Source organism: Salvelinus namaycush, chromosome 35, assembly GCF_016432855.1.
Source record: "Salvelinus namaycush isolate Seneca chromosome 35, SaNama_1.0, whole genome shotgun sequence".
Lineage (NCBI taxonomy): Eukaryota > Metazoa > Chordata > Actinopteri > Salmoniformes > Salmonidae > Salvelinus > Salvelinus namaycush.
This window is the reverse complement of record NC_052341.1, coordinates 18,553,000-18,615,736: the sequence shown is the minus strand read 5'-3', so window position 1 is coordinate 18,615,736 and position 62,737 is coordinate 18,553,000. Positions and strand designations below refer to the sequence as shown.

General features: G+C 42.8%; 4 protein-coding genes across 6 annotated transcripts; 1 reads left to right on the top strand and 3 right to left on the bottom strand.

Annotated features, from left to right (window-relative positions):
- Positions 1-8,747: 8,747 nt before the first annotated feature.
- Positions 8,748-21,721, bottom strand: dcxr (dicarbonyl/L-xylulose reductase). Its single transcript, XM_038975043.1, has 9 exons — positions 21,666-21,721; positions 21,371-21,439; positions 21,002-21,099; positions 16,102-16,259; positions 15,181-15,223; positions 14,973-15,072; positions 14,770-14,834; positions 11,879-11,996; positions 8,748-9,024 (listed from the first exon to the last, which is right to left on the bottom strand). Exons 2-9 carry the CDS (start codon positions 21,420-21,422, stop codon positions 8,921-8,923), a joined length of 738 nt encoding a protein of 245 aa, XP_038830971.1. The 5' UTR covers positions 21,423-21,439; positions 21,666-21,721; the 3' UTR covers positions 8,748-8,920.
- Positions 21,722-29,886: 8,165 nt separating this feature from the next.
- On the bottom strand, positions 29,887-41,279 carry LOC120029725 (beta-1,3-N-acetylglucosaminyltransferase radical fringe-like). The gene is made up of 9 exons (XM_038974996.1): positions 40,848-41,279; positions 39,217-39,863; positions 33,968-34,016; positions 33,649-33,751; positions 32,603-32,756; positions 32,344-32,429; positions 32,012-32,177; positions 31,771-31,856; positions 29,887-31,520 (listed from the first exon to the last, which is right to left on the bottom strand). The coding sequence occupies exons 2-9, from the start codon at positions 39,769-39,771 to the stop codon at positions 31,454-31,456; spliced, it is 1,266 nt and encodes a 421-aa protein (XP_038830924.1). The 5' UTR covers positions 39,772-39,863; positions 40,848-41,279; the 3' UTR covers positions 29,887-31,453.
- A 680-nt stretch (positions 41,280-41,959) lies between these two features.
- Positions 41,960-50,162, top strand: LOC120029923 (COP9 signalosome complex subunit 1). Of its 3 annotated transcripts, none has more exons than XM_038975233.1 (14): positions 41,960-42,608; positions 43,905-43,997; positions 44,559-44,740; positions 44,915-45,082; positions 45,394-45,529; positions 45,783-45,860; positions 45,965-46,025; positions 46,307-46,392; positions 46,599-46,693; positions 46,813-46,918; positions 47,159-47,239; positions 48,302-48,439; positions 48,720-48,854; positions 49,503-50,162. In XM_038975233.1, exons 1-14 carry the CDS (start codon positions 42,576-42,578, stop codon positions 49,575-49,577), a joined length of 1,467 nt encoding a protein of 488 aa, XP_038831161.1. In that variant the 5' UTR covers positions 41,960-42,575; the 3' UTR covers positions 49,578-50,162. The 3 variants fall into 3 exon arrangements, with proteins under 3 accessions (XP_038831161.1, XP_038831162.1, XP_038831163.1); XM_038975234.1 differs by having other exon boundaries at positions 43,879-43,997; XM_038975235.1 differs by lacking the exon at positions 41,960-42,608 and adding an exon at positions 42,676-42,793.
- A 7,040-nt stretch (positions 50,163-57,202) lies between these two features.
- On the bottom strand, positions 57,203-58,300 carry LOC120029426 (gastrin/cholecystokinin type B receptor-like). The gene has a single exon (XM_038974640.1). It carries the CDS (start codon positions 58,298-58,300, stop codon positions 57,203-57,205), a length of 1,098 nt encoding a protein of 365 aa, XP_038830568.1.
- Positions 58,301-62,737: the final 4,437 nt, after the last annotated feature.

The following is a 62,737-nucleotide window of genomic DNA, read 5'->3' as shown; positions in this document are numbered from 1 at the left end:
TTGGTCCAACACCACACCTTGTACAGGTACAGAGTAAGCATACTCAACCAGTACATTTTCCCTCTTAGAAACATCAATACTTCTAGAGAAACAATACTGATTTCTTATACTCTGCAGCTCAGTTTGTTAGTGTCAGCTCCAACATGGCAACGTCTGTGGATCCCATTAGTTGTCAGATCTGCTGAAGGATCATGTGGCTTTTCCTTGTGGATACAGCTACTGTATAGGCTGAAATTAACGACTGCTTTAATCAGGACGATCATAACCCTAAACCTCAACTACATCTCGTAATGAAAAATGTGGAAATTGAGAAAGTTGAGGGGATTAAACTGCTTGGAGTTACCCTGGATTGTGAACTGTCATGGTCAAAACATATTGATACAACAGTAGCTAAGATGGGAAGAAGTCTGTCTATAATAAAGCGTTTCTCTGCCTTAACAACACTATCAGCAAGGCAGGTCCTACAGGCCCTAGTTTTGTTGCACCTGGATGACTGTTTAGTAGTGTGGTCAGGTGCCACAGAGGGACTTGGGAAAATTGCAGTTGGCTCAGAACAGAGCAGCACAACTGGCCTTTAAAAGTACACAGACTGTTAACATTAATGACATGCATGTCAATCTCATGGCTTAAAGTGGAAGAGAGATTGACTTCATCACTACTTGTTTTCGTAAGAGGTGTTGACAAGCTGAAGGTACCGAGCTGTCTGTTTTAAAATACTAGCACACAGCTCAGACACACATGCATACCCCACAAGACATGCCACCAGAGGTCTCTTCACAATCCCCAAGTCCAGAACAGAATATGGTAGGTGCACAGTACTACATAGAGCCATGACTACATAGAACTCTATTCCACATCAGGTAACTGATGCAAGCAGTAGAATCAGATTTAAAAAGCAGGTAAAAATACACCTTATGGAACAGCGGGGACTGTGAAGTAACACAAACGTAGGCACAGACACATGCATACACACACATGATAACATACGCACTATACACACACGTACACATGGATTTTTAGTTGTAGATATGTGGTAGTGGAGTATGGGCCTGAGGGCACACACTTAGTGTGTTGGGAATTCTGTAATGACTGTATTGTAATATTTTTTAAATTGTATAACTGCCTTAATTCTGCCGGACTCCAGGAAGAGTAGGAGCTGCCTTGGCAGCAGCTAATGGGGATCCATAATACAAATACAGCTGCAGCCAGTGCAGACAGACCTTCATCCCTAGGCCTGTTCTAAACAGAAACACAAATGGCTGAATTGGTGGAGAATCTGAAGAAGACAGGACTCCAGGCTGCTCCTCCTGCTCACTATTACGCTGGACCTGGAGATGTGGCATGTGACTCCTGTAGTGGGATAAAACTCAATGCTTTCAAGTTCTGTCTGGTGTGTCTGGCCTCTTTCTGTGAGACTCACCTCCAGCATCACTATGAAACTCTTGCCTTTAAGAAGCACAAGCTGGTCCAAGACTCCACACAATAAAAATCACTGAAGCTGGAAACTCATATCTCCCTCACTAAATTTAAGCATCAGCTGTCAGTGCAACTCATAGATCATTGCACCTGTACATAGCCCATCTGTAAATAGCCCATCCAACTACCTCATCCCCATATTGTTATTTATTTTTTTGTTCCTTTGCACCCCAGTATCTCTACTTGCACATTAATCTTCTGCAGATCTATCACTCCAGTGTTTAATTGCTATATTGTAATTACTTCGCCACTACGGCCTATTTATTGCCTTACCTCCCTAATCTTACTTCATTTGCACACACTGTATTTTGATTTTTTTTTATTGTGTTATTGACTGTACGTTTGTTAATTCCACGTGTAACTCTGTGTTGTTGTTTGTGTCGCACTGCTTTGCTTTAACGGCGGTGTGACTCGCTGCTTAACCTAACGATTGCGTCTGAAGCTGGGCCTGTAGCACAGCTATCATCGCCGTAAGGCGATCGTTCTCCTGTATATTATGAGTACAGCGACTGCAATTAGAAGGCATCATGTTAATGTTACGATCAGCAGTTTATCTGTTATCTGTGTACAATGGATGAACATAAAGGCCATGATACAGTCCCAGCTGAATCAGAAAGGACTGAGAGACAGGTAAGGACAAAACTCATTATTACTGTTGCTGCTTATTCACATTATTACTGTGAACAATTTGAAACTAGTAGTCACTTTCTGTATGACAATAAAAAGAACAATGGATAAGATAATTAAGATAATGAAATCTATTCTGGAGGGAGAGCGATAAGAAAGAGGTGAATCATCACATTGTTACTGAAGTGGTTGCAGTTATGGTTTTTTTCAATAACTTTGCCACATTTTCCCGATGTAAGTGGTATATTTTCAAAACTCTAAACTGATAACACTTGTAATATCCACTATCTTATGTTCAGAACCTTTGATTGTGCATTCTTTGGGGTTTCACACATCTTTCACCCTTGAGTCCTTCATCCAAAATCTACTTTTCTCGTAAAATAACATGAGAACATTTAGTTGTATCACAAATACAACAGATAATGATAGGCTCACCATTTAGTCAGACACCAAAAAATACAAAACTGTAATTTTTTAAAAGTGCTGGTAAGAAAGACTAATAGAGGGTAGATATACTTTTCCATATAAACTCAGCAAAAAAAGAAACGTCCCTTTTTCAGGACCCTGTCTTTCAAAGATAATTCGTAAAAATCCAAATAACTTCACAGATCTTCATTGTAAAGGGTTTAAACACTGTTTCCCATGCTTGTTCAATGAACCATAAACAATTAATGAACATGCACCTGTGGAGCGGTCGTTAAGACACTAACAGCTTACAGACGGTAGGCAATTAAGGTCACAGTTATGAAAACTTAGGACACCAAAGAGGCCTTTCTACTGACTCTGAAAAACACCAAAAGAAAGATGCCCAGGATCCCTGCTCATCTTCGTCAACACACCTAAGACAGCGCTACAGGGAGACAGGACAGACAGCTGATCGTCCTCGCAGTGGCAGACCATGTGTAACAACACCTGTACAGGATCGGTACATCCGAACATCACACCTGCGGGACAGGTACAGGATGGCAACAACTGCCGAATCCCTCCATCAGTGCTCAGACTGTCCGCAATAGGCTGAGAGAGACTGGACTGAGGACTTATAGGCCTGTTGTAAGGCAGGTCCTCACCAGACATCACCGGCAACAACGTCGCCTATGGGCACAAACCCACCGTCGCTGGACCAGACAGGACTGGCAAAAAAAGTTATCTTCTCTGACAAGTCGCGGTTTTGTCTCACCAGGGGTGATGGTTGGATTCACTTTTTTCGTTGAAGGAATGAGCATTACACTGAGGCCTGTACTCCGGAGCGGGATTGATTTGGAGATGGAGGGTTCGTCATGGTCTGGGGCGGTGTGTCACAGCATCATCGGACTGAGCTTGTTGTCATTGCAGGCAATCAATGCTGTGTGTTACAGGGAAGACATCCTCCTCCCTCATGTGGTACCCTTCCTGCAGGTCATCCTGACCCTTCAGCATGACAATGCCACCAGCCATACTATTCGTTCTGTGCGTGATTTCCTGCAAGACAGGAATGTCAGTGTTCTGCCATGGCCAGCGAAGAGCCCGGATCTCAATCCCATTGAGCACGTCTGGGACCTGTTGGATCGGAGGGTGAGGGCTAGGGCCATTCCCCCCAGAAATGTCCGGGAACTTGCAGGTGCCTTAGTGGAAGTGTGTGGAGAGATGGTAACATCTCCTAGCAATAACTGGCAAAGGAGGAGATGCACTGCAGTACTTAATGCAGCTGGTGGCCACACCAGATACGGACTGTTACTTTTGATTTTGACCCCCCCTTTGTTCAGGGACACATTATTCCATTTCTGTTAGTCACATGTCTGTGGAACTTGTTCAGTTTATGTCTCATTTGTTGAATCTTGTTATGTTCATACAAATATTTACACATTTACACATGCTTGCTGAAAATAAATGCAGTTGACAGTGAGAGGACATTTCTTTTTATTGCTGAGTTTAGTATATGATTTAAACTTGACATGCACAATTGTTTTAATCATTTGTATCCATTGCCAGGTTGTGAGCATGTTGAGAAATATGTCAGTCTTACAATTTCATTATCCGTATACAGAACATACATAGGACAAGCCATCAGAAATCAGGTACTGTAAAGCAGTTGGCTACCGTAAAAACGTTGCATTGTGTTATATGACATTTCTGCCCCATGCAACATTGTAAAAGATCACCTTTGTCATTTAACTCTGAAAGTGTAATATATACACTATTTTCAGCGAACATATGAGTCCCACTATGCTGGTGATAAATAACACTTTTGAATGTGTTCAATATTTAACTCTGTTGCAGAGTTCCCCAATTTACTCTTAAAGTGTTCAAATTAACTCAATTGTGGTGTTTCCATAGCTCTACTATAGAGTAATACGCAACACCTACAGTGTCAAACATAACACTTGATTTAGAGTAAACTGGACTCTCTTTGCTTAGTGCTAACGTTGTTACGCTTTCTCAGTGTAAGAAATGAACACACGTAGTGTTACAGTAAATCATTTTGGGGTTTTGTTTTAACAATGTATGGTCTAAAGCAAGGTGTCACACCCTGACCTTAGAGAGCTTTTTATGTCTCTATTTTGGTTTGGTCAGGGTGTGATTTGGGGTGGGCATTCTATGTTAATTTTTCTATGTGTTGTATTTCTTTGTTTTGGCCGGGTATGGTTCTCAATCAGGGATAGCTGTCTATCGTTGTCTCTGATTGGGAACCATACTTAGGTAGCCTTTTCCCACCTGTGTTTTGTGGGTAGTTATTTTCTGTTTAGTGTTTTCTGCACCTGACAGGACTGTTTCGGTTTAGTTTTGCACTTTGTTATTTTGTTCTAGTGTTCAGTTTAAATAAAAGTCATGAACACTTATCACGCTGCGCTTTGGTCCGATTATTCCTCTTCAGACGACGACACCCGTTACACAAGGTGTCAAACTCAATCAGTACAAGGGCCATATTGAAAAAATTTGAATTTGTGGGCCAGACATAGCCTATTATGTTTGTTTTTACCAAAAAACGTGCATACAACTGGCCCAAACTGGCCATTGTTTTATTAAATAAATATGGCCCTATCAATACAGAGGATGCTGTATATAGCATTTTAACATATTAAAACAAAATAGATACTTAATATTTGTCCAGTCTTAGCTGCTATGCTTGCTGATGTGCATAATAAGCTGTGACCATTTAATAACTCTAAATAAAAAAATGTAGCTAGGTTGTTATAACATTTAAACTTAAAACATGCTTAAAAAATATTGCACTGCTGGATCACTGGTGCGGTTGAATGCAGTATTGCTGTATGGCACTCTAATGTACTTTCCCTCTTGCTCAGTTGTGCACTGGGGCTTCCCACTATTCTGGTTAGAGACAGTTTGCGCTGTTCTGTGAAGGGAGTAGTACACAGCGTTGTACGAGATCTTCAGTTTCTTGGCAATTTCTCGCATGGAGTAGTCTTCATTTCTCAGGATAAGAATAGACTGACGAGTTTCAGAAGAAAGGTCTTTGTTTCTGGACATTTTGAGCCTGTCATCGAACCAGCATACTCAGCATACTGCTCCAGATACTCAACTAGTCTAAAGGCCAGTTTTGTTGCTTCTTTAATCAGAACAACAGTTTTCAGCTGTGCTAACATAAATGCAAAAGGGTTTTCTAATGATCAATTATCCTTTTAAAATGATAAACTTGGATTAGCTAATACAACGTGCCATTGGAACACAGGAGTGATAGTTGCTGATAATGGGCCTCTGTACGCCTATGTAGATATTCCATTACAAATCTGCCATTTCCAGCTACAATAGTCATTTGAAACATTAACAATGTCTACACTGTATTTCTGATCAATTTGATGTTATTTTAAAAATGGACAAAAAATGTGCTTTTCTTTCAAAAACAAGGAAATGTCGAAGTGACCCCAAACTTTTGAACGGTAGTATGTTTATTAATAAATACAAAATGTTGTACTGTATTGTGGTTTGTAAACACATTTGTTTGTCTCATCATACTAGAGTTGAAGTCAGAAGTTTACATATACCTTAGCCAAATGCATTTAAACTCAGTTTTTCACAATTCCTGACATTTAATCCTAGTAAAAATTCCCTGTCTTAGGTCAGTTAGGATCACCACTTTATTTTAAGAATGTGAAAAGTCAGAATAATAGTTGAGAGAATGATTTTTGTCAGCTTTTATTTCTTTCATCACATTCCCAGTGGGTCAGAAGTTTACATACATTCAATTAGTATTTGGTAGCATTGCCTTTAAATTGTTTAACTTCGGTCAAACGTTTTGGGTAGCCTTCCACAAGCTTCCCACAATAAATTTGGTGAATTTTGGCCCATTCGTCCTGACAGAGCTGATGTAACTGAGTCAGGTTTTTAGGCCTCCTTGCTCGCACATGCTTTTTCAGTTCTGCCCACACATTTTCAATAGGATTGAGGTCAGGGCTTTCTGATGGCCCCTCCAATACCTTGACTTTGTTGTCCTTAAGCAATCAATCAATCAATCAAGTTTATTTTATATAGCCCTTCGTACATCAGCTAATATCTCGAAGTGCTGTACAGAAACCCAGCCTAAAACCCCAAACAGCAAGCAATGCAGGTGTAGAAGCACGGTGGCTAGGAAAAACTCCCTTAAGCCATTTTGCCACAACTTTTGAAGTATGCTTGGGGTCATTGTCCATTTGGAAGACCCATTTGCGACCAAGCTTTAACTTCCTGACTGATGTCTTGAGATGTTGCTTCAATATATGCACATCATTTTCCTGCCTCATGATGTCATCTATTTTGTAAAGTGCACCAGTCCCTCCTGCAGCAAAGCACCCCCACAACATGATGTTGCCACCCAAGTGCTTCACGGTTGGAATGGTGTTCTTCGGCTTGCAAGCATCCCCCTTTTTCCTCCAAACATAACGATGTTCATTATGGCCAAACAGTTTCATCAGACCAGAGGACATTTCTCCAAAAAGTACAATCTTTGTCCCCATGTGCAGTTGCAAACAGTAGTCTGGCTTTTTAATGGCGGTTTTGGAGCAGTGGCTTCTTTCTTGCGGAGCGGCCTTTCAGGTTATGTCAATATAGGACTCGTTTTACTGTGGATATAAATACTTTTGTACCTGTTTCCTCCAGCATCTTCACAAGGTCCTTTGCTGTTGTTCTGGGATTGATTTGCACTTTCCGCACGAAAGTACGTTCATCTCTAGGAGACAGAGCACGTCTCCTTCCTGAGCGGTATGACAGCTGCGTGGTCCCATGGTGTTTATACTTGCGTACTATTGTTTGTACAGATGAACGTGGTACCTTCAGGCATTTGGAAATTGCTCCCAAGGATGAGCCAGACTTGTGGAGGTCTACACTTTTTTTCTAAAGTCTTGGCTGATTTCTTTTGATTTTCCCATGACGTCAAGCAACTCAGTGCGAGTTTGAAGGTAGGCCTTGAAATACATCCACAGGTACATTTCCAATTGACTCAAATGATGTCAATTAGCCTATCAGAAGCTTCTAAAGCCATGACATAATTCTCTGGAATTTTCCAAGCTGTTTAAAGGCACAGTCAACTTAGTGTATGCAAACTTGAATTGTGATACAGTGAATTATAAGTGAAATAATCTGTCTGTAAACAATTGTTGGAAAAGTTACTTGTGTTACGCACAAAGTAGATGTCCTAACTGACTTGCCAAAACTATAGTTTGTTTACAAGAAATTTGTGGAGTGGTTGAAAAACGAGTTTTAATGACTCCAACCTAAGTGTATGTAAACTTCTGACTTCAACTGTACAGTCGTGGCCAAAAGTTTTGAGAATGACACAAATATTAATTTCCACAAAGTTTGCTGCTTTAGTGTCTTTAGATATTTTTGTCAGATCTTATTATGGAATACTGAAGTGTAATTACAAGCATTTCATAAGTGTCAAAGGCTTTTATTGACAATTGCATGAAGTTGATGCAAAGAGTCAATATTTGCAGTGTTGACCCTTCTTTTTCAAGACCTCTGCAATCCGCCCTGGCATGCTGTCAATTACCTTCTGGGCCACATCCTGACTGATGGCAGCCCATTCTTGCCTAATCAATGCTTGGAGTTTGTCAGAATTTGTGTTTTTGTTTGTCCACCCGCCTCCTGAGGATTGACCACAAGTTCTCAATGGGATTAAGGTCTGGGGAGTTTCCTGGCCATGGACCCAAAATATCGATGTTTTGTTCCCCGAGCCAGTTATCACTTTTGCCTTATGGCAAGGTGCTCCATCATGCTGGAAAAGGCATTGTTCGTCACCAAACTGTTCCTGGATGGTTGGGAGAAGTTGCTCTCGGAGGATGTGTTGGTACCATTCTTTATTCATAGCTGTGTTCTTAGGCAAAATTGTGAGTGAGCCCTCTCCCTTGGCTGAGAAGCAAGGGCTGAAATGCAGGGGAAATGTTTTTTGGGGATTCAGTTAATTTGCATGGCAAAGAAGGACTTTGCAATTAATTGCAATTCATCTGATCACTCTTCATAACATTCTGGAGTATATGCAAATTGCCATCATACAAACTGGAGGCAGCAGACTTTGTGAAAATTAATATTTGTGTCATTCTCAAAACTTTTGGCCACGACTGTATATTACACTAGTCTCACCCAGCAGTTTTGTCTATAAGCGAACACACACCCACAATCTGCAACCACAATATGCAAAAAATAAACAATTGGTTAAGGTTACAACAAACAGGGCAGCTCATAAAGACTCATTTTATTGTTCAGGGTGATACATGTAATCAGTAACATAAAACAAAATCAAGTCTGAATATAATCAGTGCTTAAAGAGGAATTAAATGGGTACTAGTGGACACCATGGAAAATGACTACGCCAGCCAATCAGGAGGCAGAATGAGAAGGTGAGAGGTTAGCAGGCCAGGAAGCCCCCGTCCACAGGCAGGGTGACACCGTTGGTCATAGAACTCTTATCGCTGAGCAGGAACAGGATAGAGTTCACAACATCCTCCACCTCTGCAGAGAGGAACACACACACACACACACACCATATAATAATAATACACACTCACACAACCATAAAGTAACACACCCCCACATCATCATGTGCCGCTTTCACATGATAAAAAGTGGGGTTGGGCAGTCTGTGTGTGATCAGATGTTCATGGTTAGCTGTGTTAATAAAAACAAGAACATATAATATATAGTATAGAGTGCATTCGGAAACTATTCAGACACCTTGACATTTTCAGAATTTTGTTAAGTTACAGCCTTAATCTAAAATGGATTCAATTGTTTTTCCCCCCTCATCAAACGAACACACAATACCCCATAGTGACAAAGCAAAACCAGTTTACTTATTTTTTGGAGGGCAAAAATGTCTAAACGGAAATATAAATAAGTATTCAGACCCTTTACTCAGTACTTTGTTGAAGCCCCTTCAGCAGCAATTACAGCCTCAAGTCTTCTTGGGTATGACACTACAAGCTTGTCACACGTGTATTTGGGGAGTTTCTCCCATTCTTCTCTGCAGATCCTCTCAAGCTTTGTCAGGTTGGATGGGGAGCATTGCTGCACAGCTATTTTCACGTCTCTTCAGAGATGTTTGATTGGGTTCAAGTCTGGGCTCTGGCTGGGCCACTCAAGGACATTAAGACTTGTTCCTGAAGCCACTCCTGCATTTTCTTGGCTGGTGCTTAGGGTTGTTGTCCTGTTGGAAGGTGAACCTTTACCCCAGTCTGTGGTCCTGAACCCTCTGGAGCATGTTTTCATCAAGGATCTCTCTATACTTTGCTCTGTTCATCTTTCCCTCGATCCTGACTAGTCTCCCAGTCCCTGCCACTGAAGAGTGGCTTCCGTCTGGCCACTCTACCAAGGCCTGATTGGTGGAGTGCTGCAGAGATGGGAGAATCTTCCAAAAGGACAACCATAGCCACAGAGGAACTCTGGAGCTCTGTCAGAGTGACCATCAGGTTCTTGGTCACCTCCCTGACCAAGGCTCTTCTCCCCAATTGTTCAGTTTGGCCGGGCGGCCAGCTCTAGGAAGAGTCTTGGTGGTTCCAAAATTCTTCCATTTAAGAATGATGGAGACCACTGTGTTCTTGGGGACCTTCAATGTTGCAGACATTTTTTGGTACCCTTCCCCAGATCTGTGCCTCAACACAATCCTGTCTCGGAGCTCTACGGACAATTCCTTCGACATCATGGCTTGGTTTTTGCTCTGATATGCACTGTCAGCAGTTGGACCTTATATAGACAGGTTTGTGCCTTTCCAAAACATGTCCAATCAATCAAATGTACCACAGGTGGACTCCAATCAAGTTGTAGAAACATCAAGGATGATCAATGGAAACAGGATGCATCAGAGCTCAATTTCGGGTCTCATAGCAAAGGGTCTGAATTTTTTTTAATTTTTTTTTATTTCACCTTTATTTAACCAGGTAGGCAAGTTGAGAACAAGTTCTCATTTACAATTGCGACCTGGCCAAGATAAAGCAAAGCAGTTCGACTGAAGTCGAGGATTGGTAGGATGGTCAGTTTTACGAGGGTATGTTTGGCAGCATGAGTGAAGGATGCTTTGTTGCGGAATAGGAAGCCAATTCTAGATTTAACTTTGGATTGGAGATGTTTGATGTGAGTCTGGAAGGAGAGTTTACAGTCTAACCAGACACCTAGGTATTTGTAGTTGTCCACATATTCTAAGTCAGAGCCGTCCAGAGTAGTGATGTTGGACAGGCGGGCAGGTGCAGGCAGCGATCGGTTGAAGAGCATGCATTTAGTTTTACTTGTATTTAAGAGCAATTGGAGGCCACGGAAGGAGAATTGTATGGCATTGAAGCTCGCCTGGAGGGTTGTTAACACAGTGTCCAAAAAAGGGCCAGAAGTATACAGAATGGTGTCGTCTGCGTAGAGGTGGATCAGAGACTCACCAGCAGCAAGAGCGACATCATTGATGTAAACAGAGAAAAGAGTCGGTCCAAGAATTTAACCCTGTGGCACCCCCATAGAGACTGCCAGAGGCCCGGACAACAGACCCTCCGATTTGACACACTGAACTCTATCAGAGAAGTAGTTGGTGAACCAGGCGAGGCAATCATTTGAGAAGCCAAGGCTATCGAGTCTGCCGATGAGGATGTGGTGATTAACTGAGTCGAAAGACTTGGCCAGGTCAATGAATACGGCTGCACAGTATTGTTTCTTATCGATGGCGGTTAAGATATCGTTTAGGACCTTGAGCGTGGCTGAGGTGCACCCATGACCAGCTCTGAAACCAGATTGCATAGCGGAGAAGGTATGGTGGGCTTGGCTTTCGAAGACCTTAGAAAGGCAGGGTAGGATAGATATAGGTCTGTAGCAGTTTGGGTCAAGAGTGTCCCCCCCTTTGAAGAGGGGGATGACCGCAGCTGCTTTCCAATCTTTGGGAATCTCAGATGACACGAAAGAGAGGTTGAAGAGGCTAGTAATAGGGGTGGCAACAATTTCAGCAGATCATTTTAGAAAGAAAGGGTCCAGATTATCTAGCCCGGCTGATTTGTAGGGGTCCAGATTTTGCAGCTCTTTCAGAACATCAGCTGACTGGATTTGGGAGAAGGAGAAATGGGGAAGGCTTGGGCGACTAGATGTGGGGGGTGCATACTTTGAATACTTATGTAAATAAGGTATTTCAGTTTTTTTCTTCTCATTTCTAAAAACCTGTTTTTGCTTTGTCATTATGGGGTATTGTATGTAGATTGATGAGGGGAAAAAACAATAAACAATTTCAGAATAAGGCTGTAATGTAACAAAATGTGTAAAAAGTCAAGGGGTCTGAATACTTTCCCGAATGCACTGTATAAATAACTTATTAGTAACAAAACAACATGTATGTGACCTGCGAATCGTCCCAGAGGGATGCGTGAGGTCATGGTCTTGGCCTTGCCAGGGTCGCTCCATGCCAGTCTCCCCATCTTAGTCATCACGACTGTGGGGTTCACACTGTTCACACGGATCTAGCAAGAAACAAGTACACCACAACAATCAATACTTATCAGTCAATAAGGCAGGTAGCCTAGCAATTAAGAGTGTTGGGCCAGTAACTAAAAGGTTGCGGGTTCAAATCCCCGAGCTGACTAGGTGAAAACTCTGTCCTTGTGCCCTTGAGCAAGGCACTAAATCCTAGTCGCTGAAGATAATCAATACATCAAATCAATACAATGCCAAGTGAAGGTCTACACACCCCTTGCAGTCTTCACATTTTTCTGCTTTAAAATTGAAAAAAATATTACATTTGATATTTTTTTCTACCGATGTACACAACAGATTTCCAAAGTGAAATAAAAAAATATAGAACATTTCTGAATTATTTTTTATGAATAGGTCTTGGTTGCGTGTCTTCACACCCCAGAGTTAATGGTAGAATCTTATTCAAAATGTTTCACAGCTGTAATGGCTGCCATAGGTGCTTCCACCAACTTCGCAAACTCTTAGGCAGTGGCGTGTCCAGAACATTTTGAATGGGGTGGCCAAGGTGGGGAACAGACCCAGTTTAGGGGGGCCATAACAATTTGAACGTTTATTGATGCAAGGTGGAATTTCTATATATAATTATGAAGGTTCAATGTATTAAATGCTTCAGCTTAGGTTTGGTACATGAATCCAAACACTAACATTGAATAAAGGTCAAGGTTTTAAATAAGGGTATTAGCATACAGCAGTAAATTTACTTGAAAGTACCATCCAGAGTGCGAATTATACCATGACATTGGGGGGGGGGTCTATTTGTTCTTTTCACGCGCTTGCACAACTTTTTGGTTGTGGGCTATATAGTAAAGACGTCATTTAACTGTAAAAATGTATTACCTTTTAATGTGTCGTGAACACAACTAGTCATGATGTTTTTATCTGATTGTCAAACAAATCACTTCAAAAAGTAGGTTATCTACGCATGTTCGTCTACTCCAAAATAAGTACAGCATCTGAGCAGTGCACTGTGCACCTGCCATTTGAATGGAAAGGGACATCTTTTACAAACACCATATGTCTAATGACAATCAGCTTACAAAGTGTTGTGTATTCATGGATGCAAAAGGAAGCCATACTTCCCCAAAAATTTTAACAATTAAAAAAATAAAAACTTTAAAAAATATATTTCTCATTCGTGTTTCATAATTTTCCTTCAATTAGCAAGAGGCTGAATCAATTTCACCAGAGAAAGCATCCGAGCGAGGCAAACAGCGCCCCTCTGTCTTAGTATCTGTAGCCCATGTATCTGATGCAGTCTGGCCAAAAATAATATGACATGTCATGCTCTTTTTAGCCAGACAGAATCATATACATGGGCTACACATATATTTTTACATTTACATTTTAGTCATTTAGCAGACGCTCTTATCCAGAGCGACTTACAGTTAGTGTATTCATCTTAAGATAGCTAGGTGAGACAACGACATACACTGAGTGCACAAAACATTAGGAACTCCTTCCATGACATAAACTGACCAGGTAAATCCAGGTGAAAGCTATGATCTCTTATTGATGTCACTTGTTAAATCCACTTCAATCAGTGTAGATGAAGGGGAGGAGACAGGTTAAAGAAGGATTTTAAAATCTTGGGACAATTGAGACATGGATTGTGTATGTGTGCCATTCAGGGGGTGAATGGGCAAGACAAAATATTTAAGAGCCTTTGAATGGGGTATGGTAATAGGTGCCAGGAGTACCGGTTTGAATGTGTCAAGAACTGCAACGCTGCTGGGTTTTTCACGCTCAACAGTTTCCCGTGTGTATCAAGAATGGTCCACCACCCAAAAGACATCCAGCCAACTTAATACAACTGTGATAAACATTGGAGTCAACATGGGCCAGCATCCCTGTGGAAGGCTTTCAACACATTTTTCTGAAGGCTAAAGGGGGTGCAACTCAATATTAGGAAGGTGTTCCTAATGTTTGGTACACTCAGTGTATCTCAGTAAGTACATTTTTCCTCAATAAAGTAGCTATCAGCAAGTAAGTGCTAGTAGTGGGGAAAAGTCAAGTGTTAGTTCACAAAAGGGGGATACTCGTTGAAGAGGTAGGGCTTCAGATGTTTTTGGAAGATGGGGAGGGACTTTGCTGTCCTAGCTTCAGGGGCGATGTTTCGCTCGCTCGGATGCTTTCTCAGGTGAGATTGTCTTACTGTTGGTGCGCGTCTTGGTCAAAATTATTAATATATTCAGAGACGACCGATCAGATCTCAGAATTTCTTGGGGAAGGCCAATCAGATTTCAGGGGAGGCCGTGGCCACACTGGGCCGCCACTGCTATTAGGGCAACATATATCCATCGTTTTTGTATAAATTGCTCAAGCTCAGTAAATTTGGTTGGAGTCATTGATGGGCAGCAATATTCAAACCTTGTCTCTGATTTTCAAACAGATTTAAGTCAGGATGGAGACTGGACAATTCAGGAACACTCAACACCTATTGAAAGCCATTCTGGTGTCTTTGGCATAAAAACATTCGTAATTGTCCTACTGAAAAATAAAACTATCCCAGGGTTAGGTATTAAGAAGACCGAGGCAGGATTTCCTCTAGCTTTTTATCTGGGCTTTGCTCCTTTCATGTTTCTTTTGATCTTGACAAACTCCACAGTCCCTGCCGGTGACAAGAATACCCATAACATGATGCCACCACAATACAATACAACTGTTGCAGACAGAAATTTAAATGTACTGGTCTGACATCAGAAGAACCATGTGTGTCTTGATGTGTGCTCTCTGCTATTGGGTCAGTCCTCCTGTAGTTACCTGATAGGGTCCAAGCTCCAGGGCCATAACCTTAGTCAGCATGTCCAGAGCACCTTTAGTGGCACCTGCACACACAGACAGTATGCATTTAAATATCAACTACATCAAGATGTAGTGAGTTAATTGATATAATCGAGCTATAGCTGAGATATGTTTTGATGGGATGTATGTGCTGCTCTGTCTGGTCCCTGTCAGTGACTTACAGTAGACAGAGTGGTCTTGGAGGGCACACTGAGACGCCTGGCTGGAGATGTTCACTATGGAGCCTCCTGTTCCTCTGGCCTTCATACCCCGAGCCACGATCTACCCACACAGAGAGACAGAGAACGCACAGTGAGTATGGAGAAACTGTTAAGTTACCTATAACTATGTTACAAGGAGCCAATTCAATTTCTGACAGCCTTTTCTTACCTGAGAGACATGGAGGGCAGCCTTCACGTTGATGTTAAAGGATCTGGGAATAGGAAAAATCAATACATCTTAATGGGATTTATGAGATATTCCTATTAATGTCCAGATAGAAGGCTATGTTTGGAATATTTCTGTTGTGTAACTAGCCACCTGGAGGTAACACAGTTTAAACCTGGTTTATTTAAACCATCTTATCTGGAAAGCTATTTTTAAACCATGTTTAAATAAACAGGTGTAATATGTAAACTACCGTTCAAAAGTCCATTTAAAAAATTGCCGTTCCCAGCTACAATAGTCATTTACAACATTAACAATGTCTACACTGTATTTCTGATCAATTTGATGTCATTTTAATGGACAAAAAAGTGCTTTCTTTCAAAAACAAGGACATTTCTAATACAAAGTCCTTCTACTGAGTCTTGAGTGACTTGTGTTTCACTTCTATGAATATGAATTACAATCACAACATGATTTAGAGCAGTGGTTCTCAACTGGTTTTGCCTCGGGACCCAAATTGGACCAGGTTGTCTCAGTTGCGACCCAATATTCGCATTGCGATACAAAATTGCCGAAATGCCACCTGGAAAGCCATTTTTAATGCTAAATTGACAGTAATGTAGCAATTTATATGACAAGGGATCAACATTCCGACCATTTCCATTGACAATAATCAATTTTGCCCATACTCTCGATGAAAAATGTTAGTAAGCTCACTGGTTTGAGACCACAAAAATCAACCAAATACACTAAATAGCGCTGCTAAAAGCTCTACTGAAAATACTAATTGAATTTACAAAATATCTGACATTAAATTGTTAAAAAAAAGAAAGTAGATTCATTATCATTTCTACACACTTTCTACCTGGCTTGAGTAGTTTAGAGAATTTCTGATTTAAAGGACAGCGATGAGAGCGTCTTTACATGTCAAACTGGTCGGGGGTGACCTCTAGGAAGGGCTGCAGCGTAGCATAGGCTGCGTTATTCACCAGCAGATCCACATTACCGCCGGCCTCCTGTAGCGCCTCCTCTGTGGCCCCCCAGTCCCCGAGGTTCACACACACCGGCCTGATGGACGGACACTGCAGGGAACAACCAGCACCAGAACCAATCACACAGAGAGAAAAGACAGCAGAGAGAATCACCCCAACGAATCACCACAAAGAATCTCCCATCATCTCTCGTCACGGAGCCGAAACAATGGGACATGGAGGTGAAAAGAGCAGCAGGGAAAACTAGCTAGCCTCTAATGATATGCGTATAGGGCTAGTGGAGAGGAGAGGTCCTATAAGGGGACAATAGAGCATGCAATGGGGGGGTCAGGACCCTGAGCAGTGGAGTGGGGGCTGGGCGGGGTTGTAGGGATATGAGGGTCGTAACGCAGTGGAGGCTCCTCAGAGGAGGATGGGGAGGACCATCCTACTCAGTGAATTTCTGAAAAATAGTGAAACATTTTTGGATAAAACTATACTAAATATATTCATGTCACCAAATAACTAATTAAAACACACTGTTTTGCAATGAAGTTCTACAGGTCTACAGTAGCCTCAACAGCACCATGGTGTAGCCAGAGGACAGCTATTTTCCGTCCTCCTCTGGGTACATTAACTTAAATACAAAACCTAGGAGGCTCATGGTTCTCACCTTCTATAGACTTACAGTTGTGGCCAAAAGTTTTGAAAATGACACAAATATTTATTTTCACAAAGTCTGCTGCCTCCAGATTGTATGATGGCAATTTGCATATACTCCAGAATGTTATGAAGAGTGATCAGGTGAATTGCAAAGTCCCTCTTTGCCATGCAAATGAACTGAATCCCCCAAAAACATTTCCACTGTATTTCAGCCCTGCCACAAAAGGACCAGCTGACATCATGTCAGTGATTCTCTCGTTAACACAGGTGTGAGTGTTGACGAGGACAAGGCTGGAGATCCCTCTGTCATGCTGATTGAGTTTGAATAACAGACTGGAAGCTTCAAAAGGAGGGTGGTGCTTGGAATCATTGTTCTTCCTATGTCAACCATGGTCACCTGCAAGGAAACATGTGCCGTCATCATTGCTTTGCACAAAAAGGGCTTCACAGGCTAGGATATTGATGCCAGTGAGATTTTACCTAAATCAAACATTTATCGGATCATCAAGAACTTCAAGGAGAGCGGTTCAATTGTTGTGAAGAAAGCTTCAGGTCGCCCAAGAAAGTCCAGCAAGCACAAGGACCGTCTCCTAAAGTTGATTCAGCTGCGGGATCGGGGCACCACCAGTACAGAGCTTGCTCAGGAATGGCAGCAGGCAGGTGTGAGTGCATCTGGACGCACAGTGAGGTGAAGACTTTGAGGATGGCCTGGTGTCAAGAAGGGCAGCAAAGAAGCCACTTCTCTCCAGGAAAAACATCAGGGACAGACTGATATTCTGCAAAAGGTACAGGAATTGGACTGCTGAGGACTGAGGTAAAGTAATTTCCTCTGATGAATCCCCTTTCCGATTGTTTGGGGCATCCAGAAAAAAGCTTGTCCGGAGAAGACAAGGTGAGTGCTACCATCAGTCCTGTGTCATACCAACAGTAAAGCATCCTGAGACTAGAGGTCGACCGATTAATCGGAATGGCCGATTAATTAGGGCCGATTTCAAGTTTTCATAACAATTGGAAATCTGTAATTTTGGACGCCGATTAAAAAAAAAAAAAAATGTATATATATATATTTTTAAATGTACACCTTTATTTAACTAGGCAAGTCAGTTAAGAACACATTCCTATTTTCAATGACGGCCTAGGAACGGTGGGTTAACTACCTTGTTCAGGGGCAGAACGACAGGTTTTTACCTTGTCAGCTACAGCGATTCAATCTTGCAACCTTACGGTTAACTAGTCCAACGCTCTAACCACCTGCCTCACGAGGAGCCCGCCTGTTACGCGAATGCAGTAAGAAGCCAAGGTAAGTTGCTAGCTAGCATTAAACGTATCTTATAAAAAACAATCAATCAATCATAATCACTAGTTATAACTACACATGGTTGATGATATTACTAGTTTATCTAGTCCTGCTTGCATATAATCGATGCAGTGCGCATTCGCGAAAAAGGACTGTCGTTGCTCCAACTTGTACCTAACCATAAACATCAATGCCTTTCTTAAAATCAATACAAAAAAGTATATATTTTTTAAACCTGCATATTTAGCTAAAAGAAATCCAGGTTAGCAGGCAATATTAACCAGGTGAAATTGTGTCACTTCTCTTGCGTTCATTGCACGCAGAGTCAGGGTATATGCAACAGTTTGGGCCGGGCTCATTGTGAACTAATTTGCCAGAACTTTACGTAATTATGACATAACATTGAAGGTTGTGCAATGTAACAGGAATATTTAGACTTATGGATGCCACCCGTTAGATAAAATACGGAACGGTTCCGTATTTCACTGAAAGAATAAACGTTTTGTTTTCAAAATGATAGTTTCCGGATTCGACCATATTAATGACCTAAGGCTCGTATTTCTGTGTGTTATTATGTTATAATTAAGTCTATGATTTGATAGAGCAGTCTTGACTGAGCGATGGTGGGCACCAGCAGGCTCGTAAGCATTCATTCAAACAGCACTTTCGTGCGTTTTGCCAGCAGCTCTGCTGTTTATGAATTCAAGCCTATCAACTCCCGAGATTAGGCTGGTGTAACCGATGTGAAATGGCTAGCTAGTTAGCGGGGTGCGCACTAATAGCGTTTCAAACGTCACTCGCTCAGACTTGAAGTAGTTGTTCCCCTTGCTCTGCATGGGTAACGCTGCTTCAAAGGTGGCTGTTGTCGATGTGTTCCTGGTTCAAGCCCAGGTAGGAGCGAGGAGAGGGACGGAAGCTATACTGTTACACTGGCAATACTAAAGTGCCTATAAGAACATCCAATAGTCAAAGGTATATGAAATACAAATGGTATAGAGAGAAATAGTCCTATAATTCCGATAATAACTACAACCTAAAACTTCTTACCTGGGAATATTGAAGACTCATGTTAAAAGGAACCACCATATGTTCTCATGTTCTGAGTAAGGAACTTAAACGTTAGCTTTCTTACATGGCACATATTGCACTTTTACTTTCTTCTCCAACACTTTGTTTTTGCATTATTTAATCCAAATTGAACATGTTTCATTATTTATTTGAGGCTAAATTGATTTTATTGATGTATTATATTAAGTTAAAATAAGTGTTCTTTCAGTATTGTTGTAATTGTCATTATTACAAATAAAAAAATAAAAACTTTTTATTTATTTTTAAATCGGCCGATTAATCGGTATCGGCTTTTTTGGTCCTCCAATAATCGGTATCGGCGCTGAAAAATCATAATCGTTCGACCTCTACCTGAGACCATTCATGTGTGGGGTTGCTTCTCAGCCAAGGGAGTGGGCTCACTCACAATTTTGCCTAAGAACACAGCCATGAATAAAGAATGGTACCAACCAACACATCCTCCGAGAGCAACTTCTCCCAACCATCCAGGAACAGTTTGGTGATGAACAATGCCTTTTCCAGCATGATGGAGCACCTTGCCATAAGGCAAAAGTGATAACTAAGTGGCCCGGGGAACAAAACATCGATATTTTGGGTCCATGGCCAGGAAACTCCCCAGACCTTAATCCCATTGAGAAGTTGTGGTCAATCCTCAAGAGGCGGGTGGACAAACAAAAACACACAAATTCTGATAAACTCCAAGCATTGATTATGCAAGAATGGGCTGCCATCAGTCAGGATGTGGCTCAGAAGTTAATTGACAGCATGCCAGGGCAGATTGCAGAGGTCTTGAAAAAGGGTCAACACTGCAAATATTGACTCTTTGCATCAACTTCATGTAATTGTCAATAAAAGCTTTTGACACTTACGAAATGCTTTTAATTATACTTCAGTAGTAACATAGTAACATCTGATAAAAATATCTAAAGACACTGAAGCAGCAAACTTTGTGGAAATTAATATTTGTGTCATTCAAAACTTTTGGCCACGACTGTACACATAATTATGACGACTTCCGGAGGACATCCTGCAACCTATCAGAGCTCTAGCAGCATGAACTGACATGTTGTCCATCCAATCAAAAGGATTAGAGGATGAATCTAGTACAGAAAGCATACGCTACAGCTAGCTAGCACTGCAGTGCATAAAATGTGGTGACTAGTTGACTCAAAGAGAGAGAAAGACAATAGCTGAACAAATTAATTTCTTCAAAATTAAGGAGAAGCTGTAGAGAGAGAGAGCTAGCTATATTTTGTTAGATTTATTTTCAATATAACTTACTTAGCCCGCTAATGCAGCTAGATCATTTAGCCTACTCAAACAGAGAGGAATGCTATTTATGTTAGCTAACTGGCTTTTATTATTATTTTTGTTATTTATTTAACTGAAAAGGTTATCCAACACTAAGTTAAGGCTATCCTTAGCTAAGGCTATCCATAGCTAAGGCTATCCAACACTGGACCTCTTCCAAGTCAAGGTCTGCTAGACGCAGGCAAGAGTGTGCAAGGCGTTCCTGGGCATGTCACTCACTGTCTGTTACCTTGATTACTCCAATTGGACTTTTGACATGTGCACCTAACTACATTATAAACTATAACTCGTAGGCTAGATTGCAGCAACCTCATGATGGGTATAGGGAAAATTGAGTATCACATATTAGACTAAACCTATCGATGTTACATTGAACTGGGTGAATGAAATATGAATGACAGTCATCCAATATACTGTAATAGAAATAAGGCCATGCTCATAAAATTAAAAATAAAAGACGTCCTCCCCAATCTTAAACGGGGGGGGGGGGGTGTATATGGGTTGCGGGGGTTACCTCCAGCAGAAGGCTGTCCAGGTCAGCCCGCGTACGTGTGACTGCCACGACCTCTGCCCCGCAGCGCGCCAGAGCAAGCGCCGTGGCCCGGCCGATGCCTGTGTGAAAATATCCATAAACACAATGACCATTATTCACTGGAGATCTCAGTGTGACGGCCGACCTGACACACACATTTCGATCGTGTTTAGGTTCTTCGGTCACCCACAATCATGACAGTGGTTCTTTCAGGACCCATTGGATGTTGCTTAGTTTGAGCTCAAAACTACATAGACAAGTTTGATTTACTTGTTGTAAGTGCATTTGGTTGTGTTTTCGCAGCAAACCAGACGTTGAAACTATCTTTAAATGTGGTGGTAGTTTTCTTACCTTTTCCTGCCCCCGTGACTATGGCCCGCTTGCCTGCGAAAGAGATTTCCATGGCTCTTCAGACCTTCGCTGCGAAGTTATGGGACAAGTAAATGTTGCACAATATGGAGAGCAAAGGGTGAGATACAATGCAACATAATATATAATCCCCATGCGATAAGGGCGAAATCGATACTACATGCTCTCCTCACTTTCAAATATTGAAAAATGTCGCGTTAAAATAAATATTCTTCATTCTAATCGTTATATGAACAGTGCAATATATATATTGAGCTCTATAAAGTAATTTACTTACCCAGTTGTCACTAGTTACGACAGCCGCAAAGTCATAAACCCCGCCTATTTCTACAATGTATTTTCTTAAAACGTGATTTTAAACATAACCTTAACCCTAACCACACTGCTAAATTTATGTCTAACCTTAAATTAAAACCATAAAGCACATTTTTATTCTCATGAATTTTAGCGGAAACGGATGTGGTGTATGAAGAGTGCACCTCGAATTTCAGACCTCTCCACTTGCAAGAAACAAAGTTGCACAAAAAGTTAATGGATAAAAAAGTTACTGTTCCTAGTTGACCCCTAGAAGCAACGGGTACATAGGCAACTTAATATTCAGTCTTGCATCAGAACAGAGTATTAAACAACCAACATCAAATTCACTGTAGATTAATATTTACAATCCATTTCATTATATGTATGTTTTCATGTGTATTTAAAGATATACTTTCATTTTATAAAATATAATCTCAGTAAACCATACTGTACAGGCCAAAGTCAATAAAACTTCAGATTTTAGTCAAAGGGCAGCCTTTTTACTCTATCAAATGAGCGAGTTAGCCACACTACATGATAGTGATGCATGTACCATATACAGTGGTGAAAAAGTATGTGCCCCCCTTTCTGATTTTCTCTATTTTTGCATATTTTTGATACTGAATGTTATCAGATCTTCAACCAAAACCTAATAGTAGGTAAAGGTTTACAAATAACAAACAAAATGTTTATTTAGTTTATTTATTTAATTAACACATTTATGCAACACCCAATTCCCCTGTGTGAAAAAGTAATTCCCTCTTACACTAAATAACTGGTTGTGTCACCTTTAGCTGCAATGACTGCAACCAAATGCTTCCTGTAGTTGTTGATCAGTCTCACACATCGCTGTGGAGGAATTTTGGTCCACTCTTGCATGCAGAGCTGCTTTAACTCAGGAACATTTGTGGGTTTTCAAGCATGAACTGCTCATTTCAAGTCCTGCCACAAAACGTCTCAGTTGGAATTAGGTCTGGACTTTGGCTAGGCCATTCCAAAACTTCAAATGTGTTGCTTTTTTAACAATTTTCATGTTAACTTGATTGTTGGTTTTGGGTCACAGTCTTGCTGCATGACCCAGCTACGCTTCAGCTTCAGCTCACAGACAGATGGTCTGACATTCTCCTGTAGAATTATCTGATACAGATCATAATTCATGGTTCTTTCTATTAGGGCAAGTCGTACAGGTCCTGAGGCAGCAGAGCATCCCCAAACCATCACACTACCACCACCATGCTTGACCGTTGGTGTGAGGTTCTTGCTGTGGAATGTAGTGTTTGGTTTTCGCCAGACATAATGGGACCCATATCGTCCAAACAGTTGACTCCAGTTTGCCAAAAAAACACCTGGATGATCATCAAGACTATTGGAAGAATGTTCCATGGACAGATGAGTCAAAAGTAAAACTTTTTGGACGACATGGGCCCCATTATACCTGGCGAAAACCAAACACTGCATTCCACAGTAAGAACCTCGCTTGTGAGCTGAAGCGGACGCGCAGCTGGGTCATGCAGCAAGACAATGATCCAAAACACAATCTACATGAAAATGGTTAAAAGCAACACATTTGAAGTTTTGGAATGGCCTAGTCAAAGTCCAGACCTAATCCCAATTGCGATGTTGTGGCAGGACTTGAAATTAGCAGTTCATGCTTGAAAACCCACAAATGTCGCTGAGTTAAAGCAGTTCTGCCAACATTCCTCCACAGCGATGTGCTAAACTAATCAACAACTACAGGAAGCATTTGGTTGCAGTCATTGCAGCTAAAGGTGACACAACCAGTTATTTAGTGTAAGAGGGAATTACTTTTCACACAGGGGAATTGGGTGTTGCATAACTTTGTTAGTTAAATAAATAAAATAAATACATTTTGTTTGTTATTTGTAAACTCAGGTTTCCTTTATCTAATATTAGTTTTTGGTTGAAGATCTGATAACATTCAGTATAAAAAAAATGCAAAAATAGAGAAAATCAGACAGGGGCAAATACTTTTTCACAGCACTATGTCATTTACAATTTTCAGTCTCTTCAAGACAGGCAGTGGAATCATGCACTAGCAGCAATTCAATGACTGTTGTTGTTCTGGTTCTGTGACATATCCCTCCTTGATCATACCCCCTCCATCTCTCAGAGTAGGAGTGCTGATCTAGGATCAGGTACCCACCAGTCTGTATAGCACTCCTACTCGGACATGGTTTATTAAATACGGCCATGAGAATTTGTCTCACTGAGTTAACACATTCTCCAATTGAGTTTCAGTCAGAGAGAGAAATTACCCCAGTGCATAAAGCAATTATCCCAGAGTTATCTTCCCTCTCTGCTGGAAATGGGGTTGGATTGATGGCAGCCCACGATAGGGTAAAGGGGAGAGTGAGGTAATCAGGCATAAATCTAATGCGAGCTGGGTTATTATGTTCCAATGAAACAAACATTTCATAGGCCTCCATGCATTAGCTCAGCGTTTCCCAACTCCAGCCCTCGAGTACCCCAAACACCACACATTTTTTGTTGTAGCCCTTGCCAAACACATCTGATTTAACTCATCGAGGGCTTGATGATTAGTTGACAAGTTGATTCAGATGTGCTTGTCCAGGGCAAACATTTTAATGTGTACTGTTGTGGCTACTTGAGCACTGCAGTTGGGAATCACAGCATTAGCTCACTGACAAACTTCATGGGCCAAGCACATTGTTCCAAAGGGTGGGAGAATCAAGCCGATTATGTTAACTCAAACATTTCAAACCTATCTGCCCCTTATTTACTGTAATAAGAATAGTAAATGTGCCAACATGAAATCCCATTTTATTGGTTGAGTACACGTACTTTGCAGATGTTATTGCAGGTGCAGCGAAATGCTTATGTTTCTAGCTCCAACAGTACAGTAATACCAAACAATACAAAACAATAAACACAAATCCCCAAAAATAAATATCAGAACAAGCAATGTCAGAGTCTGGAATATAAATATACAGTATGTGTATATGATGGTGTGTGTAGACAGTATATGAATAGAAAGGTTTGTACAGCAGTAGTTATATAGGATGAGCCTTGACTAGAATACAATTAAGTAATAAGGCCCGAGGGGGTGTGGTATATGGCTAATTTACCACGGCTAAGGGCTGTTCTTATGCACAACGCAACGAGGAGTGCCTGGATACAGACTTTAGCCGTGGTATATTGGCCATATACCACGAACCCCAGAGGTGCCTTCTTGATATTATAAATGGGTTACCAACATAATTAGAACAGTACAAATAAATGTTTTGTCATACTCGTGGTATACGGTCTGATATACCACGGCTTTCAGGCAATCGGCATTCAGGACTCGATCCACCCTGTGTATAATATAGTATATACTTTCGAAAAGTATTTAGACCCCTTGACTTAAAAAATAATTATGTTACAGCCTTATTCTAAAATTGATTCCAAAAAAAATCCTCATCAATCAACACACAATACCCTATAATGACAAATCAAAAACAATTTTTGACATTTTTGCTCATTTATAAAAATCTACTTTATATAAGAATTCAGACTCTTTACTCAGTACGTTGTTGAAGCACCTTTGACAGCAATTACAGCCTTGAGTCTTCTTGGATATGATGCTACAAGCTTGGCACATCTGTATTTGGGGAGTTTCCCTGCAGATCCTCTCAAGCTCTGTCAGGTTGGATGGGGAGCGTCGCTGCACAGCTATTTTTGATCAGGTTCAAGTCCGGGCCCTGGCTGGGCCACTCAAGGACATTGTCCCGAAGCCACTCCTGCGTTTTCTTGGCTGTGTGCTTAGGGTCGTTGTTCTGTTGGAAGGTGAACCTTCGCCCCCCAGTCAGATGTCCTAAGCGCTCTGGTGCCTGGTTTCCTCCAGACGTGACGCTTGGCGAAGTTATCAACACGTTGATTGTAGTTCTCGCTTAGGAAAAACACTAGACCCCTGATACTCGCCTTTTCGAGACACCTACAAGGCCCTCCCTTCTGCAAACCAGATCACAAATACATTTTTCTCCTCCCTTCCTATAGGCAGAAACTCAAACAGGAAGTACCTGTACTAAGGTCTATTCAACGCTGGTCTGACCAATCGGAGTCCATGCTTCAAGATTGTTTTGATCACGCGGATTGGGATATGTTCTGGGTAGCTTCTGAAAATAACATTGACGTTTACACAGACATGGTGACTGAGTTCATCAGGAAGGGTATAGGGGATGTTGTTCCCACGGTGACTATTAAAACCTACCCAAACCAGAAACTGTGGATAGAAGGCAGCATTCTCGCAAAACTGAAAACGCGAACCACCGCATTTAACCATGGCAAGGTAACTGAGAATATGGTTGAATACCAACAGTGTAGTTATTCCCTCCGTAAGGCAATCAAGGCCTCACAAGGGTGCGTGCTCAGCCCCCTCCTGTACTCTCTGTTCACCCATGACTGCGTGGCAATGCATGCCTCCAACTCAATCATCACGTTTGCAGACGACACAACAGTTGTAGGCCTGATTAGCAACAATGACGAGACAGCCTACAGGGAGGAGGTGAGGTCCCTGGCGGAATGGTCCCTCAACGTCAACAAAATGAAGGAGCTGATCGTGGATTTCAGGAAACAGCAGAGGGAGCACGCCCCTATCCACATATACGGAACCGCAGTGGAGAAGGTGGAAAGCTTCAAGTTTCTTGGCATACACATCACAGACAGTGTGGCGAAGAAGGCGCAACAGCGCCTCTTCAAACTCAGGAGGCTGAAGAAGGTATTTAGCTTGTCCAGGAGCAAGGCGTCGGTGTCTGGCTTTCCCTTTATAATCTGTGATTGTCTGGAGTCTCTGTCACATACGTCTGACCTGTTGGAATTGCGACTCCACTTTGTCCCTGTACTGTCGTTTTGCCTGTTTGATTGCCTTACGGAGGGCATTGCTAATCTGTTTGTACACGTCAGAGGCAGCTGGTGGGAGGAGCTATAGGTGTTTGGTTTGGATGAGTTCTATTCGTCACAGTGGGAACAACATCCTCTATGCACTCCTGATGAACAGTCACGAGTCAGTGTATACGTCAATACCATTCTCAGATTCCAATTTGTCAGACCAACGTTGAACCGTCCTTACCACGGTTACTTCCTGTTTAAGTTTCTGCCTATAGGAGGGAAGAAGCATCATTCGCAGGAGAAAGAGACAGAGATATCGAGGATGAAGGTCGGTGTGCCTTGTAAGTATCCGGCGGCGAGTGGGTAATTTGCCTTTACCATCGGTCCTATTAGCCAATGTACAATTATTGCATAATAAAATAAACGAACTACAAGCACGTATATCCTACCAACGGGACATTCAAAACTAATATCTTATGTTTCACTGAGTCGTGGCTAAACGACGACATGAATAACAAACAGCTGACGGTTTATACACTGTATCGGCAGGATAGAACAGTAGCCTCTGGTAAGACAAGGGGTGACGGTCTGTGTATATTTGTAAACAACAGCTGGTGCACGATATCTAAGGAAGTCTTGAGGATTTGCTCACCTGAGGTAGAGTATCTCATGATAAGCTGTAGACCACACTATTTACCAAGAGAGCTTTCATCTATAGAATTCGTAGCTGTCTATTTACCACCACAAACCGATGCTGGCACGAAGTACCGCACTCAATGTGCTGTACACGGCCATAAGCACACAGGAAAACGCTCATCCAGAGGCGGCGCTCCTAGTGGCTGGGGACTTTAATGCAGGGAAACTTAAATCCGTTTTACCTCATTTCTACCAGCATGTTAAATGTGCAACCAGAGGGGAAAAAAAACTCTACACCACCTTTACTCCACACACAGAGACACATACAAAGCTCTCCCTCGCCCTCCATTTGGCAAATCTGACCATAATTATATCCTCCTGATTCCTGCTTTCAAGCAAAAACTAAAGCAGGAAGCACCAGTGACTCGGTCAATAAAAAAGGGGTCAGATGAAGCAGATGCTAAGCTACAGGACTGTTTTGCTAGCACAGACTGGAATATGTTCTGGGATTCTTCCGATGGCATTGAGGAGTACACCACATCAGTCACTTGCTTCATCAATAAGTGCATCGATGACGTCGTCCCCACAGTGACTGCACGTACATACCCCAACCAGAAGCCATGGATTACAGGCAACATCCACACTGAGCTAAAAGAGTAGAGCTGCTGCTTTCAAGGTGCGGGACTCTAACCCGGAAGCTTATAAGAAATCCCGCTATGCCCTCCGACAAACCATCAAACAGGCAAAGCGTCAATACAGGACTAAGTTCGAATCGTACTACACCGGCTCCGATGCTCGTCGGATGTGGCAGGGCTTGCAAACTATTACAGACTACAAAGGGAAGCACAGTCGCGAGCTGCGCGGTGACACAAGCCTACCAGACAAGCTAAATTACTTCTATGCTCGCTTTGAGGCAAGTAACACTGAAACATGCATGAGAGCATCAGCTGTTCCGGACAACTGTGTGATCCCGCTCTCCGTAGCCGATGTGAGTAAGACTTTTAAACAGGTCAACATTCACAAGGCCGCAGGGCCAGACGGATTACCAGGACGTGTACGAGGATGAGCTTACCAACTGGCAAGTGTCTTCACTGACATTTTCAACCTCTCCCTGTCTGAGTCTATAATATCAACATGTTTCAAGCAGACCACCATAGTCCCTGTGCCCAAGAACACTAAGGTAACCTGCCTAAATGACTACTGACCGATAGCACTCACGTCTGTAGCTATGAAGTGCTTTGAAAGGCTGGTCATGGCCCACATCAACATCATTATCCCAGAAACCCTAGACCCACTCCAATTCCCATACCGCCCTTCCTTGGTGTCCACATCACCAACAAACTATCATGGTCCATGCACACCAAGACAGTCGTGAAGAGAGCACGACAAAACGTATTCCGCCTCATGAGACTGAAAAGATTTGGCATGGGTCCTCAGATCCTCAAAAGGTTCTACAACTACACCATCGAGGGCATCCTGACTGGTTGCATCACTGCCTGGTATGGCAGTGCTCGGCCTCTGACCGCAAGGCACTACAGAGCGTAGTGGTTACAGCCCAGTACATCACTGGGGCCAAGCGGTGTCAAGAGGAAGGTCCTAAAAATTGGCAAAGACTCCAGCCACCCTAGTCAGAGACTGTCCTCTCTGGTACCGCACTGCAAGCGGTACCGGAGCGCCAGCTCTAGGTCCAAAAGGCTTCTCAACAGCTTCTACCCCAATCCATAACTCCTGAACAGCTAGTCAAATGGCTAGCCAGATTATTTGCTTTGCCCCCCCCCCCCCTCTTTTACACTGCTGCTATTCTGTTTGTCTATGCATAGTCACTTTATAAATCTACCTACATGTACATATTACTTCAATTACCTCAACTAACCGGTACCCCCTGTATATAGCCTCGCTATTGTTATTTACTGCTGCTCTTTAATTATTTGTTACTTTTATTTCTTATTTTTTAATTATCAAGCATTTTTCTTAAAACTGCATTGTTGGTTAACCGCTTGTAAGTAAGCATTTCACTGTAAGGTTGTATTCGGCACGTGACAAATAAAATTTGATTTGATAATCATGAAACATAGACCTCCACCTTTATTTATCTAGGAGATTTCTTTCTTCCTGTCCACGCAATGGATGGAGAACCCTGCTGGCTGAATGGATGGTGACAGTATATCCGGAGAGAGCCATGATTCCATGAAACAGAGTATGTTACTGTTCCTGATGTCTCTCTGGACGGAGATCCTCGGCCTGAGCTCATATATTTTATTGTCCAGGGACTGAATGCTAGTGAAGTGGTGAATGGTATGCATGCCTCCTGAGTCCGACTAAAAGCCCACTTCTTATTCCTCTTCTCTGGCGACGTTGTCTTACGGCAGACCCTGGAATTAATGGAATTGGCTCGGGAAATTCAAACAAAGGAACCAATTCAGGGAAGTTGAATTGCTGGTCGAAATGCTGGTGAGTGACCGCCGATCTAAAATCCCAAAGTTATTTCCGGCTGTAGGTAATAATGCAAGAAACTTTGAGCAAATATTGTAAGAAATTACACACAAAAATACTGCAAAGGTGGCTAGAAGCTAGAAACAGCGTGACAGTGTATTTCGGCGCCATTAACATTGTTCCACTGTCCTCCTGTACATCACTGTGTTGGTAATTGTGTCTTAATAATTATAATGATAAAAAACAATGAATCTGTAAAGCAAAGGGCAGCGAGGAGTGTTTGGTAATGCTGCAAAACATGCTTTATTCAACAGAAAACAAAATAATACATCAATGGTGAAACGGAGGACAAGAGAAGATGAGAGGAAAAATATCACATCCTGACTCGAGTCTGAGTCAGACTCCTCTCTCTCTCAGCCACTGACCTGCAGTGGGAAAGACAGATTCTGTATTTGGATATTTGGATTATAGTGTTTTCGTGCAAAAAGGAATGTGAGATATCAGTAAAACACACCTACTTCCAGCTCAAGCTCACACATTACAACAAGTCAACAACACTAATGTAACTTTTAATACACAGAGATATTAAACACAGGAATTGAGATGAGTGCAAAATGTGTAGTCTTTTTGACAGAGAAATAACATGTATTGGGGGAAACGCAACAAAGGGTTCTAATGAATGATCTTTAAGATAATGTGCTCACCTTCAGAGGAGTCTGTTTTGGTTACTGCAGGGCTGTGTGTATGTGTGGTGCACACTTGTTTTCATTCCTACTGTCACACATACAATCCCTTTCATTCCTTCAATTAATTTTTCATGATGTGCCCTTAAGCATTTCCAATGTCTATTTGATTGAAACATAAGTCACTGGTATCATCTTTGGCTATAAGATATGAAAAGCATTCTGATTGAGTGGTTAAACTATTAGGTTGCACACAAACCTGCACATATGTACACACACCAGTTTGAAACCTCTTCTGGTGAGACATTAACGTCAGGACATGACGGGCACAAGGGTAGTCTGTGAAGTGAAACCGACGTGCAGCTAACAGTATAGCTTCCTCCACTGTCCCTCTCCCCATACCGGGCTTCAACTAGTGATTCTCTGCTCGCAAACACACGTGACCAACCTCCTTGACAACGTGCCAATCGATTGAGCTATACAAAAGGATCCAATTGGATAGCTCCATCTGCGACATTTCAAGCTAGCCTTGGAGTCAGTTTACGGTACATTCTTAACTCCGTTACATTAGCACAAACGGCTCTCACTCATTACTTAAAACGTCTCTCTCTTCCTCTAACACTGATATCAGATTATAATCTCTGATGATTTCTGGTCATGAGCTCTTGTATAAAAAAACATCAGTCCGGTAAATGTTTAGACCTAAAAGCAAATAAATTAACATTTCACCCTATTCAGCATCTTAAGGTACCTTTTCAACAGTAATTTCAGTACCTTAACACTCCTTCAAAAAACCCTGGACCACAATACTAAAATATTAGAGTTTGGGATTTAAAGCAACGAGTGGTGATACACATCGCCACAGCAACAGCCAGCGACGACAATTTACTGCGATGAGTGGAGGGTACAGTACTGATAAGAGTAGTGGGGCATTTCTTCATCATCCCACCATGACCAAAGTGATCCTCACTCCATTTACCTCCTCTTGTCTCCTCTTAAAGACACACAGACATTTAACCATTTTATCTGAGTGAAGTGGTTCTGTAGGGTTAGCCAGGGTGCCAGTCTGGTTTTGCTTTGGCCAAATTGTCAATGATATAGCTAGCATACACAGGGACACCAGTCAACCAGGCTGGTAGGAAGTATTGTAGATATACTTTAGTGGCCATCAATGGTGACCTTTACTAGGACACCAGTCAGTCTCTGGGTAGAGGAGGCAGTGGACAGTCTTAAACCTAGAGAGAGAGAAACGGAGAGATAGAGAGAGGGGAGGAAGAGAGAGGGAGAGATGAGCAATGCCGGGGGTGAGGGTGATGGTAAGACGAAAAAGAGTTGGTGGAGAGAGAGGGGATAACCATTTACATGTAATTCACAATTCAGCTAGAGCAAACTTTGAACTGAGGCAGAGGTTTAGCAAACCAGTGTCATGGAATTGTCTTGTGCATTACTGAATGCTGGGTGGATGTTGGGTTAACGTCTGATTACCGTGAGGGGTCCTCCACCAGAGAGAAGGCTCCTCCAATGCTGACCACATTCCTCCTGTTCTCAAAACCCCCGTAGCTCAGAGTGACCTAGACACACACACACAAACAATTGGTAGCTGTTGTATACATCACAGACAAGACAAAGTAGGGTGTCTCTTTATCACCCACACACTTGTGTGTAGACAATCTCTCTCTCACAGGCAGACCCCCCCCCCCCTACACACACAGCCCCCCACCCCTACCTGTTCCAGCACGGTGTCTGTGGGTAGCCTCTGCAGGTTCTCCAGGTGGGAGTGGAAGAGGTGGGTGTGTGTCAGCGTCACCTCCAGCAGCGCCTCGATGATGTAACCGATAGTACAGTCGTCAGGGAGACGGATCTTCTCCGCCGTGCTGATGAAGTTCCCCAGACTGGGGGAGGAGGACAGGAAAGGATGAAAAGGAAAAGAAAGGGGGGGGGGGGGTAAGAGGTGAGGTTGTGAGTGAACTGCTCAAAACAGTTTGGCTTAATAGCTTAACAGCTACAATAATATGTGCATCTGAAGAACATTGAGAGTGTTGAACTGTTCAAACTCACCTAGCCCATGGACTCATCTTGAGGGCCAGACCACGACTGATACAGAACCCTGCACCTCCTGTAGCGAACCAGAACTTCACTGACACCTGGGAGAAGAAAACAAGTGTCAGAGGTCAGGAGTAAGACAGGTAGAGAGGGAGAGAGATAAAGAGAGAGACAGGAAGGGAGGCATAGACAGAACGATCGAGATGGAAGGGATGGAGCTAGATAAAAGGATGGTAAAGAGAAAGAGACAGACAAACAGACAGGGTGTACTCACAGATCCATCACTCTTGACCCTCTCTGCAGCCTCTATGGGGTGGTCGAGGCTGGGCCGGCCCAGGTAAACATCCTGGGTGTGTTGGAAGGAGGACAGCAGCTTCAGCAGACTGGGTACAATCACATAGTTATCATCATCCATATGGCAGAACCACCTGGGAGGAGGGGGAGAGAGAATTGAAAGGGAGGGAGGGGGGAGGACAGAGAGAGATGCAAGTTATTACATTAATACAGTTATTATAAAGTTATTAAAAATACATTTTATAAAGTGTCACTGACATGTTAAGGTGTTGTTATCATCACGACAATGATGGTGTTCATTGGAATGTATAGCAGCTCATAAAGTATCATATATAGTACATGGGACTGGAGCAAATGTGTCCATATTTTCACTGTTTTTATTTAACCTTTAACTAGGCAAGTCAGTTAAGAACAAATTCTAATTTTACGATGACGGCATACCCTGGCCAAACCCTCCCCCAAACTCAGACAACGCTGGGCCAATTGTGCACCACCCCATGGGACTCCCGATCACATCCGCTTGTGATACAGCCCGGGATCGAAACAGGGTCTGTAGTGACGCCTCTAGCACTGAGATGCAGTGCCGACAGCCTGCTGCGCCACTCGGGAGCCAAATAGGCCAGTGTGTTCCTACAATCTGTGCTTGCCAGAGCTACTGTACATGAAGACATACAGTCCTATCCATCTGTTGACCTCCTTAACTAAACACAGAATCTAAGACATACACGTGAGATGTATTCTCAAAATAGGCCTTTCCTCTTCTCACCAGTAAAGAAAGATAAATATTTACATAAGACAGGCAGTCTCCTGAAACTGAGCGGCTCAGTACTCTTGACAAAAGCAGCATCTTAACCACCAAGCAAGTGGGACTACTTCAGGTCTCTCTGATCAGGGCAGGAGAACAAACTAACTTCTGAATTGGCTTCTTACTGGCCAAATAATAAATAACTGAATCTATAGTTATGTTCTTAGCATGCAATGTGATGGTGAATAGCAGGAAGTAAGGTAAAGTATGTAAAGACTCACTTCCTCTGCGACTCGATGAACTTGTCGTATTCCACAGACATCTTACAGCACAAGGCCTGCCGCGTGTGTGCTGCTGAACAGTTGGTGTTGACGACATTAGCCCCTGAGAGAAAAGATGAGGGATGTTGAGTCTACTTATCGTACTACTGAGACAGTAATGCTAGGGTATCAAATACACATATGCCTGATAACATATTACAAGTCTTTCTAAGAACTCCAATCACATTTGACAAATGGTTACATTTAAGAAGGTACAGTGACACAATAATTGCTCTCCTATTTGTACTTCCATTATCCACCTATTAGAGTGTAGACTGACCTGCTCTCCTCCTCAGCTCCTGATCCTCCCCATCAGTGAATATAAAGGTCTTGAGGAGACAAACAGAGAGAGAGAGATGTGTTGTTAACACTAAGTTTGTTTCCACGTATACACCCCCCCCCCCCCCCACAAGACAGACAGAACGAGAGAGAGCAAAAGAGAGAGGAGAGGGAAGAGAGATCAAAAATATGGCTTGCACAACGAGGCCTCCATGTCCTAGACCTATACTGCTGATTCATGGAGTGAAGCAGTTGGGTAAAACAATAACCAGACTATGCTAACTCAAACAACACTGGGCCCATTCTCCCTGGCACTCAGTCCCCCTCCTCCCCTTTACCCTGCTCGCCTCAACCATGGCATGCTCCCTCTTTCCTTTCCTCCTTCTCTCTCTCCTAATTGTCTGTTACCCCTCCCTTCCTCCTGTCATTTATTCTTTCCCTCCCTCCCTGCTGCCCGCCTGCCTCGTGCCCAGTGGCATGCCTTCTCTTTCTATCCCTCTGTCCCCTTTTCGTCTTTCTTCCCTCCCTCCCTCTTTCATCCCCCCTTCTTTTATCCTCCAGTCGTCTCCTCCCTGCCTCGTGCCCGGTGGCATGCCCTCTCTTTCCTGTGTGCCCTGGGAGATGCTGGGCATCCGTGCCAGGACTGGTGGAAAACTACACAGGACACCACAGGCATGTGACACACACACACACAATACACCACCAGGACGAGCCAGACCATGCCAGGCAAACAAAGACCTTCCCTGATCAAAGAGGGGAGGACCCAGTCACCCTGGCAACTCGCAGATCCCTGGCTAGCCAGCAGGGCATAAATGGCCTGGACAGCAGTGTGGTTGCCAGGGCCCGGAGGCAGTGTGGTTGCCGTAGCCCGGAGGCAGTGTGGTTGCCAGGGCCCGGAGGCAGTGTGGTTGCCGGGGCCCGGAGGCAGTGTGGTTGCCGGGGCCCGGAGGCAGTGTGGTTGCCGGGGCCCGTTGGCTGAAGTTTTAAACAGATTTCTACCATGTTACGTCAACCTGCCAGCCTGGGGCTATTCTGGCTCACTGTAGATGGTGTAAATTCTTTGACAGGCTGTTAAAACAACACAAATGTGCAAACAGTCACACACGAGAAAAGTGATAACATCTTGTTAAAACATTTCAAGATACCCTGGTTCTACTCTAGTTCATTCAAAGTCGCTACACCGTGCAGGAGGAAGCCTCCAATCCCTTCAATCTACAGTACCTTTCTTCCCTCCCTCCCGTAAGTCATTTTCCAACAGCTCTATTATGAACACTGTAGAAGGATTCCTAGAATAGTTTCCACATTTGAAATACTCGGAGACTAAAGCTGTGACTCAGTGTGGTTCCATGTCTTCTTTTCTTTCCAGAGAAATCTCTCCACATATATGGAGAGAAGGTTAGCCTCGTGTTCACTCAGCAAGACTGGAGCTAAAGAGAAATGGCTGCTCTGTGTTCTCACGGACTCCCCTCATAGGGTTTTAACAGGCCCAAATAAACCCAGCAGGCATCCTTTAAACTCCACTCCAGGTATACGTTGCCCGTAGTCACAGATCTAGGATCAGCCCACCATTATTCCAAACCTTAACCACTAGTGAGGAAAACACAAAACTGACCTTAGACCAGTGTCTCGGAGGTAGGAGCAACTTCATACTACTCCATAAACCTCACATGAGCCAGAATGACTGTTGAAAGCCCATTCTATTTGACCCTAGACACCAATCAGAGGCCTGTCTGTCTGTAGATCCCACCACTCTTTAAACTCTCTTGATTTCCAAACAGTAAAACAACTGATGAGCCTGACACATCCATATGATCTATAAATGAGTGGAACTACCCAGCTGCTATTCTTAACTGAAGCTCATAACATTTTCCTTAGAGTGACTCAACCTAGGCCGTCATTTTAAATAAGAATCTGTTCTTAACTGACTTCCCTAGTTAAATAAAATAAAAATGTTTTGTTAAATTGTTGACCTAAAAGACTGAGAACTAGGCCAATGCCCTATACCTGTCTGAGCCAATGGTCAGAACAGTAGCGGTGGTCACACTTGGTGTTTTAGTGAATAGTTGTGCAGGTGGCCATTAGAAAGTAGACACAGTGGGACGGTGGCACAATGCGGTCTTTGAACACTCCTCTCCTGGTCTGTGTCCCAAATTGCACCCCATTTCCTATATAGTGCACTACTTTGACCAGGGCCTGTAGTGCATTATAAAGAGAATAGGGTGCCATTTGGGATGCACCCCTGGAGCTGCCTGGGAGATAGGGTATTTTTATGTCAACACAAATGGAGCTGTGACGTTAGTTACTAAGCAAATTGGGCCAGTGTGTTTGGTCCTGTTAATGTGCAGCTGAACACTGGAACTCTTTGTCTTGAAGGGCCTCACTGCTGACCTGTTTTATAGGCCCAGAACAGACCCAGGATATGAACCACAGTCACCCTATTCCCTATATCCCCCATAATCAACTGGCGAACAGCAGTCCAGACTCAGAATGGGGTCGAGCTTCGACCCCTGGTATCATTTAAACACACGTAAGATATGGGAAAATGTGTAGAATTGCAGAAAATTAGCTTTAAAACAGCAAAAACAATTCTCTGCCCCATGCAAAATGTGTAGAATTGCAAGAATGTTCTCTCCGCCAGCAAGAGTTGTGTGAACAGTTTGGGGGTTTGTTACTACACCGATAAATGACTATATCCATCCAGACCTTTGCCACCTAGGAAATTCGTGTGACCGGACCTTCTAAAATAGTACTTGTGAAATAAGCATAAGTGTGAAAGTATGTTAATACGTGATGTATGTTGGCTATGGTAAAAGAGTATGAAGTAGCCTATCCCTTCACTCACACAGCCTACCACTTCAATTCAATGCTACACACTATTTAACACATGGGTATCTTTCTATAATATACTAGGTTATGGTTCTACCCTATGACACAGTTCTCCCCAGCTGTGCTCTTTTGCCTGTTGATCTAGAATATATTCTACAGCCTCCAGTTGATTACTGGAGTCAGGTTTGTTAGCTGAGGCTGGGGCAAAATCAGGCCCCCAAGGACTGGAGTTGCCCATCCCTGTTCTACAGCCTCCCATAGATCCCTGGGTGGGGAATGTTGATCTATATTCTACAGCCTCCCATAGATCCCTGGGTGGGGAATGTTGATCTATATTCTACAGCCTCCCATACAGGCCCCTGTGTTTGGAGAAGGATAACACCAGAGAATTCTCCCCACTCCCCCCCCCCCCCCCCCCCCCCTCCCCTCCCTCTGACTAATCCCCTAAACACATCTCTCATTCCTCCTGTGGTGGTAGACCCTGGGCCCCCAGATGGAAGAAGTTCTTGAGCAACCAGAGACTACAGGAGAGCAGGAGACGTGTGCAGGAGGAACACACTGCTGTGTTTGCTCTCTCTCTGGAATCTCTGTCCCCCACCCCCTTTCTTCCCAGTTCACCCAGCCTTGCTCCCACAGATTCCTCCTGCCCTCCAGCCTTCTAAATGGTGGGTGGTGGGGGTGGGCAGAAATTCCTGCACGGAGAGAGAGCAAACACAGCAGTGTGTTCCTCCTGCACACATCTCCTGCTCTCCTCTAGTCTATGGTTGCCCAGGAACATCTTCCCTCTGGTGGCCCAGGGTCTACAACCACATACAGGCCCGCGCATGAACGCTTCCCCACGCTGCACATACTGACACACACAGGGCATGCCTTTCCACCCTTCCTGCACACACACGCCGTCATGTGCTTAACCATTCCACGTCCCCTGGCCACCATGGGTACATACCCACACACAATACGGCCAGCAAGACACTGTTCTGTAGAGCATCGGTTCTCTCCTTCTGTACCATCACTACTACTCTACTCCCAGCGTCTGTGTCTCATTATGGTCCTGTATATACAGATCACTGAATCACAGCCCGAGATACAGGTAACTCAAACTTAAGCATAAATCATGTATTGATGGGACAATACGTTAGGATTGGGCCATAGTGGCTGAGGTTATGAGGGGTGGAGAACACATGGACTTCTCATCTCAGAGAATCTGTTTCAGTTTTACTTTATGGCTCCACTGAACATCAACCTTTGCTTTAGTGGAGGACTCTAACCGTGCAGATAAGGGAACACCCAATATCACACCAAAAAACCACGAGACCAACTGAGATTGGCAGAAGAGCCAATAAGATGGCTTGGCGTCAATTCATCAAGATGAGTTACGCATGTGGTTTGTTAGAATCGTTATAGAACCCGATCCAAGCAGTCAATTGATTCCAAATGGCCTTTATGCTCTTGACGCACATCTCGTCATTCTGAACCACAGGAGCTGATACTCTTGCCAAGGGGGGAGAAGTTGTTTATTTAATGGTTGAGATGTTTTTCTGAGATGAGTTCCAAGTGCTTGAGCTCTGTGCTGACAGGGAGTGGACAGGGTATCTGCAATGTCCCAGATGTCTCTACTTTTGTAATAGCAGTAGGAAACCCAGATGTGGGCCAGCATGGGGGCATGAATCTGCAGTGTTGGCAACAACAACAAAAAGTTGTTGTATTGGATAGGTGCAGTGAAATGTGTTGTTTTAAAGGGTCAGCCATAGTAGTATGACATCCCTTGAGCAAATTAGGTTTAAATGCCTTGCTCAAGGGCACGTCGACACATTTTTTTATCTTGTAGGGCGGGGTATTCAAACCAGCGACCTCTTGGTTGCTGGCCCAACGCTTTAACTGCTAAGCTACCTGCTGCCCTATGGCTAAAACCATCCCTATGAGCACATGAAGACATTGGAAAGACGTTGAAAATAAATGTTTTCAAAATCTTGTGTTCACTGGGATAGAATCTTAGACCAGAATTTGCCATAGCAGCACATTTCCTCCACTTCCATGTTCTATATGATAATCAAACCCTTGTTGAAGGAGTACAGTCAACTCTTCAGAGAAATGGACCTGCAGTGTAGTTGCAGTGACATGCAGCCCATGGCGCTAGAAATGATGTTCACTCTTTACTGTTACTACAGCTGCTTGGAGAACAGAGAGAGGGGAAGGAGTCCTTGTGTACTCTAGAAACACACCCTGTCTGGAGGTCTTGCTAACAGTACAAGACAAATGAGATGATCTACCCTGTAGACAAAACATAACCTAGGGGGGGCTGTGTTTGTATTGACATAACAAATACCCTTATCCAGGGCCATAGGCTGCATCTGAACCACTGCCAAGTTCGGACTTGAGTGTGTGTGTGTGTGTCTGTATGCATGTGTTTGTGTTCCTCCCTACCTGTTCTTTGGCTTTGGACACCCAGGTCTGGAACAGCAAATCCAGTCTGGACTTGTGGTACTTCCTGGTGGTCTTCACCGCTATGAAAATGTCTTTCAGCTCTAAAGGGGTCCTGGACCGAGACCCTCCAGCCCCCACCACAACTCCAGCTCTGTGGAGAAAGTCCTCCTTCGGCCCTGTCTGAGAGTCTGTATGCTTCCCATTGCCCTGGGTGTCACCTCGACCAGCTGTATACACCCAGTCCCCATCCCCAGTCCTCTTGGTCTCTCTGGGTGTGCCCTGCCCTATAGATCCACCATCAATCCCATTATGTCCCACTGTCACTGTCACTTTCCCCACATCTGCCTGGAGAGGGACCACCAGACCTCCAGGGTGCTGGGGGTTTTTGCTGGCGCCTGTGCCCGCCCGGGCAGGCTTGGTGTGGGCCCGGGGCTGAGGCAGGTCCCCCTGATGCTGTGAGGGCTGGAGGGCAGGGATGAGGAGCAGCAGGAGGGCACAGAGGGCCAGGGAGAACAGAAAGCAGAGCTTGCTGACACCCATCGAGGAGACATGCATCCTGATTGGCCGCTGGAGGGGCCTGTCAGCCGCCGACGCCAGCTTTGCTTCCCGCTCCACCACGTCCCATCTTTATGACATCACACAGGAACCTGAAGAGACATCACCACCACCCTCATAATAAGATGACAGTGACACACTTGAAAACATAATCTATCTCAGTGTATGGATACTGGCTCCTGCATGGGTTTACTCTACCCTGGGTGCCAGACATACTAGTCTGTTTCTGCATAAAAGGGCCACGATCTCACTGTACAACTCTATATACATTCTGATTGAGTCCCTCTTAAATGGCAGACACTATTTCTTCTCAGTCTGACCACTAACCTTTGCTGAATTAGTCTGGAAGTTCTCCTCTTGGCACATTGTCACTCATGCCCTTCCATTTGCCAGTCAGTTTATACAGGTCACATTTAATTGACAGACTTACCTTCAGTGTGTGAGCAATTTCCTGTTTGCTGCTATTTTCAGAGGCAATGATACCTCAACCAGTAACAGATGCCAGTTGTAGGAAGCAGAGGGATGTAATCAAACCCTTTTTTCTTTACTAAAATTAGCCCCCTTAGTAAAATATGAGCTCTCAGCACAGATATGTGGATATAGCATGAAGGATAGTATGGTTTATGAAGGAGTTATACATCATTTACAGGGGGAAATAAATAAATAAACATAATGCATAAAATGTAATATTTTGGTGCCTGGTTTGGAATTATGCAAATCTGCAAATCTGGTAGATGCAAATCTGCCAGATTGGGTCACTGCCAATAGAAACAGGTCTGACTGCTGTGGGCTCGGTCATTTAACTGTAGAGTTCACAACAAATGTATGAAAACAACAACGCGATTAACAAACATTATTGGGTCTTATAAAAGGTAACTTTAAAGTTTACGGGGATGTTTAGGAGTTGTTTCGTGTGCATGTCGTGCACATACGGGTCTATAGGCTGTCCTACGGTAAACAAAAGAAAGGCAAGCGTGTTCAGTCAATTATTTTGAATTACATTCTATGAAAACCCCTGTTTATGCCGAATTACTTAAAACACTTATTCTGTGATGACGAAAATGCCTTATACTTACATGGAAACAAAATAAATCACGTTTTTAATCCGATGTGCCTCCTCCCAAATGCAGCAACAAAAACACCCACACCAGGGGAACTGGTCACCAAAAATGAATTAAGTGAACAGAATCTGATCAAAGAAAATGAAAATACAATACAGGGTTTCCAGACGCTCTTCAACGATCTTCTCTTTTTTTGTCTCCACGTCTTGACTATGATTTGATTGGGCTCAGATTTTAACCATCAGCAGCCCGCTTTCTCTATACGACCGCGATTAAGTAGCCTAGCTGTGCACTCAACCAGTCAAGTGCAAGCGAGTCAAACAACGTAATTTGTTTCTATTGCGATTATAAACGACCTCTGTTTCTCGGATTCCTCTCAAATCACCTACTGTGTGATTCTCGCTCCAAACGCAAATCCTCTGAAACTGAGCGCCCTCTGGCTGATGCTGACCTGGCCTTGCAAATTAAATGTCCCTGTAGTGTAGTAGGCTACAGCTGTTGGGGTCGCCACTGTGTTGCTATTTTCGCTCTGGGTGTCGTAGGCTCTCGTAGCCAATTTTGTGCTGACAATGAAAAAGTTGTTAGACAAAACAACTCGCGGCAAAAGCCCTCCAGTAGGCTTAGCCAACTAGTGTGACAAAGTTAAAAACACGTATTCATCTCAAGGGTGACCTCAAATAAATTGTTAGAATTTACAATTTGAGTAATTCATTTTTAATATCTGAACTAGTTGTATCTTAATACAAATTACCATCAGTTTGCAACAGTGTTTTGTTGTTGTTGATCGAAATATTCCGCGTTCAAAACAACTGGGAACATGGAAATCTCCGATGACTTCAGTGCGTTGAAAAAACTGGGAACTCGGGAACAAACGATCTCCCACTGGTAAAAATCGATTTGAACTGTCATCCAACTAGGAATATAGGGCCTTTTTCTAGAGCTCCGAATTTTCAACCTGAATATCACTGACGTCATGATTTGACCTCGTATTTTTCCGAGTTTGGAGTTGATGTGAACGCTGCAATAACACTGCCTCGGACACATCTGGAGCAGCGCTGACGTCATTACGTAAAGAGTCCTGTGAACCCATGCCCCGGATGTGATAGCGAGACGTTATTTGTTGCTGTAGACTCAGAATATCCATCATATTACATTTTAGTCATTTAACATACACTCTTATCTAGAGCTATTTACAGTAGCGAGTGGATACATTGTTGTACATTTTTTCTGGTCCCACATGGGAATCAAACCCACAACCCTGGCGTTGCAAGCGCCATGCTCTACCAACTGAGACACAACGGACCATATCGACCAGTTAATCGACTGGCTGCTCAAACAATGAAAATAAATGTCTTCAGAAATGGAAGGCAGTCGGGAGAAGGCAAGATCAGGTGGGACCATTCTAGCCAATGAGAGGACAGATACGAATGCGATAACAGGCACAAATCCGATATAAAGTGTTTTTTCTCAAACTTGGCAGGATATCATGTGTCCTACTTATATCAGTACACTCGTAACAACGTAAGCATTACCAAACGTATATTCGATCAAATAAGCCTCAAGTAGAAAATAAGACATTCATTTTTTGTTAACTAAATTCGACACTCATTGATCTCCATACAACAACTCCTCCCTTGATCAGCGGGGAAAACGCCACCTGCTGGAGAAGACAGATTTTGGTCCCAGTTATCCGTCTCGCTTCGCTTCTTCCTCTCTGCCGCTGAACGTCACAAACCGTGAAAGATGCCTTTGCCCGTGCAAGTATTCAACTTTCAGGTAATAATTAATCGATTTTGATGCATGTTTACACAAAAACGGTATGCGGGTAGGCACGTGGAGAAGGCTGTCCTCGCGCTTAACTGGGACGGTGGATACTCTGATAAACACGCAAGCCTTGCATACATCGGGAGTAGCTTGGGCCGCTAGTAGTACTGGCAAGCTAACTAGCTAGGCTAACTTTAGTAAGTTCATATAGTTAACTCTACAGCGTTATATTTCCATTCACTGTTATTCTATACCAACTGACTAGATGTTAGAATGACACATTTTTTAGAAAGGTGCATCCCAGGAAACTGTTCGCTGGTCATTTATGGTTTCTTCAGGCACTTTGACAGTCATGCTAGCTAGCTAGTTTTCTGTTATTGTAGTTAGTTGACTTGTTATCCAGCTAGTAGTAGTTTAGCCATCCCTTTTTAATTTTGTTCAGCAACACATGTACATTGTGTCTCCAATGTAAATATCCAGTAGGACATGAGCGATCTGTCTATTGTGGGAGTGTCGTGTATGTATGGCTATTTTCATTACCTTGGTAACCTGGTTGCAGACAGTCAGTATTCCCCTCATTGTGCCACGCTCCTATGACACTTATCAACAGCATGTACAGATAACTTCCAAAATAAAGATAACACTTGATAAAATCAGGGATACAAAGTATATTGAAAGCAGGTGCATCCACAGGTGTGGTTCCTGAGTTAATTAATCAATTAACATCACATCATGTTTAGGGTCATGTATAAAAATTCCCCGTTGCCTGTTATTTTGGCTACCATTGCTAGAAGAAGATATCTCTGTGACTTTGAAAGAGGGGGTCTCAAAAGAGCAAAGGGGGTTTAAAGTGTGTGTGTCAGTCACTTGATCTCAACCCAATTTTTTAATTGTACCTTTATTTAACTAGGCCGTCATTGAAAAGTCTTATTTTCAATGACGGCATAGGAACAGTGGCTTAACTGCCTTGTTCAGGGGCAGAACGACCGATTTTTACCATGTCAGCTCGGGGATTCGATCTTGCAACCTCTCAGTTACTACAAAACTCTAACCACTAGGCTACCTGCCCCCCCCCCATTTTAGGAGGTTCTGTAGCGGCACCTGAGACAGTTTTCCACCACCATCCACAAAACAACAAATTATGGAATTTTCGTGAAAGAATGGTGTCACATCCCTCCAATAGAGTTCCAGACACGTGTAGCATTGAAGCTGTTCTGGCAGCTCGTGGTGGCCCGACACCCTCTTAAGACACTTTATGTTGGTGTTTCTTTTATTTTGGCAGTTACCTGTATGTTCGCTCTTCTTCAGGGGGTTGTTGAGCCCATGCAGATAGATGCTGACCCACAGGAGGACCAGCAGAATGCACCAGATGTCAACTATGTGGTGGAAAACCCCACGCTGGTATGGTCTATCTATCCAGGATTTCCCCCTACTGGCATTGTAAAGGCGGGCTTGTTTCATGTAGATGGGACTCAAATACCACACAAATTACATTTCTACTGCTATTTAAATGTTCAACTGAAATCAAAGGAATCTGTAGAAGGGGAATACCCCACAAGACATGCCACTAGAGGTCTCTTCACAATACCCAAGTCCAGAACAGACTGGTAGGTGCTACATAGAGCCATGACTACATGGAACTCTATTCCACATCAGGTAACTGATGCAAGCAGTAGAATCAGATTTTAAAACAGATAAAAATACACCTTATGGAACAGCGGGGACTGTGAAGAGACACACACAAACGCGAGCATACAAATAATGTGGTATTATACATGTTGTATTGTAGATATGTAGTGGTGTAATAATGTTATATGATGTACTGTTTTGTGTGTAATATAAGTGCGTTAATGTGTTTGGATCCTTAAATACAAATGCAGACTATTGAGTGAAAAATCTAAATTTTTAGGCTTTTGTCCCACTGAAGTGTGTGTGTGTGTGTCTTTGTCTCCCTTTCTCTAGGACCTGGAGCAGTATGCATCCAGCTACTGTGGTCTGATGCGTATTGAGAGGCTGCAGTTCATAGCAGAGCACTGTCCCCAGCTCCGCGCCGAGGCCCTGAAGATGGCCCTGTCTTTCGTCCACAGGACCTTCAACGTAGACGTGTACGAGGAGATCCACCGCAAGCTCACAGAGGCCACCAGGTAGGTGTATCACAGCCCTAGCTTAGCCTAGTACCCTCCAGCATAGCACAGAGAAGGTACAGCAACGAAGAGTGGTTACTACTAGTACATAGTATGTTATTTTTCATTGTTGGTTTGGAAAGTGCTTTTTGTTTTTGTTGAGTGTTTGATTGATTCGTGTGTGTGTGTGTTCAGAGAGGTCCAGGGTGCTCCAGATGCTGCGGTGGAGGGCGGAGCAGTCGAACCCCCTCCTCTGGACACAGCGTGGGCCGAGTCGACCAGGAAAAAGGCCCTGCTCAAACTGGAGAAATTGGACACTGACCTGAAGAACTACAAAGGAAACTCCATCAAAGAGAGCATCAGGTGGGTGGGAGACGCTACGGTTGCATCAAGTAGATAATAAACCGATTGGGTAATCCTCACCTCCAAGAGGATCGGCCTGAGCAATGTGCTGCATCTGTTTGCAGATCTTGAAGTAATCACTGAGTAGTTGACTAGTAGTAGTAGTTTTTTAATGTAAGGTCATTTGGAATGGAATATTTATTTGTTGATCAGTGATTCTGCATAGTGCTTTGTTCAGGCCAAAGGGGGGGGATCTGAATTTTCCTTTCCTGACCTCTCTTTCTCTGTGGTACTGGCCCAAACGCTCTCTATAATTATTTTTTTCACCTCAGGAGGGGTCATGATGACCTTGGGGACCACTACTTGGACTGCGGTGACCTCAGCAACGCCCTTAAGTGCTACTCCCGAGCCCGAGACTACTGCACTAGCGCCAAGCATGTCATAAACATGTGTCTTAATGTTATCAAGGTATGTCATCATTCATCATAATGACAGTTAGTGGTCCTAGTTTTTTGATCAATGCTCTTAATCCTGATGTAAAGTCTGGAGGGCAGAAGGGCTATATTCCTCTTTCGTTCTGTCTCTGCCTCACTTGTTCTCAGCCTCTTGCTTTCTCTGTGGTATGATTAACTTCAATGACTAGCACTAGAGGGCGGTATTGATATGTGTCCTACAGGCTTTCTTACTGAATTTACTGTTTGTTTACTGTTTCATCTATCAGGTTAGCGTCTACCTCCAGAACTGGTCCCACGTCCTTAGTTATGTAAGCAAAGCTGAATCCACTCCAGAGATAGCAGAGGTAAGTCATAGGTTCCTCAGAGAGAGAGCATAAGTCCTCTACTGTCTTAAAAAAACACAGACGTGTCCATCTTTACTGAGGGAATATCTTTATTTTTGTTTCAGCAAAGAGGGGAGAGAGATTGCCAGAGTCAGTCAGTCCTCACCAAATTAAAATGTGCTGCAGGTAATTCACTCACTATCTTTGTTGTTCTACAAAGAGATGTACATAAATATTTTCACCTGTTGTTCTCTAGAGGGTATAAAACTCACTAACAACAGATGCCAATCTTCAACAGGTCCAGACACTCATGCTAATGTTTTGTTTCAATGAAAATGGATTTGTTTTAAACCCCCTTCTGCTTTGATTAGATTACAAAGTTCTCTTCCCACACTCAGGTTCATTTGACCTCTCGTTCTTTCTCCTTGTTCCTCCTCCACGTCTGTATATTTGTCACTGTCCCCCAGGCCTAGCTGAGCTGGCCTCCAGAAAGTACAAACAAGCAGCCAAGTGCTTCCTGCTGGCCTCTTTCGACCACTGTGACTTCGCTGAGGTTAGTCGGTCGGTCTGCCTGCCTGTCTGTGTAGTACTTTAAAGGTGAAGTCTGTGACTTCCCTGTGATAATTGTGTATTGTTTATCAACATTTGGGAAGGCAACAACAACTAGGACAAGGGTACTTGGACAATTGTAAAGACAAATTCTAATATTTTAATTTTTTTCTGTTGGCATTGTACCAACCTCCTGTATTGTGTGTCCAGCTCCTGTCCCCCAGCAATGTAGCTGTGTACGGAGGGATGTGTGCCCTCGCCACCTTCGACAGACAGGAGCTACAGAAGAACGTAATCTCAAGCAGGTGTGTGAGTGCGCAAACGCCTGTGTATCTGCTGTATAAATGGTGTGTGTTTTTCATGTAACTAATCGAGCTGTGTTACCATCCACCATCTTCTATTCATGTCTTTTATGTCCTCCCAGCTCCTTTAAATTATTCTTAGAGTTGGAGCCTCAGGTCCGTGACATCATCTTTAAGTTCTATGAGTCAAAGTACGCTTCCTGTCTCAAAATGCTGGATGAGATCAAGGTGAGATTAATCTAATTAATGATCTATGATTATCAATCGATCCAGTGATTGCATTGATGTGAAAAACATAAAATGGGTAGCAAAGAATTTGAAAATGGGAATTAAACGACGTAAGAACCAAGTAACGTGATTTACTACGTTGAAAGCTATGGTGTATTTTCCTAGTTCTGTATTTTCATTATGTTGATAACACATATTTGAAACCTGTCCTAAATGCAGATTGCTTTTCTTATTTCTCAGGATAATCTGCTGTTAGACATGTACCTGGCCCCCCACGTACTGACCCTCTACACACTGATCAGGAACAGAGCCCTTATACAGGTGAGACTGGGGGACAGGAACACTTTTCCTCCAGTACTCCCATATAATACTGAACATCATGGACATCCAGAGTATTCTGTTGTTTTCCTTATATACTCACAACTACGGATGGGTTTGAATAGTCAATTAGTCAGTCAATGGCTCCCCCATAGACATAAAAAAAAAGGCAATCGTTGCGTCTGTGGGAAAGAATCGGAAACAAAACTTCTCTCTCTAACCACGTTTCCATCCACAGTTTTTATGCGCGTAAAGTCATACCGTAAATAAAAAAAATTGTGACAGTTTCGGTACAATTTTTGAAAATGCTGACAGACAATTTGTTCGTTCGACATGGTGGGATCTTTTTGTGTCTGTAAAATTAATTATGCGAGAAATGGAGGTGTAAATGCCTCTGCGCACATATTGATATAATAACCATTATATGCAGATTCTAGAATATTCACATGAAAATCTGTCTCTAATTGGATGGAAACCTGTCACTTCTAGCTCAGGCAGCAATCAATACTACATTTAGCTGAGGAAATGTGTCTGAATGACACTGACTCCTGGGGTCAAACATCTACAGGGTTGCATCCCAAATGGCACCCTATTCCTTCTATAGATCACTACTTCTGACCGTATCCCTGGTTGGGAAGCAACCAGGGTTAACTGGACTAGCAGGTGAAGTATGGCACCTAAGATGGTTGTTCTGCTAATGTTAGTTAATATCATGCCCTAAATTCGACATTGTTCTTCTGCTTGACCTCTTGGTCTCCTTTCTGTCTTACTGCAGTGGGATGATGGTTGGGATACTTGTTGGAGGGTGTGCGTTACGCTGGTGTTATTTAGATTGTAAATAATAAATATGTAATCAAAATAGTTTGGTTTGGGGATCATTAACATTCAGAGCAGGTTCTCTCTCCCCAGTATTAATGTGTGTGTGTTTGCTGCAAGGTCTGCTGTAATGTACACTTTTTTTTGTGTAGTGGTGTGGGCGAGGGTCATTCATGCGTGTGCAGTACCTCAGTCTCTACTTTTCATTTGCATGTATGACTAAGATGTTAACGTGTGTGTGTGTTGCAGTACTTCAGCCCGTACGTGTCTGCAGACATGACTAAGATGGCCCAGGCCTTCAACACCACGGTGCTAGCTCTGGAAGACGAACTCACCCAGCTCATACTGGAGGGACTTATCAACGCACGCATAGACTCCCACAGCAAGGTAACACACACACACACACACACTCAAGAGTCAAGTCACATATACACCCCACCCCCCAGCTCTCTCACTCACACTCACTAGATGAGCTCCGATCACTCTTTCATTGTTTAACAGTTTATAATCTTATAATGCAGCATGGGATGTTGATTTGACAGTGACCCAAATGGTTTGCCACAGCGCTCTTATCCCCAGCCTGTCTCTCTCCTCCCTTCTCTCTTTGAGATGCCGAGCACATTTATGTACAAAGAGACTATGAAATACTCTTCCCTCCTCATCTCAGATCCTGTATGCGCGGGACGTGGACCAGCGGAGCCACACGTTTGAGAAGTCTATCCACATGGGCAAGGAGTTCCAGAGGCGAGCCAAAGCCATGATCTTACGAGCTGCCGTGCTGCGCAACCAGATACACGTCAAGGTACCTCTGCACACAGGGTCTCCCTGGGGTTTTCAGGCTGCTTTCTCTCTACTCATCTTGACCCCCCCCCCCCCCTTTTTTTTTTGTTGCCTTTTACCTTTAGGATATGGACATCTCTCAGAACTGCTATTTATTTCTTTATTTTGACATCCTTGCCTCAATCAGCCTCCCTATCAGTGCCGCCATCTAATCAGCTCCTTTCTTTCTCTCGTTCCCATATCCGCTTGGTCTTCCTTTCATTCTATCTCGTTGACCTCTGGTCCACCCATCCTCTCTACAGGCCGTCCTCCCCCTCTCCTCATCTCTGTTCCTCTCAGCCATCCACTACTGCTCATTTCCACACATCATTGGCTCTGAAATAAAATACCTTTGATTCAGAGGAGGAATCTCTGTCGTCTGTCCCTCTCACCCCAGTTTGTCATGATCTTACAGTACCAGAGAATAGCTGCAACACTTTTTATATTGTATGCTTGGTACGTTTTCCTTTTGATACATATACTGTATGTTCTTACGTCTGAAGACTGGTAAAGGCATCAGAATGCAGGATGAGAATTTAGTTCTCCCCCGTCTTTGCTTATAGAGGATGTCAACCACTCAACCTTATTTCTCTCCCCCCCCTCCTCCCTTTTTCCCTCCCTCTCTCTCCAGTCTCCTCCCAGGGAGGGCAGCCAAGGCGAACTCAACTCTGCCAACAGCCAATCACGAATGAGCACCAACATGTGAACATTCCCATGAGACATCTGTCTTATAGGAAGTTACCATGTCAGGGGGGGATCTGCCAGGGGACCTAGCACCCCCCCCCCCCCCCCCCCCATCTGAGGATCCCCCTCCTCCTGCTGACTCAGTGCTGCATCTTTTGCCTGCAGAAAGAAAAATACTGAGATGTCAACTTCAATAGGCTGAGTCTTAAATGGTACCCCTATTCACTATATAGTGCACCACTTTTGACCAGGGCCTATAGAGCTCTGGTCAACTGTAGTGCACGATATAGGGAATAAGGGAGCCATTTTGGATGCACCAAGGACTCTGGTCATGTGGGAAGTGAACAGTGGTAGTCTGTGGAGATACTTGATGAGCAACCTGAGTGTGTTAATGTTGTATTGGAGAGGCTGTGTGTGTGAGTTTAGAGTTGAGTGGCGCTCAGTCGCTTCACAGTACTGTCCTCTTTTCCTAAGATGCACTTTTCTTTCATTCTTTTTTTCTCATGATAGACGTGATGCATCCATTAAGAAATTAACAGAACACACACTTCAGAACCAATGTCCATAAGAGCTGATTTTAAAATAAATGTGTATGATAATCGGAAGCGTGGTCAGGACTTTTGTCTTCTCACAACATACCTTTGTTTACCAGTTGCACAATAAGCCAATTTCCCACACACCCTTAACATTGTTTATTTATGACCTCTAAAGAACAGAATGTTAATACTGAGATGTAGTTTTTTAGGAAGATTGCATTGAATTTCAATGTTATGTGATTTTATTTATTCTTGTACAAAGTAATTGGATATAAGTCAAGAGGGACTGTACCGTAAGCAGAGGTTGACGATGAGGAAATGAGTTTCATTTATTTTTCTCTTTGCGGTGTCATCTGATTCCTGCTTCTCCCACATTAAAACCTCACAAAATCACTGATCTCGACAACTGATAGCATGCACTTGTTTTAATTATTCGAATGGATGAGGGGAGCTGGTCCTGGGGCTCTGTTCACAAACAAACAGCCCCAGGATAGCAACACAATTAGACCCAACCAAGTCATGAGAAAAAAAAGACAATTACTTGACATAGTGGAAAGAATTTACAAAGAAACAGCTATTTGGCCCTAAACGGAGAGTGCACAGCGGCAGAATATCTGGCCACTGTGACTGGCCCAAAATTAAGGAAATCTTTGACTATGTATAGACTCCGTGAGCATAGCCTTGCTATTGAGAGAACCTGGTTCCAAAAAGAAGCTTCACTTACTAAACGCCTGCCAAATGTATGACCATATTAGATATGCATATTTCCCTCATTACACAGACCCACAGAGAATTCGAAACAAAATCCAATTTTGATAACTCCCATATCTATTGGGTGAAATACCACAGTGTGCCATCACAGCAGCAAGATTTGTGACCTGTTGCCACAAGAAAAGGGCAACCAGTGAAGAACAAACGCCATTGTACAACCTATATTTGTTTATTTATTTTCCCTTTTGTACATTAACTATTTGCACATCATTATAACACTGTATATGGACATATGACATTTGAAATGTCTTTATTCTTTTGGAATGTTTGTGTGTAATGTTTACTGTTCATTTTATATTCTTTTTTTCACTTTTGATAATTATCTATTTCGCTTGCTTTGGCAAGGCAAACATATGTTTCCCATGCCAATAAAGTCCCTTAGATTGATATTGGCGACACAACTTTACTCACGGGGAAAATTAGTATTCGTGTGTTAGATCCAATTATTTTGTCAACATCGTTCATTGCTATTGAACTGTAATAACAGGTTTATTTGTATAGCCTGGCTGAAGCGACCCACGTGGTACACAGCGAGGGAGTGTGGTACACAGCGAGGTACACAGCGAGGGAGTGTGGTACACAGCGAGGGAGTGCTGTGTACCACTTGTATACAGAATTCAAAACAGATAGGAAACAATTAGTTGGACTTGTTGGGAAATGACTAAGGTTACTATTAAAAATAAAATACTAAATGCAGCATCTTGAAAGTGGTTATATGTGTGTGGGGGAGGTTGTTCTGTCTGTCTGTACTCACTGGTCTTTCTCAACCCTCCCTTCTCTGCTTGTGCCGCCCATCTTTCCTCTATATTTGCATGTCTTCTAGTCAATTAAATTCCAATTTAAGGGATTTATTGGCATGGGAAACATATGTTAACATTGCCAAAGCAAGTGAAGTAGATAATATACAAAAGGGAAATAAACAATAACAATTAACAGTAAACATTACACTCACAGACGTTCCAAAAGAATAAAGACATTTCAAATGTCATATACAGTGTTGTAACGGTGTGCAAATAGTTCAAGTACAAAAGGATCTCTCCCTCTACCTGTCCCTCTTGACTGATCTGTTTCTTCCACAAATAACTGCAGAGTCGTCATAAAACATCTAGGGGACTGAGGTATTGACCTATCTAGAACGACCACTGACCCATAAAATGTTTAGAAACACTATTCTATGCTTATTTCCTCCCAGGACTTTATTGTATTGATTTGTTTGTGATATGTCATTTTCTTTCCAAACCACAGAGCCTTTTGCAGGGTCAGGTCCTATCTTCAGAAATGTATCATAATCATGGTTAAATGTAAGTCCTTCCGCAGGGGAAAGGTCTAAATATTAATGTGGTTGTCGGAAGCCTTTGAAGAAAAAAAATGTATGTAACCTTTATTTATCCAGGAAGTCCCATTAAGGTCAGAAGACATTTTAATAGCGGTACCTCTAGGGATTGATTAGTCATCACTTACATTGCCTTCAGAAAGTATTCACACCCTTTTACTTTTTCCACATTTTGTTTTGTTACATCCTGAATTTAAAATGTATTAAATTGAGATTGTGTCACTGGCCAACACACAATACCCCATAATGTCAAAGTGGTATTATGTTTTAGAATATTTTACATATTAATAAAAAATTATTATTGACATTTCTTGAGTCAATAAGTATTCAACTCACTCTGTGCAACATGATTTTTGAATGACTACCTCATCTCTGTGCCCCACACATACAGTATAATTATCTGTAAGGTCCCTCAGTTGAGCAGTTAATTTCAAACACAGATTCAACCACAAAGACCAGGGAGGTTTTCCAATGCTTCGCAAAGAACTGGTAGATGGGTGAAGAAAAAGCTGCCATTGAATATCTCTTTGAGCATGGTGAAGTTATTAATTACACTTTGTATCAATACACACAGTCACTGATGCAATCAAAGATGCAAGCGTCCTTCCTAACTCAGTTGGCGGAGAGTAAGGAAACCGCTCAGAGAAACCGCTCAAATCCAACACATCACTGAGATCCACTCTTCATATTTGCAAGCATGGTGGTGGCTGCATCATTATGGGTATGCTTGTCATTGGCAAGGACTAGGGAGTTTATAGGGTAAAAATAAATGGAATACAGCTATAAGCACAGGCAAAATCCTAGCGGAAACCTAGTTCAGTCTGCTTTCAAACACACTGGGAGATAACATCACCTTCAGCAGGAAATACATTTTGCCAATTTATTCATTAATAAATGTAGCTAACATTAGATAGTTAATCCAGAGATTCTTACCTTTTCCTTGATTTGGCAGTCTTGTCCACATCAACATGGCATTTGTAGTTCTTTATGAAAGCCACATTAGCAGCTAATTAGAATTTCATATTTTTTTGGGGGGGGGGTAAATACAGGCAAATATATTGATAAAACAGCACGCCAGGGTAAGCCTACACGAAACACAGGCCTTATTTGAAGTGTTTCTGACATCCCCTATGGAAAAAATGTATGGAACCATTTCCTTGTGTGACTGCTAGGTTTTATGGGTATTATGACTGTGGTACTCTATAGCCTACATCAGCGTTTCCCAAACTCGGGACCCCAAGGGGTGCACCTTTTGGGTTTTTCCCTAACACTACACAGCACATTCAAATAATCAAAACTTGATGATTAGTTGATTATTTGAATCAGCTGTGTATTCTAGGGCAAAAACCAAAATGTGCACACCTTGGGTTCCCAAGGAGCGAGTTTGAGAAACCCTGGCCCACATGATAAGATTATATTATTATTTGTTAAATGGCAGCCAAGCATCGATCATCATGTCCCCAGAATAAGACCCTCGATATTTATTGGAAAGGAACCTCAACCTTGCACTTTCACCACCCTGTGAAGTTCATCATAAATTATTGCATCTGTAGCCTAATAAACTGCATGGTTTCCTGAGTCGGGAGGACCACACAACATGTCATCGCATGACTGCAAGTTTACTTGGAAATTATGGTTATAATATCAATATTTGCGCATAAAAGCGTTTCCACCGACATTTCTCGCATAATTCATTTTACCGACACAAAAAGATCCCACCTTGTCTAGCGTATTTTATTTTGTCAACATGTGGAATGGTTACCGATTCTTTTTAAATATGAATCAAATTCTCAAAGGAACGCTGATATATCTCACATGCACTAAAATACTCACTTGGCTAAACTATCTTGCAGTGATCAAAGCCTTACAGAAACACCGATGTAGAGAAGCTTGAAGGGTTGTGAGAGTCCATGAAGGAAGGCTTCTACTTCATCACAATCCCGGATCCGGGAGCACCCCCATCAGTAAAAAAGCTGACTAGCATAGCCTAGCATAGCGTCACAAGTAAATACTAGCATCTAAATATCATTAAATCACAAGTCCAAGACACCAGATGAAAGATACACATCTTGTGAATCCAGACATAATTTCTGATTTTTAAAATGTTTTACAGGGAAGACACAATATGTAAATCTATTAGCTAACCACGATAGCAAAAGACACAACTTTTTTTTCCCACCATTTTTTTCCTGCATAGGTAGCTATCACAATTTCGACCAAATAAAGATATAAATAGCCACTAACCAAGAAACAACTTCATCAGATGACAGTCTGATAACATATTTATTGTATAGCATATGTTTTGTTAGAAAAATGTGCATATTTCAGGTATAAATCATAGTTTACCATTGCAGCCACCATCACAACTCTCACCAAAGCAACTAGAATAACTACAGAGACCATCGTGTATTACCTAAATACTCATCATAAAACATTTCTGAAAAATACACAGCGTACAGCAAATGAAAGACAAAGATCTTGTGAATCCAGCCAATATTTCAGATTTTTTAAGTGTTTTACAGCGAAAACACAATATAGCATTATATTAGCTTACTACAATAGCCAACCACACAACAGCATTGATTCAGGCCAACAATAGCGATAACGAATAAACCAGCAAAAGATATTAATTTTTTCACTAACCTTCTCAAACTTCTTCAGATGACAGTCCTATAACATCATATTACACAATACATATAGAGTTTGTTCGAAAATGTGCATATTTAGCGGCACAAATCGTGGTTATACAATGAGAAAAGTAGCCAAGCTGCCAACAATATGTCGGGAGAAATCTTGGGAGAGGCACCTAATCTAATCAGTAACTAATCCTAAACTTGACTAAAAAATACAGGTTGGACAGCAAATGAAAGATACATTAGTTCTTAATGCAATCGCTGTGTTAGATTTGTAAAATTAACGTTACTACGACATACAGCGTGCGTTAAAGCGAGACCGCACCGAAATTAATGGCGGAATATGAGTTTAACATTTTTCAACAGAACAACGAATTAACATCATAAATAGTTCTTACTTTTTGATGAGCTCCCATCAGAATCTTGGGCAAGTTGTCCTTTGTCCAAAAGAATCGTTGCTCGGTTGTAGAATGTAGTCTTCAACGTTGGAATTAGCAGTAAACATTAGCCATGTGGCAAAGACGTGTCCAACTCACTATAACGCAGCACTAATAAATATCCGAAAATCGCAATATACTGATATAAACTGATATAACTCGGTTTAAAATAACAACATTATGATGTCTTTAACACCTATATCGAATAAAAACAGAGCCGGATATATCTAAGGGCTATAACGGGAGCTTTCTAGAACGACATCCAGAGGTCCTTTTTGCGTCATGGCGAAGAGAAGAAAGGAAGGACCCCACGTTGCCAGCCCATTTATAAGCTCTCAGATCTGCCTAGCAACACCATTTCAATTCTCACTATTCGCTGACATCCAGGGGAAGGCGTATGCAGTGCATCTCAACCAATAGAAGACAGGCAAATTAATAAAGGGACCTCAGAACAGCCTGCAGATTTCAGCATTCTCACATCCTCATAGGAAAATTGCTCCAACTCCAGTTCTGTTTTACTCACAGATATAATTCAAACGGTTTTAGAAACCAGAGAGTGTTTTCTATCCAATAGTAATAATAATATGCATATTGTACAAGCAAGAATTGAGTACGAGGCAGTTTAATTTGGGAACGAAATTATTACAAAGTGCAAACAGCACCCCCTATTGAGAAAAGGTTTTAATGTAATCGAAGCTCCCTTCTCTCTCTCATGTCTCTGTCAAAACCATTGCAGACAATCAGTAATTCACAGGAGGTTGGAGGCACCTTAATGCGGCGGGCGGGCTATAAGTGTATCCGTCAACCTTCAAAGAACCAAAATGGCTTTTAAGTAAAACTTTTATAATATATCCAGGGATCTTCCATGTTGTGTGGAGATACATCAGGCTTCAGTAACTGCAGATGGCAGGAGATTGATTTTGGTGCCAGGGCTCTGTAGTCACCTACAGGTGGGCAGCGGGTTCGGGCCGTCTCAGCAGTACCATTTTTAATCTGGAAATCAGGCTCCGTGTCCCGGCCACCAGCGGGGCCCCATCCCACCCTGCCAAGGAGCCAACTCGACTCATAATGGTGCCAGTCAGCAGGGAGCGATCCGTCTGCCAAAAGACATGCGTCACAGCCTTGCCAGAGTAAGGATGAATGGAGATATCAATCTATACCATCTATGAAGGCAAATTAAATGGACTTGGAATAATAACTAGGAATATAAAATATGATGGTCCTACAATTCTCTAATTTAACAATTATGGAAGCAATTTGAATGGACTTGGACGAATAACTACAGAATTATAGTCATACAATGTAGCCTTATAATTGAACTACTAACATAATGGTTTTTATAATTGGCACGATTTAAGTTTTGGATACAGCTCATTTCGTTGACTTGGAATTGAATGTTGATGGATGAGTTCTACTTCATAGGACTTGAGGGTAAATTAATTATATTCGAGTATTTAAACAGGGAGTTTATACATTGTATACATTAATCATTTTGGATCACTATATAAAGACAACTAGCCTATTATGCACAATCGAATGAGATGCACATTATTTTGTACACATGAAAGCAACATCAAATAGCCTGTTTGAAATTGGATTCAGTGAAGCCAAGTCCCAAAAAAATCAGGTATAGGACCTCATGCTCATCATTTACATTGCCCTTTTGATTCTTCAACAATCCTAGAATCATGGGCCGTTTTTAAAGCGGCAACACACTCCATAATACAGACAACACCACACTTCATAATTATAAGGGCAACATTCTAATCTGTTCCTTGCATTTATGGCAAATATCTCCATTTGCTTTGGAGGTTGCGTTGAAAAAGGGACAGATTTTCACAGAATATCTCATTTTGAACTGTAGGATGAACGCTTTCCAGTCCATTGGAGAAATAACTGTGACCTTCACCCTGTAACCAGGTAGTTGTCTCTGTCAATCAGTCGAAAACAGTCTCACACGCTGTCACAGAGGACAGGCTCTTGCTCTTGGTTAGTTTGTCGCCTAAATTGGCGTACTTGCTCGATGCGCCCATCTCTGCGCTGCGATTCACCGATTGCGCCCTGCTGTATGGCACGACTTTAGGCACTGAGATGCTGCCCATAGTCATGGAGGACTGCTGTGGCAACAGACTGAACACTGACGACAGTTTCAGTCGGTAGCTTTTCCTGAACCGTTTCGCAGACCTGTGCAAGTTTCCCACGAAACAATAACAGAGCGGGTTGAGAGCAGAGTTGGTCAGACCCAGCCATAGCGCAAATGGTCTCCCGTGAAGAATCCACTCGTGGTTGACCTGGTTCACATCATCCTCATTCTTTAAAGATGCAGTCATGTTCAAGTCTAACCATATGTCCACTACATACAGAGGTAACCAGGACAGTGTGAAAAGCACAACTAGTGACAGCACCATCTTGGCTATCCTTTTACGCACTTTGAGGCGGGACAGTGATAGCTTAACGCCAAATGTATTTGAATCTTGCGTCCGTTTGTCATCGGTGCCCCACAGCTTCCAGCCGGTCAGCACGCTTATAACCAGGTTAAACAACACCGGAAAGCCGTAGAGAGAGCAAAAGAGCAGGAAGCTATATCTCTGTTTCAGTTTGACTTCGTTCCAGCTCTCCACGCACACAGTGACGGTGATGTCCAGCAGCGACAGAGTCTGGATGGTGTTCATGAAGAGGAGCGGTATGCACAGCCCCGACGACACGCTCCACACCACACAGATCATACACAGTATCCGCCGCCCGGTAAAAAAAAAACGGGCGTGGAGAGGATTGTGCACGCTGTAGTAGCGGTTCAGACTGATCACAGCCAGGCTCAGGACGCTCGCAGACACTGATACCGCTTGAACGAACGGCACGGTGCGGCACAGAAACTCACCGAACACCCAGGCGTTGTAGACCTGGAGTCCCAGGTTAACTGGCATGCACACACATACCACCATCATGTCACACACCGCTAAGTTCACCAGCAGTCTGCGGGTCGCCGACACTCCCGCCAGACCCGTCCTCTTTCGGGTGAGGACCAGGAGAGCCATAATGTTCCCTCCGAGCCCCGTGAGGAAGGACAGAGAGTACATAACCACCAACACGATGGTGCTCGGTTCGTGTCCCGAAAATAAGAACAAGTCCGGGTAGGGGTTGGTATCCTCCTGTAAACTCCAGTTGTTGTGCTCATGTTGAGGTCCCAAAAGTGAAAGATTCGTTGAAAATGAATGTCCAAAATTGGAGTAAGAATTCGTTAGATTCATCTCCCGCTTGTTCTCACATCGTTTGCGCTGTGTGGAGTGTCCAATTCAGACACGCACACAGGTGAGACCCAGAGAGATGCTCTGCGCTCCGCCCCTGTTCTAGTTGTGAGATTGGGATTTCACCCATACATCTAGAGTTAGTTGTCGCCTTGCCGAAAGAGATCATAATAGTCCAATACCCAGGCATTTAACAGAAAAACAGTATACACATTTCGCCACCGAAGTGCGGTCCTCCTCGATATTACTCGACTGGAGCGCGCGCAGTACGTTCACTCGGACCCTGCCCAATGCCATATTTATCTGTGTGACTAGAGGAAGCAGGAGCTGCACTATCCCATGCTTGTACTCATACCTGGCCTCCTCTTTGTCCTCGTTCCCTCTCCTACTGTAACGGCCGTCGTCGGAAGGATGAGACCAAGGTGCAGCGTGGTACGTGTTCATTCTTCTTTATTTAAAAAACCGAACACCAAACAAAACAACAAAAGAACAACGAAAGTAACGTCTTGAAGGCTCACCAGAGCTAACAAAAACAACATCCCACAACTTAAAGTGGCAAAACAGGCTGCCTAAGTATGATTCCCAATCAGAGACAACGATAGACAGCAGTCCCTGATTGAGAACCATACCCGGCCAAAACATAGAATCGCAAATCATAGAAATAAAGAACATAGAATGCCCACCCCAAATCACACCCTGACCAAACCAAATAGAGACATAAAAAGGCTCTCTAAGGTCAGGGCGTGACACCTACATTTGACAGGAATGGATAGATGACAGCTAACTCTTTTGACTGGAACAATTGTTCTTACTTAAGCTACTGAATCTGATCAGTGAACGGAAAGTGAGTGGAAGAGGGCAGATGAGAAATGGAAAGTTTTTGGAATGGAACGTAGCCAGAAATGAATATCACCCTAGCTCCAAATTAATGGATGGGGTTGCATCTCTCTCTCTCTCTTGTTCTCGCTCTCGCTCTCCGCTCTCGCTCTCGCTCTCATACCTGTGCTGTGTGCATAGCTGCGGGAAGTAGGGTTGCTGTTGCAAAAATAAATATAGCCATCTGCAACACCAGTCTGTAGGCCTACTTAATTAAGTGTCTAGAGATTATGTTAGCGGGAGACTGTGTTCTCCTCATGCCCAAACCTTGCTCTGTCAATCAGTTCCATGCTCTAAGTGCCAGGTCACATTTTCGGGGCATGCACAGATCAGCTGGCAGGTATTTTCACGGTCATTTTCAACCTTGTCCTAGTCTGTCATCTCCACGTGTTTTAAAATGATCACCATTAGTCCTGTTCAGAAGAACTCTAAGGCTTCATGATTAACACCCTGTAGCACTCACATCTGTTATCATGAAGTGTTTTGAAAAGCTGGTATTGCACACCTCAACTCCATCCTCCCAGTCACCCTAGACCCAGTCCAAATTGCATACAGCCCCAACAGATTCAATCATGCTCACTCACATGACTCTAAACACTCACGCACACTGACACTCCAACACACACATAACATGCACGCACACTCACATACAATCTTCATTTACGCTGCTGCTACTCTGTTTATCATACATCCTGATGCCTAGTCACCTTACCCCTATACCTATCTACCTATATCCCTGCACATTCTAAATATGGTATTGGAACTGACCCTGGAACTGACCCTCTATATGGCTTCTTACTTTCTCGTGTTTTTCTTATTTTTTATTTGAATTCCTCTTCTTTTTTTGTCCTACCTTGTTATTTTTATTACTACATTGATATTTATTACTGCATTATTGGCTTTAGAGCTTGCATGAAAGGCATTTCACTGTACTTGTGCACTTGACATTAAAACTTGTTAAAGAATGCCAATCTTCCTCTAGTCTCCTTTCTTCTTGACATTTAAATGTCACTAGCAGCACCGTGCCCCAAAGGTTATGATTAATGCAATTCAATGCAATTTAATCTTTCATGACTGTAAGCATAGAAAAATAATTGTATTATATGCAAATGCAACTGGGGCCATGTAAAGACTTGTGTCTACTCGTTTAGAATCCACAGGGGTCTACTTTGTGTGACGCTCTTCACCAGTGGTGGAGCTGAACTCTCGTTTAGCGCTTTTCTTACACTCAGTTGTGGTGTCTCTCCAAGGCCCTGAAATCGGATCTCCGGGCGCCATTTGATAGACACACAATTGTTACCACAGATTATATTGAGTATCCATTTTACCTGGGCCTTGTCCCATAGATGGGTTGCCTGACAACGTCACAAAAATGATGTGCACTGGGCCATTTACTTATATGCACATGTATCGATGGGGCAGAAGGCCATGTGTTATGATTCTGAATGGTCAGATGGCAACAATGACAAGAAGCTGCCATGTGGGATGTTTCAGATAGTTGTATCTTGTTCTTGAAACCATGTTTTGTTGCAAGATGTTTTTACCTATGTCATGTCTATGCTAATGTGGCAAAAAAATTCACTAGCTAATCAACACCTGTAAGGTTGTATTTGAGACACAAGTGCTTATTGTGTAAATGTATTTATGTTTTCAATAAACATTTGGAGACTAAATATAGTTCACGTTGTCAATAATCCTTTGGAGTTGACAGTTTTGTCCCAAAGTTGCACACACATTGGTTTTGTTGTTAAACAACCCAGCGTCTATATAGTTAGCCTACAACATATAGACTATAGGCTTATCTGTTTTGGATCATATAGGCATTCTGTCACGATCGTCGTAATGAGCGGACCAAGGCGCAGCGTGATTGAAGTTCCACATCTTTATTACGGTGAAACTTCAAACAAAAACAATAAACCAATAACGAAACGTGAAAGTAGTGGTGCACATGCACAAACACAAAACAATATCCCTCAAAACACAGGTGGGGAAAAATGGCTACCTAAATATGATCCCCAATTAGAGGCAACGTATACCAGCTGCCTCTAATTGGGAACCATACAAAACACCAACATAGAAATATTGAGCTAGAACACCCCCTAGTCACGCCCTGACCTACTACACCATAGAGAACCAAGGGCTCTCTATGGTCAGGGCGTGACACATTATACAGATTCAAAATTGTCCTAGAAATGTTTATTTAAATTATGATAGCATGATCTCTCTTAGCAACCATTACATTTGGAACACAAAAAAGCGATAATAATAATAAAAAATGCACAACACAGCGGAATATCAAGTGGCCAATGAACTACCTGTGCTTGAACTGTACTTGAGCATTTGTAATGGCTATTCCTGTTCAATGAAAAACAACTTCAGTGGGTGAGTGGTTAATAAAAATGCCACTCTAGCATGACAAAGGACCTGACACGAGACAGCCGATGTGAGAGGGTCAGAATAACACAATAGAACTCACCATTAGTGACCTAACCTTAATCCCTGTGTGTACTGTATGTCAACCCACTCATTGTGACATCATCAGCCTGTTCTGGTGAGGTGTTACAACACTGTACAAAAAATATAAACGCAACATGTGGTTGGTCCCATGTTTCATGAGCTGAAATAAAAGATCACACAAAGTTTCCATACGCACAAAAAGCTTATTCCTCTCAAATTTTGTGCACAAATTTGTTTGCATCCCTGTTAGTGAGCATTTCTCCTTTGCCAAGATAAGACATCCACCTAACAGGTGTCACATATCAAGATGCTGATTAAGCGTGATCATTGCACAGGTGCACCATGTGCTGGGGACAATAAAAGGCCACTCTAAAATGTGCAGTTTGTCAAACAACACAATGCCACAGCTGTCTCAAGTTTTGAGGGAGCATGCAATTGGCATGCTGACTGCAGGAATGTCCACCAGAGCTGCTGCCAGAGAATTTAATGTTCATTTCTCTACCACAAGCCGCTTGCAACGTCGTTTTAGAGAATTTGTCAGTTGTCAGTTGTCACAACCGCAGACATGTGTATGGCGTCAGGTGGGCGAGCGGTTTGCTCATGTCAATGTTGTGAACAGAGTGCCCCATGGTGGAGGTGGGGTTATGGTATGGACAGGCATCACTTTCCGTTCACTGCTAATCAATGGCAATTTGAATGCACAGAAATTCCTTGACGAAATCCTGAGGCCCATTATCGTGCCATTCATCCGCGGCCATCACCTCATGTTTCAACATGATAATGGACGGTCTCATGTCACAAGGATCTGTACACAATTCCTGGAAGCTGAAAATGTCCCAGTTCTTCCATTGCCTGCATACTCACAAGACATGTCACCCACTGAGCATTTTTGGA

Coding starts and splice junctions, on each gene's coding strand:
- LOC120029725 (XM_038974996.1), bottom strand. CDS start 39,771: ATGCATGTCTCCTCGATGGGTGTCAGCAAGCTCTGCTTTCTGTTCTCC. Junction 34,017..39,216: donor TGTCCAAAGCCAAAGAACAG/GTAGGGAGGAAC, acceptor TGTCTCCTCAAG/ACCTTTATATTCACTGATGG. Junction 31,521..31,770: donor CTGGTGGAGGACCCCTCACG/GTAATCAGACGT, acceptor CTCTCTCTCTAG/GTTTAAGACTGTCCACTGCC.
- dcxr (XM_038975043.1), bottom strand. CDS start 21,422: ATGGAAATCTCTTTCGCAGGCAAGCGGGCCATAGTCACGGGGGCAGGA. Junction 15,073..15,180: donor CTGCCCTCCATGTCTCTCAG/GTAAGAAAAGGC, acceptor CTGTGTGGGTAG/ATCGTGGCTCGGGGTATGAA. Junction 9,025..11,878: donor CCCTCTGGGACGATTCGCAG/GTCACATACATG, acceptor TCCTCTCTGCAG/AGGTGGAGGATGTTGTGAAC.
- LOC120029426 (XM_038974640.1), bottom strand. CDS start 58,300: ATGGCTCTCCTGGTCCTCACCCGAAAGAGGACGGGTCTGGCGGGAGTG.
- LOC120029923 (XM_038975233.1), top strand. CDS start 42,576: ATGCCTTTGCCCGTGCAAGTATTCAACTTTCAG. Junction 46,393..46,598: donor ACCACTGTGACTTCGCTGAG/GTTAGTCGGTCG, acceptor TTGTGTGTCCAG/CTCCTGTCCCCCAGCAATGT. Junction 48,855..49,502: donor GCAACCAGATACACGTCAAG/GTACCTCTGCAC, acceptor CTCTCTCTCCAG/TCTCCTCCCAGGGAGGGCAG.